Source organism: Periplaneta americana, chromosome 15, assembly GCF_040183065.1.
Source record: "Periplaneta americana isolate PAMFEO1 chromosome 15, P.americana_PAMFEO1_priV1, whole genome shotgun sequence".
Classification (NCBI taxonomy): domain Eukaryota; kingdom Metazoa; phylum Arthropoda; class Insecta; order Blattodea; family Blattidae; genus Periplaneta; species Periplaneta americana.
Window position 1 is genome coordinate 172,161,105 of NC_091131.1, and position 72,089 is coordinate 172,233,193.

Here is a 72,089-nt window from a genome sequence, read left to right on the forward strand (position 1 = left end):
ATAAATCGTTGAAATTGCTGTACGCTGAATACGATAAAAATCGTTGAAATATCTGTACGCTGAATACGAAAAAAAAAGTTGAATACGCTCTACGCTGAATACGATAAAAAGAGAAATCGTTGCAATCGCTGTAGGTCGAATACAAAAAAAGAACCGTTGAAATCGCTGTACACTGAATACGAAAGAAAATCGTAGAAATAGCTTTACTCCGAATACGAAAAAAATACCGTTGAAATCGCTGTAAGATGAATACGAAAAAAGGAGTAATTTTTAAAATCGCTGTGCTTTGAATACGGAAAAAAGAGGAATCGCTGAATATGAAAGAAAATCGTTGAGTTAGCTGTACGCTGAAAAAAAAAAATCTTTGAAATCGCTGTATGCTGAATACGAAAAAAAAGTTGAAATTGCTGTAAGCTGAATACGAAAAAAAGATGAATCGTTGAAATCGCAGTCCGTTGAATATGACAAAAAAAGATATCGTTGCAATCGGTTTACGCTGAGCACGAAAAAAGAGAAATCGTTGAAATCCCTGTACGTAATACGAATTAGAGAGAAATAGTTGAAATCCCTGTACACAGCATACGAAAGAAAATAGAAATTGTGGAATTCGCTGTAGGTCGAATGCGAAAAAAATCGTTGAAATCGCTGTACGCTGAAAACGGAAGTAATTCGTTGAAATAGCTGTAAGCTGAATACGAAAAAAGAGCAATTGTTTTAAACGCTGTGCTTTGAATACGAAAATAAGAGAAATCGCTAATATGACTATACGCTGAATATGCAAGAAAATCGTTGAAATAGCTGTACGCTGAAAAAAATAAACGTTGAAATCGCTGAACGCTGAATACGATAAAAAAACGTTCAAATCGCTGAACGCTGAATACGATAAAAAAATGTTGAAATCGCTGAACCCTCAATACGAAAAAAAGAGAAATTGTTGAAATCGCTGTCCGTTGGATATGAAAAATTGAGAAATCGTTGAAATCGCTATACGCTGAATACAAGAAAAACAGAAATCGTTGAAATCGCTCTACACCGAAAACGAACAAGAGAGAAATCGTTGAAATTACTGTACGTTGAATACGAAAAAAGATAAATTGTTGAAATCGCTGAAAGCTAAATACGAAAAAAAGAGAAGTCGTTGAAATCTCTGTTCGCTGAATACGAAATAAAGTGAAATCCGTGAAATCGCTGAGCGCTGAACACGTAAAAAATGAAATTGTTAAAAAGCTGTACATAGAATAATTATGAGAAAAAGACAAATCGATGAAATCGCTGTACGTTGAATAGGAAAAAGGGACAAATCGTTGAAATCATTGTACGCTGAATAAGAAAATAAGGATAAATCTTTCAGATCGCTGTATGGTGTATATGAATAATAGAAATCGTTGAAATCGCTGTACGCTGAATAGAAAAAAGAGAAGTCGTCGAAATCGCTGTGCGCTGTATACAATAAAGGAGAAATCGTTGAAATCGCTGTACCCTGAATACGAAAAAAAAGCAAATCGTTGAAAGAGCACGCAGAATATGAAAGAAAATCGTTGAAATAAGTACGCTGAATACGGAAAAATTTCTTTGAAATACCTTTACGCTGAACACGAAAGGAAAGAAATCGTTGAATAAGCTCGCTGAATATGAAAGAAAATCGTTGATATATCTGTACGCTCAATACGTAAAATTATCTTTGAAATACCTGTACGCCGAAAACGAAAAATTTCGTTGAAATCGTTGTACGCTCAATTCGAAAACAGATAAATCGTTGAAATGGCTGTACGCTGAATACGAAAAAATCGTTGAAATATCTGTAAGCTGAATACGAAAAATAATCGTTGAATACGCTCTACGCTGAATACGATAAAAAGACAAATCGTTACAATCGCTGTGGGTCGAATACAAAAAAATAATCGTTGAAATCGCTGTACACTGAATACGAAAGAAAATCGTTGAAATAGCTGTACCCAGAATACGAAAAAAAATACCGTTGAAATCGCTGTAAACTGAATACGAATAAAAGAGAAATCGTATTAATCGCTGTACTTTGAATACGAAAAAAAGACAAATCGTTGAAATCGCCTTACGCTGAATACGAAAAAAAGAGAATTCGATTAAATCGATGTACGCAGAATACGAAAAAAAGAGAAATCGTTGAAATCTCTGTGCGGTGAGCATGAAAAAAGAGAAATCGTTGAAGTCGCTCTACGTTGAATAATAAAAGACAAATCGTTGTAATCGCTGTTCGGTGATCATAGAAAAGAGAAATCGGTGCAATCGCAGTACGTTGAATACGAAAATTAGAGAAATCGTTGATATCGCTTTCCGCTGAATACGAAAAAGAGAGAAATCGTTGAACTCGCTGTACGCTAATAGGAAAAAAAGAGAAACCTTAGAAATCGCTGTTCAATGAATACGAAAAAAAGAGAAATCGTTGAAACCGCTGTATGCTGAATACTAAAAAAGTCTTTGAAATCTCTATAGGCTGAATATGAAAAAAAGAGAAATCGTTGAAATCGCTGTATGTTAAATAAGAAAATAATAGAAATCGTTAAAATATCTGTACGCTCAAACCAAAGAAATCGTTGAAATCGCAGTACGTTGAATTCGAGAAAAATCGTTGAAATCGCTGTACGCCGAATAGGAGGAAAATTGATTGAAATAGTTGCACGATGAATACGAAAAAAAACGGTGAAATAGTTGTACGCTCAATACGAAAAAAATTGTTGATGTCGCTGTACGCTGAATAAGAAAAAAAGAGAAATCCTTGATATCGCTGTACGCTGAATATGAAAAAAAAAAGTTGAAATCTCTGTACGCTGAATAAGAAAAAAAGAGAATTAGATGAAATCGCTGTACGCAGAATACTAAAAAAGAGAAATCGTTGAAATCTCTGTGCGTTGAGCATGAAGAAAGAGAAATCGTTCAAATCGCTGTACGTTGAATACGAAAAAAAAAAGAAATAGTAGACATCGCTGTACGTGGAATATGAAAAATTGAGAAATCGCTGAACGATGAATACGAAAAAACGAGAAATCGTTGATAACGCTGTAGTTTGGATACGAAAAAAAGGGGAAACCTTGTAATCGTTGTACGCTGAATACGAAAAAAGGAGAAATCATTGATATCGCTGTTCGCTGAATAAGAAAAAAAGAGAATTAGATTAAATCGATGTACACTGAATAAGAAAAAATGGGAAATCGTTGAAATCTCTGTGCGGTGAGCATGAAAAAAGAGAAATCGTTGAATAATAAAAGTGAAATCGTTGATAGCGCTTTACGCTGAATACGAAAAATAGAGAAATAATTGAAATCCCTTTACGCTGAATACGAAAAAAAGAGAAATCGTTGAAATCCCTGTACGCTAATACGAATAAAATAAAAATCCTTGATATCGCTGTACACAGAATACGAAAAAAAAATAGAAATCCTGGAAATCGCTGTAGGACGAATACGAAAAATAATCATTGAAAGCGCTTTACGCTGAATACGAAAAAAGTAGAAATCGTAAAAATCGCTCTAGGTCCAATACGAAAAAAACGTTGAAATCGCTGTGCGCTGAAGACGAAAGAAATTCGTTGAAATAGCTGTACGCTGAATACGAAAAAAATTTCGTTGAATTCGCTGTAAGATGAATACGAAAAAAGGAGTAATTGTTTAAATCGCTATGCTTTCAATACGGAAAAAAAGAAACCGCTGAATATGAAAGAAAATCGTTGAAATAGCTGTACGCTGAAAAAAATAATCCTTGAAATCGCTGTTTGCTGAACAAGAAAAAAAGTTGAAATTGCTGTACGCTGAATGAGAAAAAAAGAGAAATCGTTGAAATCGGTTTACGCTGAGCACGAAAAAAGAGAAATCGTTGAAATCCCTGTACGTAATACGAATTAAAGAGAAATAGTTGAAATCGCTCTACACAGAATAAGAAAGAAAATAGAAATTGTGGAAATCGCTGTAGGTCGAATGCGAAAAAAAAAAAAACGTTGAAATCGCTGTACGCTGAAAACGGAAGAAATTCGTTGAAATAGCTGTAAACTGAATACGAAAAAAAGTAATTGTTTTAAACGCTGTGCTTTGAATACGAAAATAAGAGAAATCGCTAATATGACTATACGCTGAATACAAGAAAAACAGAAATCGTTAAAATCGCTCTACACCGAAAACGAAAAAGAGAAAAATCATTGAAATCACTGGACGTTGAATACGCAAAAAGAGAAATTGTTGAAATCGGTGAAAGCTGAATACGAAGAAAAGAGAAGTCGTTGAAATCGCTGTTCGCAGAATACGAAAAAAGAGAAATCCGTGAAATCGCTGACCGCTGAACACGTAAACAATGAAATCGTTAAAAAAACTGTACATAGAATAATTATGAGAAAAAGACAAATCGAAAAAATCGCTGTACGTTGAATAGGAAAAAGGGACAAAAGGGTTGAAATTATTGTATGCTGAATAGGAAAATAAATAGAAATATTTGATATCGCTGTACGCTGTATATGAAAAATAGAAATCGTTGAAATCGCTGTACGCTGAATATAAAAAAGAGAAATCGTTGAAATCGCTGTACTCTGAATACGAAAAAAACATCGTTGAAAGAGCACGCAGAATATGAAAGGAAATCGTTGAAATATCTGTACGCTGACTACGGAAAAATTTCTTTGAAATACCTGTACGCTGAACACGAAAAGAAAAGAAATCGTTGAATAAGCTGGCAGAATATCAGAGAAAATCGTTAATATATCTGTACTCTCAATACGTAAATATATCTTTGAAATACCTGTAAGCTCAAAACGAAAAATTTCGTTGAAATCGTTGTACGCTCAATTCGAAAACAGATAAATCGTTGAAATCGCTGTACGCTGAATACGAAAAAAATCGTTGAAATATCTGTACGCTGAAAACGAAAAAAAAAATCGTTGAATAAGCTCTACGCTGAATACGATAAAAAGAGAAATCGTTGCAATCGCTGTAGGTCGAATACAAAAAAAAAGAATAGTTGAAATCGCTGTACACTGAATACGAAAGAAAATCGTTGCAATAGCTGTACCCTGAATACGAAAAAAATACCGTTGAAATCGCTGTAAACTGAATACGAATGAAAGAGGAATCGTATTAATCGCTGTACTTTGAATACGAAAAAAAAGAGAAATCGTTGAAATCGCTGTCCGTTGAACATGAAAAAAGATATCGTTGAAATCTGTTTACGCTGAGCACGAAAAAAGAGAAATCGATAAAATCCATGTACGTAATACGAATTAAAGAGAAATAGTAGATATCCCTATACACAGAATACGAAAAAAAATTAGAAATTGTGGAAATCGCTGTAGTTCGAATACGAAAAAAAATCGTTGAAATCGCTGTACGCTGAAAACGGAAGAAATTCGTTGAAATAGCTGTAAGCTGAATAGGAAAAAATAGTAATCGTTTTAAACGCTGTGCTTTGAATACGAAAAGAAAAAGAGAAATCGTTGAAATGGCTATACGCTGAATATGAAACAAAATCGTTGAAATTGCTGTACGCTAAAAAAATAATCGTTGGTATCGCCGTACGCTGAATCCAAAATAAAAACTTTGAAATCGCTGTACGCTGAATGCGAAAAAAAGAGAAATCGTTGAAATCGCTGTCCGTTGAATATGAAAAAAGAGAAATCTTTAAAATCGCTATACGCTCAATAAGAAAAAATGAGAAATCGTTTAAATCGCTGTACGCTGAATACGAAAAAAAAGAGAAACCGTTCAAGTCCTGTTCGCTGAACACGAAAAAAGAGAAATCGTTGAAATCGCTGTATGTAGAATACGAAAAAAGAGAAATCGTTCAAACCGCTGTGCACCGGATACGAAAAGGGAGAAATCGTTGAAATCCCTGTACGTTGAATACGAAAAAAAGAAGAATCGTTGAAATCGCTGAAAGCTGAATACGGAAAAAAGAGAATTGGTTTAAATCACTGTACACACAATACGAAAAAAGAGAAATCGTTGAAATCGCTGTACGCTGAATAAGAAAACAAGAGAAATCTTTGAAATCGCTGTACGTTGAATACGAAAAAACAGAAATCGTTGTAATCGCTGTATACTGAATAAGAATAAAAGAGAAATCGCTGTACGCTGAATACGAAAGAAAAGAATTCGTTGAAATCGCTGTACATTGAATACGATAAACAAGAGAAATCTTTGAAATAGCTCTACGTTGAATACGAAAAGAAGAAAAATCGCTGAAATCGCTGTACACTGAATACGAGAAATAATAGTTGAAATAGCGATACGCTGAATACGAAAAAACGAGAAATTGTTGAAATCGCTGTCCGTTGGATATGAAAAATTGAGAAATCGTTGAAATCGCTATACGCTGAATACAAGAAAAACAGAAATCGTTGAAATCGCTCTACACCGAAAACGAACAAGAGAGAAATCGTTGAAATTACTGTACGTTGAATACGAAAAAAGATAAATTGTTGAAATCGCTGAAAGCTAAATACGAAAAAAAGAGAAGTCGTTGAAATCTCTGTTCGCTGAATACGAAATAAAGTGAAATCCGTGAAATCGCTGAGCGCTGAACACGTAAAAAATGAAATTGTTAAAAAGCTGTACATAGAATAATTATGAGAAAAAGACAAATCGATGAAATCGCTGTACGTTGAATAGGAAAAAGGGACAAATCGTTGAAATCATTGTACGCTGAATAAGAAAATAAGGATAAATCTTTCAGATCGCTGTATGGTGTATATGAATAATAGAAATCGTTGAAATCGCTGTACGCTGAATAGAAAAAAGAGAAGTCGTCGAAATCGCTGTGCGCTGTATACAATAAAGGAGAAATCGTTGAAATCGCTGTACCCTGAATACGAAAAAAAAGCAAATCGTTGAAAGAGCACGCAGAATATGAAAGAAAATCGTTGAAATAAGTACGCTGAATACGGAAAAATTTCTTTGAAATACCTTTACGCTGAACACGAAAGGAAAGAAATCGTTGAATAAGCTCGCTGAATATGAAAGAAAATCGTTGATATATCTGTACGCTCAATACGTAAAATTATCTTTGAAATACCTGTACGCCGAAAACGAAAAATTTCGTTGAAATCGTTGTACGCTCAATTCGAAAACAGATAAATCGTTGAAATGGCTGTACGCTGAATACGAAAAAATCGTTGAAATATCTGTAAGCTGAATACGAAAAATAATCGTTGAATACGCTCTACGCTGAATACGATAAAAAGACAAATCGTTACAATCGCTGTGGGTCGAATACAAAAAAATAATCGTTGAAATCGCTGTACACTGAATACGAAAGAAAATCGTTGAAATAGCTGTACCCAGAATACGAAAAAAATACCGTTGAAATCGCTGTAAACTGAATACGAATAAAAGAGAAATCGTATTAATCGCTGTACTTTGAATACGAAAAAAAGACAAATCGTTGAAATCGCCTTACGCTGAATACGAAAAAAAGAGAATTCGATTAAATCGATGTACGCAGAATACGAAAAAAAGAGAAATCGTTGAAATCTCTGTGCGGTGAGCATGAAAAAAGAGAAATCGTTGAAGTCGCTCTACGTTGAATAATAAAAGACAAATCGTTGTAATCGCTGTTCGGTGATCATAGAAAAGAGAAATCGGTGCAATCGCAGTACGTTGAATACGAAAATTAGAGAAATCGTTGATATCGCTTTCCGCTGAATACGAAAAAGAGAGAAATCGTTGAACTCGCTGTACGCTAATAGGAAAAAAAGAGAAACCTTAGAAATCGCTGTTCAATGAATACGAAAAAAAGAGAAATCGTTGAAACCGCTGTATGCTGAATACTAAAAAAGTCTTTGAAATCTCTATAGGCTGAATATGAAAAAAAGAGAAATCGTTGAAATCGCTGTATGTTAAATAAGAAAATAATAGAAATCGTTAAAATATCTGTACGCTCAAACCAAAGAAATCGTTGAAATCGCAGTACGTTGAATTCGAGAAAAATCGTTGAAATCGCTGTACGCCGAATAGGAGGAAAATTGATTGAAATAGTTGCACGATGAATACGAAAAAAAACGGTGAAATAGTTGTACGCTCAATACGAAAAAAATTGTTGATGTCGCTGTACGCTGAATAAGAAAAAAAGAGAAATCCTTGATATCGCTGTACGCTGAATATGAAAAAAAAAAGTTGAAATCTCTGTACGCTGAATAAGAAAAAAAGAGAATTAGATGAAATCGCTGTACGCAGAATACTAAAAAAGAGAAATCGTTGAAATCTCTGTGCGTTGAGCATGAAGAAAGAGAAATCGTTCAAATCGCTGTACGTTGAATACGAAAAAAAAAGAAATAGTAGACATCGCTGTACGTGGAATATGAAAAATTGAGAAATCGCTGAACGATGAATACGAAAAAACGAGAAATCGTTGATAACGCTGTAGTTTGGATACGAAAAAAAGGGGAAACCTTGTAATCGTTGTACGCTGAATACGAAAAAAGGAGAAATCATTGATATCGCTGTTCGCTGAATAAGAAAAAAAGAGAATTAGATTAAATCGATGTACACTGAATAAGAAAAAATGGGAAATCGTTGAAATCTCTGTGCGGTGAGCATGAAAAAAGAGAAATCGTTGAATAATAAAAGTGAAATCGTTGATAGCGCTTTACGCTGAATACGAAAAATAGAGAAATAATTGAAATCCCTTTACGCTGAATACGAAAAAAAGAGAAATCGTTGAAATCCCTGTACGCTAATACGAATAAAATAAAAATCCTTGATATCGCTGTACACAGAATACGAAAAAAAAAATAGAAATCCTGGAAATCGCTGTAGGACGAATACGAAAAATAATCATTGAAAGCGCTTTACGCTGAATACGAAAAAAGTAGAAATCGTAAAAATCGCTCTAGGTCCAATACGAAAAAAACGTTGAAATCGCTGTGCGCTGAAGACGAAAGAAATTCGTTGAAATAGCTGTACGCTGAATACGAAAAAAATTTCGTTGAATTCGCTGTAAGATGAATACGAAAAAAGGAGTAATTGTTTAAATCGCTATGCTTTCAATACGGAAAAAAAGAAACCGCTGAATATGAAAGAAAATCGTTGAAATAGCTGTACGCTGAAAAAAATAATCCTTGAAATCGCTGTTTGCTGAACAAGAAAAAAAGTTGAAATTGCTGTACGCTGAATGAGAAAAAAAGAGAAATCGTTGAAATCGGTTTACGCTGAGCACGAAAAAAGAGAAATCGTTGAAATCCCTGTACGTAATACGAATTAAAGAGAAATAGTTGAAATCGCTCTACACAGAATAAGAAAGAAAATAGAAATTGTGGAAATCGCTGTAGGTCGAATGCGAAAAAAAAAACGTTGAAATCGCTGTACGCTGAAAACGGAAGAAATTCGTTGAAATAGCTGTAAACTGAATACGAAAAAAAGTAATTGTTTTAAACGCTGTGATTTGAATACGAAAATAAGAGAAATCGCTAATATGACTATACGCTGAATACAAGAAAAACAGAAATCGTTAAAATCGCTCTACACCGAAAACGAAAAAGAGAAAAATCATTGAAATCACTGGACGTTGAATACGCAAAAAGAGAAATTGTTGAAATCGGTGAAAGCTGAATACGAAGAAAAGAGAAGTCGTTGAAATCGCTGTTCGCAGAATACGAAAAAAGAGAAATCCGTGAAATCGCTGACCGCTGAACACGTAAAAAATGAAATCGTTAAAAAAACTGTACATAGAATAATTATGAGAAAAAGACAAATCGAAAAAATCGCTGTACGTTGAATAGGAAAAAGGGACAAAAGGGTTGAAATTATTGTATGCTGAATAGGAAAATAAATAGAAATATTTGATATCGCTGTACGCTGTATATGAAAAATAGAAATCGTTGAAATCGCTGTACGCTGAATATAAAAAAGAGAAATCGTTGAAATCGCTGTACTCTGAATACGAAAAAAACATCGTTGAAAGAGCACGCAGAATATGAAAGGAAATCGTTGAAATATCTGTACGCTGACTACGGAAAAATTTCTTTGAAATACCTGTACGCTGAACACGAAAAGAAAAGAAATCGTTGAATAAGCTGGCAGAATATCAGAGAAAATCGTTAATATATCTGTACTCTCAATACGTAAATATATCTTTGAAATACCTGTAAGCTCAAAACGAAAAATTTCGTTGAAATCGTTGTACGCTCAATTCGAAAACAGATAAATCGTTGAAATCGCTGTACGCTGAATACGAAAAAAATCGTTGAAATATCTGTACGCTGAAAACGAAAAAAAAAATCGTTGAATAAGCTCTACGCTGAATACGATAAAAAGAGAAATCGTTGCAATCGCTGTAGGTCGAATACAAAAAAAAGAATAGTTGAAATCGCTGTACACTGAATACGAAAGAAAATCGTTGCAATAGCTGTACCCTGAATACGAAAAAAATACCGTTGAAATCGCTGTAAACTGAATACGAATGAAAGAGGAATCGTATTAATCGCTGTACTTTGAATACGAAAAAAAAGAGAAATCGTTGAAATCGCTGTCCGTTGAACATGAAAAAAGATATCGTTGAAATCTGTTTACGCTGAGCACGAAAAAAGAGAAATCGATAAAATCCATGTACGTAATACGAATTAAAGAGAAATAGTAGATATCCCTATACACAGAATACGAAAAAAAATTAGAAATTGTGGAAATCGCTGTAGTTCGAATACGAAAAAAAATCGTTGAAATCGCTGTACGCTGAAAACGGAAGAAATTCGTTGAAATAGCTGTAAGCTGAATAGGAAAAAATAGTAATCGTTTTAAACGCTGTGCTTTGAATACGAAAAGAAAAAGAGAAATCGTTGAAATGGCTATACGCTGAATATGAAACAAAATCGTTAAAATTGCTGTACGCTAAAAAAATAATCGTTGGTATCGCCGTACGCTGAATCCAAAATAAAAACTTTGAAATCGCTGTACGCTGAATGCGAAAAAAAGAGAAATCGTTGAAATCGCTGTCCGTTGAATATGAAAAAAGAGAAATCTTTAAAATCGCTATACGCTCAATAAGAAAAAATGAGAAATCGTTTAAATCGCTGTACGCTGAATACGAAAAAAAAGAGAAACCGTTCAAGTCCTGTTCGCTGAACACGAAAAAAGAGAAATCGTTGAAATCGCTGTATGTAGAATACGAAAAAAGAGAAATCGTTCAAACCGCTGTGCACCGGATACGAAAAGGGAGAAATCGTTGAAATCCCTGTACGTTGAATACGAAAAAAAGAAGAATCGTTGAAATCGCTGAAAGCTGAATACGGAAAAAAGAGAATTGGTTTAAATCACTGTACACACAATACGAAAAAAGAGAAATCGTTGAAATCGCTGTACGCTGAATAAGAAAACAAGAGAAATCTTTGAAATCGCAGTACGTTGAATACGAAAAAACAGAAATCGTTGTAATCGCTGTATACTGAATAAGAATAAAAGAGAAATCGCTGTACGCTGAATACGAAAGAAAAGAATTCGTTGAAATCGCTGTACATTGAATACGATAAACAAGAGAAATCTTTGAAATAGCTCTACGTTGAATACGAAAAGAAGAAAAATCGCTGAAATCGCTGTACACTGAATACGAGAAATAATAGTTGAAATAGCGATACGCTGAATACGAAAAAACGAGAAATCGTTGAAATCGCTGTACGTTGAATACGAAAAATAGAGAAATCTTTGAAATAGCTTTACGCTGAATACGAGAAAAAGAGAAATCTTTGAAATCCCTGTACGCTGAATACGAAAAAACGAGAAATCGTTGAAATCGCTGAACGTTGAATACGAAAAATAGAGAAATCGTTGTAATCGTTTTACGCTGAATACGAAAATAAGAGAAATCAATGAAATCCCTCTACGCTAATACCAATAAAATAGAAATCGTTGATATCGCTGTACACAGAATACGAAAAAAAAATAGAGATCGTGGAAATCGCTGTAGGACGAATACGAAAAAAAATCGTTGAAATCACTGTGCGCTGAATACGGAAAAAAAATTGAAATCGTGGATATCGCTGTAGGTCGAATACGAAATAAAATCGTTCAAATCGCTTTACGCTGACAACGGAAGAAATTCGTTGAAGTAGCTGTACTCTGAATACGAAAAAACTATCGTTAAAATCGCTGTAAGCTGAATACGAAAAAAAATGTAATTGTTTTAATCGCTGTGCTTTGAATACGAAAAAAAGAGAAATCGTTGAAATGGCTATACGCTGAATATGAAACAAAATCGTTGAAATAGCTGTACGCTAAAAAGAATAGTCGTTGAAATCGCCTTACGCTGAATCCAAAAAAAAAAACTTTGAAATCGCTGTACGCTGAATGCGAAAAAAAAGAGAAATCGTTGAAATCGCTGTCCGTTGAATATGAAAAAAGAGAAATCTTTAAAATCGCTATACGCTCAATGAGAAAAAATGAGAAATCGTTGAAATCGCTGTACGCTGAATACGAAAAAAAAGGGAAACCGTTCAAGTCCTGTTCGCTCAACACGAAAAAAGAGAAATCGTTGATATCGCTGTACGTTGAATACGAAAAAATAGAAATCGTTGAAACCGCTGTGCACCGGATACGAAAAGGGAGAAATCGTTGAAATCCCTGTACGTTGAATACGAAAAAAGAGGAATCGTTGAAATCGCTGAAAGCTGAATACGGAAAAAAGAGAATTGGTTTAAATCACTGTACACACAATACGAAAAAAGAGAAATCGTTGAAATCGCTGTACGCTGAATAAGAAAACATGAGAAATCTTTGAAATCGCTGTACGTTGAATACGAAAAAACAGAAATCGCTGTACGCTGAATACGAAAGAAAAGAATTCGTTGAAATCGCTGTACGTTGAATACGATAAACAAGAGAAATCTTTGAAATAGCTCTACGTTGAATACGAAAAGAAGAAAAATCGCAGAAATCGCTGTACACTGAATACGAGAAATAATAGTTGAAATAGGGATACGCTGAATACGAAAAAACGAGAAATCGTTGAAATCGCTGTCCGTTGAATATGAAAAATGAGAAATCTTTGAAATCGCCATACGCCCAATAAGAAAAAAAGAGATGTCGTTGAAATCGCTGTACGCTGAATACGAAAAAAAAGAGAAACCGATCAAGTCCTGTTCGCTGAACACGAAGAAAGAGAAATCGTTTGAAATCGTTGTACGTTGAATACGAAAAAAGAGAAATCGTTGAAACCGCTGTACACCGGATACGAAAAGGGAGAAATCGTTGAAAACCCTGTACGTTGAATACGAAGAAAAGAGAAATCGTTTAAATCGCTGAAATCTGAATACGGAGAAAGGAGAATAGGTTTAAATCGCTGTACACACAATACGAGTCCACACCTGTGGAGTAACGTTTAGCGAGTCTAGCCGTGAAACCAGGTGGCCCGGGTTCGATCCTCGGTCGGGGCAAATTACCTGGTTGAGGTTATTTCCGTGGTTTTCCCTCAACCCAATATGGGCAAATGCAGGGTAACTTTCGGTGTTGGACCCCGGACTCATTTCACCGGCATTATCACCTTCATCTCATTCAGACGCCAAATAACCTAAGCTGTTGATAAAGCGTTGTAAATTAATCTACCCCACAATACGAGAAAAAGAGAAATCGTTGAAAGCGCTGTACGCTGAATAAGAAAACAAGAGAAATCTTTGAAATCCTTGTACGTTGAATACGAAAAAACAGAAATCGTTTTAATCGCTGTATACTGAATATGAATAAAAGAGAAATCGTTGAAATCGCTGTACGCTGGATACGAAAAAAAAAAAAAGAAATCGTTGAAATCGCTGTACGTTGAATACGATAAACAAGAGAAATCGTTGAAATAGCTGTACGTTGAATACGAAAAGAAGACAAATCGCTAAAATCGCTGTACACTCACTACGAAAAGAAAAAGTTTGATATCGCTATACGCTGAATATGAAAAAATGAGAAATCGTTGAAATCTCTGTACGTTCAATACGAAAAAAAGAGAAATCGTTGAAATACCTGTACGCTGAATACCAAGAAATATAACACCGTAGAAATCGCAGTACGTTGAATACGAAAAAAATACCATTGAAACTGCTGTACGCTGAATACGAAAAAAAGAGAATTCATTGCAATCGCTGTACACTGAATAGGAAGAAAATGGTTGAAATAGCTGTACGTTGAATACGAAAACAGACAAATCGTTGAAATAGCTGTACGTTCAATACGAATAAAAGAGAAACCGCTGAAATCGCTGTACACTGAATACGAAAAATATAATTGAATTAACGGTACGCTGAATACGAAAAAAAGAGAAATCGTTGAAATAGCTGTACGCCGAATACCAAAACAAACAAAAAAAAACACGGTAGCAATCGCTGTACGCTGAATAAGAAAGAAAAAAACACCGTTGAAATCGCTGTACGCTGAATACAAACAAAATGTACAACCCCTAAATGCTGAATGCAATTCATAAATTGAGCTGGACGTCCTTCTATGTTATTTACCTTGGTTATGCGGACGACAAACTAATTTCGGAGGATAACAACGAAGTATAACGAATTATATTGTGTCTCATAATAGTCTGAGTCCACATCTGTGGAGTAACGGTCAGCGACGCGCTGGCCGCGAAACCATGTGGCCCGCGTTCGATTCCCGGTCGGGGCAATTTACCTGGTTGAGGTTTTTTCCGGGGATTTCCCTCAACCCAATATGAGCAAATGCTGGGTAACTTTCGGTGCTGGACCCCGACTCAATTCACCGGCATTATCACCTTCATCTCATTCAGACTCCAAATAACATAAGATGTTGATAAAGCGTCGTAAAATAACCTATTAAAAATAATAGACTGATCAGTGTAATATCTAACTAATCAGTGATGTATGCAATGGAAGGGGAAATGAACATGCCACTCTACCTCATTATCCCTTGGCTTAATTGCCTCATGAGTGATGCCTTATGAGGTTCAGATCTGTTTTAGGACTGTTGGCTAAACAACAATTTGAAATGACGAATAATAAAGGATGACAATGATATACTGTGATTGATAATGGGCTATGACGACGAGGAGGATGATGGAGCATGACTGATGAATGGTGATTTATGACCAATATTGACGAGTTACGGGGATGACTATGAAGAATTGTGGCGGATAAGTTACGATGAATTGTGGCAGACAACCTAAGAAAATGAATAATGTTGGATGACGACCTATGGTGGCAATAATGTCTGATGACCATGACCTACGATGACGAGTAATAAAGGATGACTACGATGAATAAAATAAAATAAGTAGTAATTAAATTGGGTGACGTATAATTACGAATTACTAGTAATAGGGAAGAAATCTGACTAATTTTTTAGGACAGCGACTACTTCTGACGAACTGTGAAGAATATTACGATTTACAGTAAGGCAGGGTAGGCTACCTACAGAATTAATACATTCTTCAACCTACATTCCCTGACAATTTTCATCGAGTCCCAGGCAGTTCTCAAAAAATATTATTATTATTATTATTATTATTATTATTATTATTATTATTATTATTATTATTATTATTAAAACTAACACGCAATATTATTTAAACTGTACAGTATTATTACTCCTATTTCGGCCTCCTCCTCCCCTCTAGCCGACCTTACCTCGACTATTGTCCTTTCCTTTTTTTCTAATTTTCAAAATATAATTATATATAATTACAATAAAAATATATCCTAAAGTAAAGAAGAGTAATAATACTGTATATATTACAAAGTGTATTATATCTAACTAACTAGAGTAAAAGTTAATGCATAATAAACGAATACAAAAGACTAAGTCAACAGAATTACATAGTCCTTTAGGAAAGCAAATGTTTTTCTTATACAATTAGGTGCATTTATAATAACAATAAAAATTTAATAGGGAAAAAGCATTCTACGGAACTCTAGAAAAACTACTAATAGAGAGACTAGTGAAGTGCTTTGTGTGGAGTATCACATTGTATAAGGAGGAAACACAGAAATTACGACAAAGTGAAGAGAAGAGACTAGAGTCACTTGAAATGTAGATATGGAGAAGAATGGAGGGTGTGAAACAGACAGACAGAATAAGAAATGAAACTGTGTTGGAAAGAAAGGGTGAAGAAAGAATGATGCTGAAAATGATCAGGATGAAAAAAAGGAATTGCCTGGGTCGAGGCCTAAGAAGAAACGGCCTACTGAAGGATGAAATGGAAGGAATAGTGAACGGACAAAAAAAATACTTTAAATTGCTGAACAATGTAAAAGATAAAATAGTAGGAATGGTTGTGCGGTGAATACAAAAAAAAACCGTTCAAATCGCTATACGCTGAATGCGAAAAAAAGAGACATCGTTGAAATCGATGTAAGCTGAATACGACAAAAAATAGAAATCGTTGAAATATCTGTACGTTGAATACGTAAAAAAGAGAAATCTTTAAAATCGCTATACGTTGAATAAGAAAAAAAGAGAAATAGTTGAAAACGCTATACGTTGAATAAGAAAAAAAGAGAAATCGTTGAAATCGCTGTACGCTGAATACGAAAAAAGAGAAATAGTTGAAATCGCTGTACGCAAAATACGGAAAAAAGACAAATCGTTGAAATCGCTGTACGCTGAATACGAAAAAAATCGTTGAAAACTCTGTACGCTGAATACGAAAAAAAAAAATCATTCAATCGCTGTACGCTGAATACGAAAAAAGAGAAATCTTTGAAATCGCTGTAGGCCGAATACGAAAAAAATCGTTGAAATCGCTGTACGCAGAATACAAAAGAAAATCGTTGAAATAGTTGTACGCTGAATACGAAAAAAATATCGTTGAAATCGCTGTACGTTGAATACGAAAAAAAAGAGAAATTGTTTTAATCGCTGTACTTTGATTACGAAAAAAGAGAAAACGTTGAAATGGCTATACGCTGAATATGAAAGAAAATCGTTGAAATAGTTGTACGCTGACTAGGAAAAAAAATCGTTCTAAACTTTGTACGCCGAATACGAAAAAAACGATGAATCGCTGTGCGCTCAACACGAAAAAAAGAGAAATCGTTGCAATCGCTGTACGTTGAATATGAGAAAATAAATCGTTGAAATCGCTGAACGCTGAATACGAAAAAAAATCGTTGAAATCTCTGTACGCTGAATACCAAAAGAAATCGTTGAAATCGCTGTATGCTGAATACGAAGAAAAGAGATATCGTTGAAATTGCTTTTGGCCGAATACGAAGAAAAAATCGTTGAAATCGTTGTAGGCTGAATCCGAAAGAAAATCGTTGAAATCGCTGTGCGCTGAATACGAAAAATATCGTTGAAATCGCTGTAAGCTGATTACGGAAAAAAAGATAAATTGTTTTAATCGCTGTACTTTGAATACGAAAAAAAAATTGTTGCAATCGCTTTACGCTGAATAAGCAAAAAATAGAAATCGTTGAAATCTATATACGCTAATACGAAAATTAGAGAAATCGTTGATATCGCTTTCCGCTGATTACGAAAAAGAGAGAAATCGTTGAACTCGCTGTACACTAATACGAAAAAAAGAGAAACCTTAGAAATCGCTGTACAATGAATACGAAAAAAAGAGAAATCTTTGAAACCGCTGTACGCTAAATACTAAAAAGTCTTTGAAATCTCTATAGGCTGAATATGTAAAAAAATGGAAATCGTTGATATCGCTGTATGCTAAATAAAAAAATAGAAATCGTTGAAATATCTGTACGCTGAATACCAAAGAAATCGTTGAAATCGCAGTACTTTGAATACGAGAAAAATTCTTGAAATCGCTGTACGCTGAATAGGAGGAAAATTCATTGAAATAGCTGCATGATGAATACGAAAAAAAAAACGGTGAAATAGTTGTACGCTCAATACGTAAAAAATTGTTCATGTCGCTGTACGCTGAATAAGTAAAAAAGAGAAATCCTTGAAATCGCTGTACGCAGAATACGAAAAAAAGAGAAATAGTTGAAATCGCTGTACGTGGAATATGAAAAATTGAGAAATCGTTGAAATCGCTGAACGCTGAATACGAAAAAACGAGAAATCGTTGATTTCGCTGTAGGTTGGATACGAAAACAAGGGAACACCTTGTAATCGTTGTACGCTGAATACGAAAAAAGGAGAAATCGTTGATATCGCTGTACGCTGAATAAGAAAAAAAGAGAATTAGATTAAATCGATGTACGCTGAATACGAAAAAAAGAGAAATCGTTGAAGTCGCTGTACGTTGATTAAAAAAAGTGAAATCGTTGATATCGCTGTACACTGAATATGAAAAATAGAGAAATAGTTGAAATCGCTTTACGCTGAATACAAAAATAAGAAAAATCGTTGAAATCCCTCTACGCTAATACGAATAAAATAAAAATCGTTGATATCGCTGTACACAGAATACGAAAAAAAAAATAGAATTCCTGGAAATCGCTGTAGGACGAATACGAAAAATAATCGTTGAAAACGCTGTACGCTGAATACGAAAAAAGTAGAAATCATGGAAATCCCTCCAGGTCCAATACGAAAAAAACGTTGAAATCGCCGTACGCTGAAAAGGGATGAAATTCGTTGAAATAGCTGTACGCTGAATACGAAAATATTTCGTTGAATTCGCTGTAAGATGAATACGAAAAAAGGAGTAATCGTTTAAATCGCTGTGCTTTGAATACGGAAAAAAGAGAAATCCCTGAATATGAAAAAAAATCGTCGAAATAGCTGTACGCTGAAAAAAAATAATCGTTGAAATCGCTGTATGCTGAATACGAAAAAAAGTTGAAATTAATGTACGCTGAATACGAAAAATAGATAAATCGTTGAAATCGCTGTCCGTTGAATATGAAAAAAGAGAAATCGTTGAAATCGCTATACGCTGAATGCAAGAAAACAGAAATCGTTGAAATCGCTCTACATCGAAAACGAAAGAGAGAGAAATCGTTGAAATCACTGTCCGTTGAATACGAAAAAAGAGAATTTGTTGAAATCGCTGAAAGCTGAATACAAAAAAGAGAAGTCGTTGAAATCGCTGTTCGCTGAATACGAAATAAAGAGAAATCCATGAAATCGCTGAGCGCTGAACACGTAAAAAATGAAATCGTTAAAAAAGCAGTACGTAGAATAATTATGAGAAAAAGACAAATCGATGAAATCGCTGTACGTTGAATAGGAAAAAAGGACAAATCGTTGAAATCATTGTACGCTGAATAAGAAAATAAAGAGAAATCTTTGAAATCGCTGAACGCTGTATATGAAAAATAGAAATCGTTGAAATCGCTGTACGCTGAATAGGAAAAAAGAGAAGTCGTTGAAATCGCTGTGCGCTTTATATAAAAAAAGAGAAATCGTTGAAATCGCTGTATCCTGAATACGAAAAAAAACAAATCGTTGAAAGAGCACGCAGAATATGAAAGGAAATCGTTGAAATAACTGTACGCTGAATACGGAAAAATTTCTTTGAAATACCTGTACGCTGAACACGAAAACAAAAGAAATCGTTGAATAAGCTCGCAGAATATGAAACAAAACCGTTGATACATCTGTACGCTCAATACGTAAAAATATCTTTGAAATACCTGTACGCTGAAGAAGAAAAATTTAGTTGAAATAGTTGTACGCTCAATTCGAAAAAAGATAAATCGTTAAAATCGCTGTACGCTGAATACGAAAAAAATTGTTGAAATATCTGTACGCTGAATACGAAAAAAAATCGTTGAATACGCTCTATGCTGAATAGGATAAAAAGAGGAATCGTTGCAATCGCTGTAGGTCGAATACAAAAAAACAATCGTTGAAATCGCTGTACACTGAATACGAAAGAAAATCGTTGAAATAGCTGTACCCTGAATACGAAAAAATACCGTTGAAATCGCTGTAAACTGAATACGAATAAAAGAGAAATCGTATTAATATCTGTACTTTGAATAAGAAAAAAAGAGAAATCGTAGAAATTGCCTTACGCTGAATACGAAAAAAAGGGAATTAGATTAAATCGATGTACGCTGAATACGAAAAAGAAAGAGAAATCTTTGAAATCTGTGTGCGGTGAGCATGAAAAAAGAGAAATCGTTGAAGTCGCTGTACGTTGAATAAAAAAAGACAAATCGTTGAAATCGCGGTTTGGTGATCATAAAAAAGAAAAATCGTTGCAATCGCAGTACGTTGAATACGAAAATTAGAGAAATCGTTGATATCGCTTTCCGCTGAATACGAAAAAGAGAGAAATCGTTGAACTCGCTGTACGCTAATACGAAAAAAAGAGAAACCTTAGAAATCGCTGTACAACGAATACGAAAAAAAGAGAAATCGTTGAAACATCTGTACGCTGAATACTAAAAAGTCTTTGATATCTCTATAAGCTGAATATGAAAAAAAGAGAAATCGATGAAATCGCTGTATGCTAAATAAGAAAAAATTAGAAATCGTTGAAATATCTGTACGCTCAATACCAAAGAAATCGTTGAAATCGCAGTACGTTGAATTCGAGAAAAATCGTTGAAATCGCTGTACGCTGAATAGGAGGAAAATTCATTGAAATATCTGCACGACGAATACGAAAAAAAAACGGTGAAATAGTTGTACGCTCAATACGAAAAAAAATTGTTGATGTCGCTGTACGCTGAATAAGAAAAAAAGAGAAATCCTTGAAATCGCTGTACGCTGAATACGAAAAAGAAGTTGAAATCGCTGTACGCTGAATAAGAAAAAAAGGAGAATTAGATGAAATCGCTGTGCGCAGAATACGAAAAAAGAGAAATCGTTGAAATCTCTGTGCGGTGAGCATGAAGAAAGAGAAATCGTTGAAATCGCTGTACGTTGAATACGAAAAAAAGAGAAATAGTTGAAATCGCTGTACGTGGAATATGAAAAATTGAGAAATCGCTGAACGCTGAATACGAAAACACGAGAAATCGTTGATATCGCTGTAAGTTGGAAACGAAAAATGGGAAAACCTTGTAATCGTTGTACGCTGAATACGAAAAAAGGAGAAATCATTGATATCGCTGTACCCCGAATAAGAAAAAAAAAGAGAATTAGATTAAAGCGATGTACGCCGAATACGAAAAAAGGACAAATCGTTGATATCGCTGTACGCTGAATAAGAAAAAAAGGGAATTAGATTAAATCGATGTACGCTGAATACGAAAAAAAGAGAAATCGTTAAAATCTCTGTTCGGTGAGCATGAAAAAAGAGAAATCTTTGAAGTCGCGGTACGTTGAATAAAAAAGTGAAATCGTTGATATCTCTGTACGATGGATACGAAAAAAGGAGAAATCGTTGAAATCCCTGTACGCTAATACGAATAAAATAAAAATCGTTGATATCGCTGTACAGAGAATACGAAAAAAAAAATAGAAATCCTGGAAATCGCTGTAGGACGAATACGAAAAATAATCGAATAAAAGAGAAATCGTATTAATCGCTGTACTTTGAATGCGAAAAAAAGAGTAATCGTTGAAATCGCCTTACGTAGAATACGAAAAAAAAAGAGAAATCGTTGACATCGTTGTACGCTGAATACGAAAAATAGAATTCGTTGAATAACTGTAAACTGAATACAAAAAAGAGAAATAGTTGAAATCGCTGTACGCAGAATACGGGAAACAGAAACATCGTTCAAATCGCTATACGCTGAATTAGAAAAAATATCGTTGAATTCGCTGTACGCTGAATACAAAAAAAGAAGTATCTTTGAAATCGCTGTAAGCTGAATACGAAAAAAAGAGAAATCTTTTTAATCACTGTACTTTGAATACGAAAAAAAGGGAAATCATTGACATCGCTTTACGCTGAATACGAAAAAAGAGAAATCTTGAATTCGCCGTACGCTAATACGAACAAAAATAGATATTGAAATAAGAAAAAAAGAGATTAATGAAATCGCTGTAGGATCAGTACGAAAAATAGAAATCGTTGTATAGCTGTACGCTGAATACGATAAAAAACGGTGAAATAGTTGTACGCTGAATAGAAAAGAATTGTTGAAGTCGCTGTACGCTGAATACGAAAAAAAAAACAGAAATCCTTGAAATTGCTGTACGCTGAATACGGAAAAAAGAAATTGAAATAATTTAAAACGCTGTACGTTGAATACGAAAAAAAAATAATCCTTGAAATCGCTGTACTCTGAATTCAAAAATGTGTGTTTGAAATAGCTATACGTTGAATAAGAAATAAAGTGGAATCGTTGAAATCGCTGTACGCTGAATAGGAAGAAAAGAGTATTCATTGAAATCGTTGCACGCAGAATGGGAATGAATGCTTGAAATAACTGTACGTTGAATAGGATAAAAAAGAAAAATCGTTGAAATACCTGTACGTTGAATATGAAAATAAGACAAATCGCTGAAATCGCTGTACACAGAATACGAGAAATAATAGTTGAAATAGCGATACGCTGTATACGAAAAAACGAGAAATCGTTGAAATCGCTGTACGTTGAATACGAAAAATAGAGAAAACTTTGAAATCGTTTTACGATGAATATGAAAAAAAGAGAAATCTTTGAAATCCCTGTACGCTGAATAAGAAAAAACGAGAAATCGTTGAAATCGCTGTACGTTGAATAAGAAAAATACAGAAATCGTTGAAATCGCTTTACGCTTAATACGAAAATGAGAGAAATCATTGAAATCCCTGTATGCTAATACCAATAAAATAGAAATCGTTGATAACGCTGTACACAGAATACGAAAAAAAAAAATAGAAATCGTGGAAATCGCTGTAGGACGAATACGAAAAAAAAATCGTTGAAATCGCTGTGCGCTGAATACAGAAAAAAATTGAAATCGTGGAAATCGCTGTAGGTCGAATGCGAAATAAAATCGTTGAAATCGCTGTACGCTGACAGCGGAAGAATTTAGTTGAAGTAGCTGTATGCTGAATACGAAAAGAAATGTAATTGTTTTATTCGCTGTGCTTTGAATACGACAAAAAAGAAATCGTTGAAATGGCTTACGCTGAATATGAAACAAGATCGTTGAAATAGCTGTACGCTAAAAAAAATAGTCGTTCAAATCGCCTTACGCTGAATCCAAAAAAAAAAAAAAACTTTGAAATCGCTGTACGCTGAATACGAAAAAAAAGAGAAATTGTTGAAATCGCTGTCCCTTGAATATGAAAAATGAGAAATCTTTGAAATCGCTATACGCCCAATAAGAAAAAAAAGATGTCGTTGAAATCGCTGTACGCTGAATACGAAAAAAAGAGAAACCGTTCAAGTCCTGTTCGCTGAAAACGAAAAAAGAGAAATCGTTTGAAATCGCTGTACTCTCGGCTCCACAAGTAAAGAACCCTGGCCTCATACCACTTCTGCACAGATGACAGTGTTTGACAGGCCAGTTAGAGGAAGTAAACTTGCTAAAACTTTCAGCTGTTGCCATGTTTGCGCTTGGCTTGACTCTTTAAATGTATTTTCTTTTGCAACTGGTTGGATTCTTTCAAAAATGGAAAATTCACAACACAGCATTCTCGGCGGTCTTCTGGCGGTATCCTTGTCCACAGTTTCACTAATTGGGGGAGTGTGTCAGTCAGATTTATGGCTTCCTGAACCCAAACCTGCAACGAAGGTTCTTTACTTGTGAAACCAAGAGTACGTTGAATACGAAAAAAGAGAAATCGTTGAAACCGCTGTACACCGGATACGAAAAGGGAGAAATCGTTGAAATCCCTGTACGTTGAATAGGAAAAAAAGAGAAATCGTTGAAATCGCTGAAATCTGAATACGGAGAAAGGAGAATAGGTTTAAATCGCTGTACACACAATACGAGTCCACACCTGTGGAGTAACGGTTAGCGAGTCTAGCCGTGAAACCACGTGGTCCGGGTTCGATTCTCGGTAGGGGCAAGTTACCTGGTTGAGGTTATTTCCGGGGTTTTCCCTCAACCCAATATGAGCAAATGCTGGGTAACTTTCGGTGTTGGACCCCGGACTCATTTCACCGGCATTATCACCTTCATCTCATTCAGACACTAAATAACCTAAGCTGTTGATAAAGCGTCGTAAAATAATCTACCCCACAATACAAAATCGTTGAAATCGCTGTACGCTGAATAAGAAAACAAGAGAAATCTTTGAAATCGTTTTACGTTGAATACGAAAAAACAGAAATCGTTGTAATCGCTGTATACTGAATATGAATAAAAGAGAAATCGTTGAAATCGCTGTACGCTGAATACGAAAAAAAAATAGTTGAAATCGCTGTACGTTGAATACGATAAACAAGAGAAAACGTTGAAATAGCTGTACGTTGAATACGAAAAGAAGACAAATCGCTGAAATCGCTGTACACAGAATACGAAAAGAAAAATTTTGATATCGCTATACGCTGAATATGAAAAAATGAGAAATCGTTGAAATCCCTGTACGTTCAATACGAAAAAAGAGAAATCGTTGAAATACCTGTACGCTGAATACCAAGAAATATAACACCGTAGAAATCGCAGTACGTTGAATACGAAAAAAATACCATTGAAATTGCTGTACGCTGAATACGAAAAAACGAGAATTCATTGCAATCGCTGTACGCTGAATAGGAAAAAATGGTTGAAATAGCTGTACGTTGAATACGAAAACAGACAAATCGTTGAAATAGCTGTACGTTCAATACGAATAAAAGAGAAACCGCTGAAATCGCTGTACACTGAATACGAAAAATATAATTGAATTAACGGTACGCTGAATACGAAAAAAAAGAGAAATCGTTGAAATAGCTGTACGCCGAATACCAAAACAAACAAAAAGAACACCGTAGCAATCGCTGTACGCTGAATAAGAAAGAAAAAAATACCGTTGAAATCGCTGTACGCTGAATACAAACAAAAAGTACAACCCCTAAATGCTGAATGCAATTCATAAATTGAGCTGGACGTCCTTCTATGTTATTTACCTTGGTTATGCGGACGACAAACTAATTTCGGAGGATAACAACGAAGTATAACGAATTATATTGTGTCTCATAATAGTCTGAGTCCACATCTGTGGAGTAACGGTCAGCAACGCGCTGGCCGCGAAACCATGTGGCCCGCGTTCGATTCCCGGTCGGGGCAATTTACCTGGTTGAGGTTTTTTCCGGGGATTTCCCTCAACCCAATATGAGCAAATACTGGGTAACTTTCGGTGCTGGACCCCGACTCAATTCACCGGCATTATCACCTTCATCTCATTCAGACTCCAAATAACATAAGATGTTGATAAAGCGTCGTAAAATAACCTATTAAAAATAATGGACTGATCAGTGTAATATCTAACTAATCAGTGATGTATGCAATGGAAGGGGAAATGAACATGCCACTCTACCTCATTATCCCTTGGCTTAATTGCCTCATGAGTGATGCCTTATGAGGTTCAGATCTGTTTTAGGACTGTTGGCTAAACAACAATTTGAAATGACGAATAATAAAGGATGACAATGATGTACTGTGATTGATAATGGGCTATGACGACGAGGAGGATGATGGAGCATGACTGATGAATGGTGATTTATGACCAATATTGACGAGTTACGGGGATGACTATGAAGAATTGTGGCGGATAAGTTACGATGAATTGTTGCAGACAACCTAAGAAAATGAATAATGTTGGATGACGACCTATGGTGGCGAATAATGTCTGATGACGATGACCTACGATGACGAGTAATAGAGGATGACTACAATGAATAAAATAAAATAAGTAGTAATTAAATTGGGTGACGGATAATTACGAATTACTAGTAATAGGGAAGAAATCTGAATAATTTTTTCGGACAGCGACTACTTCTGACGGACTGCGAAGAATATTACGATTTACAGTAAGGCAGGGTAGGCTACCTACAGAATTAATACATTCTTCAACCTACATTCCCTGACAATTTTCATCGAGTCACAGGCCGTTCTCAAAAATATTATTATTATTATTATTATTATTATTATTATTATTATTATTAAAACTAATACGCAATATTATTTAAACTGTACAGTATTATTACTCCTATTTCGGCCTCCTCCTCCCCTCTAGCCGACCTTACCTCGCCTATTGTCCTTTCCTTTTTTTCTAATTTTCAAAATATAATTATATATAATTACAATAAAAATATATCCTAAAGTAAAGAAGAGTAATAATACTGTATATATTACAAAGTGTATTATATCTAACTAACTAGAGTAAAAGTTAATGCATAATAAACGAATACAAAAGACTAAGTCAACAGAAGTACATAGTCCTTTAGGAAAGCAAATCTTTTTCTTATACAATTAGGTGCATTTATAATAACAATAAAAATTTAATAGGGAAAAGAGCATTCTACGGAACTCTAGAAAAACAACTAATGGAGAGACTAGTGAATTGCTTTGTGTGGAGCATCACATAGTATAAGGAGGAAACACAGAAATTACGACGAAGTAAAGAGAAGAGACTAGAGTCACTTGAAATGTAGATATGGAGAAGAATGGAGGGTGTGAAACAGACAGACAGAATAAGAAATGAAACTGTGTTGGAGAGAAAGGGTGAAGAAAGAATGATGCTGAAAATGATCAGGATGAAAAAAAGGAATTGCCTGGGTCGAGGCATAAGAAGAAACTGCCTACTGAAGGATGAAATGGAAGGAATAGTGAACGGACAAAAAAAATCTTTAAATTGCTGAACAAATTAAAAGATAAAATAGTAGGAATGGTTGTGCGGTGAATACAAAAAAAAACCGTTGAAATCGCTACACGCTGAATGCGAAAAAAAGAGAAATCGTTGAAATCGCTGTAAGCTGAATACGAAAAAAAGAGAAATCGTTGAAATATCTGTACGTTGAATACGTAAAAAAGAGAAATCTTTAAAATCGCTATACGCTGAATAAGAAAAAAAGAGAAATAGTTGAAAACGCTATACGTTGAATAAGAAAAAAAGAGAAATCGTTGAAATCGCTGTACGCTGAATACGAAAAAAGAGAAATCGTTGAAATCACTGTACGCAAAATACGGAAAAAAGACAAATCGTTGAAATCGCTGTACGCTGAATACTAGAAAAATCGTTGAAAATTCTGTACGCTGAATACGAAAAAAAATCGTTCAATCGCTGTACGCTGAATACGAAAAAAAGAGAAATCTTTGAAATCGCTGTAGGCCGAATACGAAAAAAAATCGTTGAAATCGCTGTACGCAGAATACAAAAGAAAATCGTTGAAATAGTTGTACGCTGAATACGAAAAAAATATCGTTGAAATCGCTGTAAGTTGAATACGAAAAAAAAGAGAAATTGTTTTAATCGCTGTATTTTTGATTACGAAAAAAGAGAAAACGTTGAAATGGGTATACGCTGAATATGAAAGAAAATCGTTGAAATAGCTGTACGCTGATTAGGAAAAAAAATCGTTCAAATCTTTGTACGCCGAATACGAAAAAAACGATGAATCGCTGTGCGCTCAACACGAAAAAAAGAGAAATCGTTGCAATCGCTGTACGTTGAATATGAGAAAATAAATGCTTGAAATCGCTGAACGCTGAATACGAAAAAAAATCGTTGAAATCTCTGTACGCTGAATACCAAAAGAAATCGTTGTAATCGCTGTATGCTGAATACGAAGAAAAGAGATATCGTTGAAATTGCTTTTGGACGAATACGAAGAAAAAATCGTTGAAATCGTTGTAGGCTGAATCCGAAAGAAAATCTTTGAAATCGCTGTGCGCTGAATACGAAAAATATCGTTGAAATCGCTGTAAGCTGATTACGGAAAAAAAGGGAAATTGTTGAAATCCCTGTACGCTAATACGGATAAAATAAAAATCGTTGATATCGCTGTACACAGAATACGAAAAAAAAATAGAAATCCTGGAAATCGCTGTAGGACGAATACGAAAAATAATCGTTGAAAACGCTGTACGCTGAATACGAAACAAGTAGAAATCGTGGAAATCGCTCCAGGTCCAATACGAAAAAAAACGTTGAAATCGCTGTACGCTGAAAAGGGATGAAATTCGTTGAAATATCTGTACGCTGTATACGAAAAATATTCGTTGAAGTCGCTGTAAGATGAATACGGAAAAAGGAGTAATTGTTTAAATCACTGTGCTTTGAATACGGAAAGAAGATAAATCGCTGAATATGAAAAAAAATCGTCGAAATAGCTGTACGCTGAAAAAAAATAATCGTTGAAATCGCTATATGCTGAATACGAAAAAAAAGTTGAAATTGATGTACGCTGAATACGAAAAATAGATAAATCGTTGAAATCGCTGTCCGTTGAATATGAAATAAGAGAAATCGTTGAAATAGGTTTACGCTAAGCACGAAAAAAAAGAGAAATCTTTGAAATCCCTGTACGTAATACGAATTAAAGAGAAATAGTTGAAATCGCTGTACACAGAATACGAAAGAAAATAGGAATTGTGGAAATCGCTGTAGGTCGAATACGAAAAAAAAATCGTTGAAATCGCTGTACGCTGAAAACGGAAGAAATTCGTTGAAATAGCTGTAAGCTGAATACGTAAAAAGAGTAATTGTTTTAAACGCTGTGCTTTGAATACGAAAATAAGAGAAATCGCTGATATCACTATACGCTGAATATGAAATAAATCGTTGAAATAGCTGTACGCTGAAAAAAATAATCGTTGAAAACGCTGAATACGATAAAAAACGTTGAATTCGCTGTTCCCTGAATACGAAAAAAAGAGATCGTTGAAATCGCTGTCCGTTGAATATGAAAAATGTGAAATTGTTGAAATCGCCATACGCTGCATACAAGAACAACAGAAATCATTGAAATCGCTCTACACCGAAAACGAAAAAGAGAGAAATCGTTGAAATCACTGTCCGTTGAATACGAAAAAAGAGAATTTGTTGAAATCGCTGAAAGCTGAATACGAAGAAACAGAAGTCGTTGAAATCGCTGTTCGCTGAATACGAAATTAAGAGAAATCCGTGAATTCGCTGAGCGCTGAACACGTAAAAAATGAAATCGTTAAAAAAGCTGTACGTAGAATAATTATGAGAAAAAGACAAATCGATGAAATCGCTGTACGTTGAATAGAGAAAAAGGGACAAATCATTGATCATTGTACGCTGAATAAGAAAATAAAGAGAAATCTTTGAAATCGCTGTACACTGTATATGAAAAATAGAAATCGTTGAAATCGCTGTACGCTGAATAGGAAAAAAGAGAAGTCGTTGAAATCGCTGTGCGCTGAATATAAAAAAAGAGAAATCGTTGAAATCGCTGTACTCTGAAAACGAAAAGAAAACAATTCGTTGAAAGCGCACGCAGAATATTAAATAAAATCGTTGAAATAACTGTACGATGAATACGGAAAAATTTCTTTGAAATACCTGTACGCTGAACACGAAAAGAAAAGAAATCGTTGAATAAGCTCGCAGAATATGAAAGAAAATCGTTGATATATCTGTACGCTCAATACGTAAAAATATCTTTGAAATACCTGTACGCTGAAAACGAAAAATTTCGTTGAAATCGTTGTACGCTCAATTCGAGAAAAGATAAATCGTTGAAATTGCTGTACGCTGAATACGAAAAAAATCGTTGAAATATCTGTACGCTGAATACGAAAAAAAATCGTTGAATACGCTCTATGCTGAATAGGATAAAAATAGAGAAATCGTTGCAATCGCTGTAGGTCGAATACAAAAAAAGAATCGTTGAAATCGCTGTGCACTCAATACGAAAGAAAATCGTTGAAATAGCTGTACCCTGAATACGAAAAAAATACCGTTGAAAGCGCTGTAAACTGAATACAAATAAAAGAGAAATCGAATTAATCTCTGTACTTTGAATACGAACAAAAGAGAAATCGTTGAATTCGCCTTACGCTGAATACGAAAAAAAGAGAATTAGATTAAATCGATGTAGGCTAAATACGAAAAAAAAGAGAAATCGTTGAAATCTGTGTGCGGTGAGCATGAAAAAAGAGAAATCGTTGAAGTCGCTGTACATTGAATAAAAAAAGACAAATCGTTGAAATCGCTGTTTGGTGATCATAAAAAAAGAGAAATCGTTGCAATCGCAGTACGTAGAATACGAAAATTAGAGAAATCGTTGATATCGCTTTCCGCTGAATACGAAAAAGAGAGAAATCGTTGAACTCGCTGTACGCTAATACGAAAAAAAAGAAACCTTAGAAATCGCTGTACAATGAATACGAAAAAAAAGAGAAATTGTTGAAACCGCTGTACGCTGAATAAAGAGAAGTTGAAACCGCTGTACGCTGAATAAGAAACAAAGAGAATTAGATGAAATCGCTGTACGCAGAATACGAAAAAAACAGAAATCGTTGAAATCTCTGTGTGGTGAGCATTAAGAAAGAGAAATCTTTGAAATCGCTGTACGTTGAATACAAAAAAAAGAGAAATAGTTGAAATCGCTGTACGTGGAATATGAAAAATTAAGAAATAGCTGAATGCTGAATACGAAAAAAAGAGAAATCGTTGATATCGCTGTATGTTGGATACGAAAAAAAGGGAAAACCTTCTAATCGTTGTACGCTGAATATGAAAAAAGGAGAAATCGTTGATATCGCTGTTCGCTGAATAAGAAAAAAAGAGAATTAGTTTAAATCGTTGTACGCTGAATACGAAAAAAGGAGAAATCGTTGATATCGCTGTACGCAGAATAAGAAAAAAAGAGAATTAGTTTAAATCGATGTACGCTGAATACGAAAAAAAAGAGAAATCGTTGAAATCTCTGTGCGGTGAGCATGAAAAAAGAGAAATCGTTGAACTCGCTGTACGTTGAATAAAAAAAGTGAAATCGTTGATATCGCTGTACGCTGAATATGAAAAATAGAGAAATAGTTGAAATCGCTTTACGCTGAATACGAAAAAAAAAGAGAAATCGTTGAAATCCCTGTACGCTCATACGAGTAAAATAAAAATAGTTGATGTCGCCGTACACAGAATACGAAAAAAAAATAGAAATCCTGGAAATCGCTGTAGGACGAATACGAAAAATAATCGTTGAAAACGCTGTACGCTGAATACGAAAAAAGTAGAAATCGTGGAAAAAGCTCTAGGTCCAATACGAAAAAAAACTTTGAAATCGCTGTACGCTGAAGACGAAAGAAATTCGTTGAAATAGCTGTACGCTGAATACGAAAAAAATTTCGTTGAATTCGCTGTTAAGATGAATACGAAAAAAGGAGTAATTGTTTAAATCGCTGTGTTTTGAATACGGAAACAATAGAAATCGCTGAATATGAAAGAAAATCGTTGAAATAGCTGTACGCTGAAAAAAATAATCGTTGAAATCGGTGTATGCTGAATACGAAAAAAAAGTTGAAATTGCTGTACGCTGAATACGAAAAAAAGATAAATCGTTGAAAACGCTGTCCGTTGAATATGAAAAAAGAGAAATCGTTGAAATCGGTTTACGCTGAGCACGAAAAAAGAGAAATCGTTGAAATCCCTGTACGTAATACGAATTAAAGAGAAATAGTTAAAATCGCTGTACACAGAATACGAAAGGAAATAGGAATTGTGGAAATCGCTGTAGGTCGAATACGAAAATAGAGTAATTGTTTTAAACGCTGTGCTTTGAATACGAAAATAAGAGAATCGCTAATATGACTATACGCTGAATATGCAAGAAAATCGTTGAAATATCTGTACACTGAAAAAAATAATCGTTGAAAACGCTGAATACGATAAAAAACGTTGAATTCGCTGTACCCTGAATACGAAAAAAAGAGATCGTTGAAATCGCTGTCCGTTGAATATGAAAAAAGTGAAATTGTTGAAATCGCCATACGCTGCATACAAGAACAACAGAAAACATTGAAATCGCTCTACACCGAAAACGAAAAAGAGAGAAATCGTTGAAATCACTGTCCGTTGAATACGAAAAAAGAGAATTTGTTGAAATCGCTGAAAGCTGAATACGAAAAAACAGAAGTCGTTGAAATCGCTGTTCGCTGAATACGAAATTAAGAGAAATCCGTGAATTCGCTGAGCGCTGAACACGTAAAAAATGAAGTCGTTAAAAAAACTGTACGTAGAATAATTATGAGAAAAAGACAAATCGATGAAATCGCTGTACGTTGAATAGGAAAAAGGGACAAATCATTGATCATTGTACGCTGAATAAGAAAAAAAAATAGAAATCTTTGAAATCGCTGTACGCTGTATATGAAAAATAGAAATCGTTGAAATCGCTGTACGCTGAATAGGAAAAAAGAGAAGTCGTTGAAATCGCTGTGCGCTGAATATAAAAAAAGAGAAATCGTTGAAATCGCTGTACCCTGAAAACGAAAAAAAAAACAAATCGTTGAAAGAGCACGCAGAATATTAAATAAATTCGTTGAAATAACTGTACGATGAATACGGAAAAATTTCTTTGAAATACCTGTACGCTGAACACGAAAAGAAAAGAAATCGTTGAATAAGCTCGCAGAATATGAAAGAAAATCGTTGATATACCTGTACGCTCAATACGTAAAAATATCTTTGAAATACCTGTACGCTGAAAACGAAAAATTTCGTTGAAATCGTTGTACGCTCAATTCGAGAAAAGATAAATCGTTGAAATCGCTGTACGCTGAATACGAAAAAAATCGTTGAAATATCTGTACGCTGAATACGAAAAAAAAATCGTTGAATACGCTCTATGCTGAATAGGATAAAAAGAGAAATCGTTGCAATCGCTGTAGGTCGAATACAAAAAAAGAATCGTTGAAATCGCTGTACACTGAATACGAAAGAAAATCGTTGAAATAGCTGTACCCTGAATACGAAAAAAATACCGTTGAAAGCGCTGTAAACTGAATACAAATAAAAGAGAAATCGAATTAATCTCTGTACTTTGAATACGAAAAAAAGAGAAATCGTTGAATTCGCCTTACGCTGAATACGAAAAAAAGAGAATTAGATTAAATCGATGTAGGCTAAATACGAAAAAAAAAGAGAAATCGTTGAAATCTGTGTGCGGTGAGCATGAAAAAAGAGAAATCGTTGAAGTCGCTGTACATTGAATAAAAAAAGACAAATCGTTGAAATCGCTGTTTGGTGATCATAAAAAAAGAGAAATCGTTGCAATCGCAGTACGTTGAATACGAAAATTAGAGAAATCGTTGATATCGCTTTCCGCTGAATGCGAAAAAGAGAGAAATCGTTGAACTCGCTGTACGCTAATACGAAAAAAAAGAAACCTTAGAAATCGCTGTACAATGAATACGAAAAAAAAGAGAAATTGTTGAAACCGCTGTACGCTGAATAAAGAGAAGTTGAAACCGCTGTACGCTGAATAAGAAACAAAGAGAATTAGATGAAATCGCTGTACGCAGAATACGAAAAAAAACAGAAATCGTTGAAATCTCTGTGTGGTGAGCATTAAGAAAGAGAAATCGTTGAAATCGCTGTACGTTGAATACGAAAAAAAGAGAAATAGTTGAAATCGCTGTACGTGGAATATGAAAAATTAAGAAATCGCTGAACGCTGAATACGAAAAAAAGAGAAATCGTTGATATCGCTGTATGTTGGATACGAAAAAAAGGGAAAACCTTCTAATCGTTGTACGCTGAATATGAAAAAAGGAGAAATCGTTGATATCGCTGTTCGCTGAATAAGAAAAAAAGAGAATTAGTTTAAATCGTTGTACGCTGAATACGAAAAAAGGAGAAATCGTTGATATCGCTGTACGCAGAATAAGAAAAAAAGAGAATTAGTTTAAATCGATGTACGCTGAATACGAAAAAAAAAGAGAAATCGTTGAAATCTCTGTGCGGTGAGCATGAAAAAAGAGAAATCGTTGAACTCGCTGTACGTTGAATGAAAAAAGTGAAATCGTTGATATCGCTGTACGCTGAATATGAAAAATAGAGAAATAGTTGAAATCGCTTTACGCTGAATACGAAAAAAAAGAGAAATCGTTGAAATCCCTGTACGCTCATAAGAGTAAAATAAAAATCGTTGATGTCGCCGTACACAGAATACGAAAAAAAAAATAGAAATCCTGGAAATCGCTGTAGGACGAATACGAAAAATAATCGTTGAAAACGCTGTACGCTGAATACGAAAAAAGTAGACATCGTGGAAAAAGCTCTAGGTCCAATACGAAAAAAAACTTTGAAATCGCTGTACGCTGAAGACGAAAGAAATTCGTTGAAATAGCTGTACGCTGAATACGAAAAAAATTTCGTTGAATTCGCTGTTAAGATGAATACGAAAAAAGGAGTAATTGTTTAAATCGCTGTGTTTTGAATACGGAAACAATAGAAATCGCTGAATATGAAAGAAAATCGTTGAAATAGCTGTACGCTGAAAAAAATAATCGTTGAAATCGGTGTATGCTGAATACGAAAAAAAAGTTGAAATTGCTGTACGCTGAATACGAAAAAAAGATAAATCGTTGAAAACGCTGTCCGTTGAATATGAAAAAAGAGAAATCGTTGAAATCGGTTTACGCTGAGCACGAAAAAAGAGAAATCGTTGAAATCCCTGTACGTAATACGAATTAAAGAGAAATAGTTAAAATCGCTGTACACAGAATACGAAAGGAAATAGGAATTGTGGAAATCACTGTAGGTCGAATACGAAAATAGAGTAATTGTTTTAAACGCTGTGCTTTGAATACGAAAATAAGAGAATCGCTAATATGACTATACGCTGAATATGCAAGAAAATCGTTGAAATATCTGTACACTGAAAAAAATAATCGTTGAAAACGCTGAATACGATAAAAAACGTTGAATTCGCTGTACCCTGAATACGAAAAAAAGAGATCGTTGAAATCGCTGTCCGTTGAATATGAAAAAAGTGAAATTGTTGAAATCGCCATACGCTGCATACAAGAACAACAGAAATCATTGAAATCGCTCTACACCGAAAACGAAAAAGAGAGAAATCGTTGAAATCACTGTCCGTTGAATACGAAAAAAGAGAATTTGTTGAAATCGCTGAAAGCTGAATACGAAAAAACAGAAGTCGTTGAAATCGCTGTTCGCTGAATACGAAATTAAGAGAAATCCGTGAATTCGCTGAGCGCTGAACACGTAAAAAATGAAGTCGTTAAAAAAGCTGTACGTAGAATAATTATGAGAAAAAGACAAATCGATGAAATCGCTGTACGTTGAATAGGAAAAAGGGACAAATCATTGATCATTGTATGCTGAATAAGAAAAAAAAATAGAAATCTTTGAAATCGCTGTACGCTGTATATGAAAAATAGAAATCGTTGAAATCGCTGTACGCTGAATAGGAAAAAAGAGAAGTCGTTGAAATCGCTGTGCGCTGAATATAAAAAAAGAGAAATCGTTGAAATCGCTGTACCCTGAAAACGAAAAAAAAAAACAAATCGTTGAAAGAGCACGCAGAATATTAAATAAATTCGTTGAAATAACTGTACGATGAATACGGAAAAATTTCTTTGAAATACCTGTACGCTGAACACGAAAAGAAAAGAAATCGTTGAATAAGCTCGCAGAATATGAAAGAAAATCGTTGATATACCTGTACGCTCAATACGTAAAAATATCTTTGAAATACCTGTACGCTGAAAACGAAAAATTTCGTTGAAATCGTTGTACGCTCAATTCGAGAAAAGATAAATCGTTGAAATCGCTGTACGCTGAATACGAAAAAAATCGTTGAAATATCTGTACGCTGAATACGAAAAAAAAATCGTTGAATACGCTCTATGCTGAATAGGATAAAAAGAGAAATCGTTGCAATCGCTGTAGGTCGAATACAAAAAAAGAATCGTTGAAATCGCTGTACACTGAATACGAAAGAAAATCGTTGAAATAGCTGTACCCTGAATACGAAAAAAATACCGTTGAAAGCGCTGTAAACTGAATACAAATAAAAGAGAAATCGAATTAATCTCTGTACTTTGAATACGAAAAAAAGAGAAATCGTTGAATTCGCCTTACGCTGAATACGAAAAAAAGAGAATTAGATTAAATCGATGTAGGCTAAATACGAAAAAAAAGAGAAATCGTTGAAATCTGTGTGCGGTGAGCATGAAAAAAGAGAAATCGTTGAAGTCGCTGTACATTGAATAAAAAAAGACAAATCGTTGAAATCGCTGTTTGGTGATCATAAAAAAAGAGAAATCGTTGCAATCGCAGTACGTTGAATACGAAAATTAGAGAAATCGTTGATATCGCTTTCCGCTGAATGCGAAAAAGAGAGAAATCGTTGAACTCGCTGTACGCTAATACGAAAAAAAAGAAACCTTAGAAATCGCTGTACAATGAATACGAAAAAAAAGAGAAATTGTTGAAACCGCTGTACGCTGAATAAAGAGAAGTTGAAACCGCTGTACGCTGAATAAGAAACAAAGAGAATTAGATGAAATCGCTGTACGCAGAATACGAAAAAAAACAGAAATCGTTGAAATCTCTGTGTGGTGAGCATTAAGAAAGAGAAATCGTTGAAATCGCTGTACGTTGAATACGAAAAAAAGAGAAATAGTTGAAATCGCTGTACGTGGAATATGAAAAATTAAGAAATCGCTGAACGCTGAATACGAAAAAAAGAGAAATCGTTGATATCGCTGTATGTTGGATACGAAAAAAAGGGAAAACCTTCTAATCGTTGTACGCTGAATATGAAAAAAGGAGAAATCGTTGATATCGCTGTTCGCTGAATAAGAAAAAAAGAGAATTAGTTTAAATCGTTGTACGCTGAATACGAAAAAAGGAGAAATCGTTGATATCGCTGTACGCAGAATAAGAAAAAAAGAGAATTAGTTTAAATCGATGTACGCTGAATACGAAAAAAAAGAGAAATCGTTGAAATCTCTGTGCGGTGAGCATGAAAAAAGAGAAATCGTTGAACTCGCTGTACGTTGAATGAAAAAAGTGAAATCGTTGATATCGCTGTACGCTGAATATGAAAAATAGAGAAATAGTTGAAATCGCTTTACGCTGAATACGAAAAAAAAGAGAAATCGTTGAAATCCCTGTACGCTCATAAGAGTAAAATAAAAATCGTTGATGTCGCCGTACACAGAATACGAAAAAAAAAATAGAAATCCTGGAAATCGCTGTAGGACGAATACGAAAAATAATCGTTGAAAACGCTGTACGCTGAATACGAAAAAAGTAGACATCGTGGAAAAAGCTCTAGGTCCAATACGAAAAAAAACTTTGAAATCGCTGTACGCTGAAGACGAAAGAAATTCGTTGAAATAGCTGTACGCTGAATACGAAAAAAATTTCGTTGAATTCGCTGTTAAGATGAATACGAAAAAAGGAGTAATTGTTTAAATCGCTGTGTTTTGAATACGGAAACAATAGAAATCGCTGAATATGAAAGAAAATCGTTGAAATAGCTGTACGCTGAAAAAAATAATCGTTGAAATCGGTGTATGCTGAATACGAAAAAAAGTTGAAATTGCTGTACGCTGAATACGAAAAAAAGAAATCGTTGAAATCGCTGTCCGTTGAATATGAAAAAAGAGAAATCGTTGAAATCGGTTTACGCTGAGCACGAAAAAAGAGAAATCGTTGAAATCCCTGTACGTAATACGAATTAAAGAGAAATAGTTAAAATCGCTGTACACAGAATACGAAAGGAAATAGGAATTGTGGAAATCGCTGTAGGTCGAATACGAAAAAAGAGTAATTGTTTTAAACGCTGTGCTTTGAATACGAAAATAAGAGAATCGCTAATATGACTATACGCTGAATATGCAAGAAAATCGTTGAAATAGCTGTACGCTGAAAAAAATAATCGTTGAAATCGCTGAACTCTGAATATGATTAAAAAACGTTGAAATCGCTGTACCCAGAATACGAAAAAAAAGAGAAATCGTTGAAATCGCTGTCCGTTGGATATGAAAAAAGAGAAATCGTTGAAATCGCCATACGCTGAATACAAGAAAACCAGAAATCGTAGAAATCTCTCTACACCGAAAACGAAAAAGAGAGAAATCGTTGAAATCACTGTACGTTGAATACGAAAAAAGAGAAATTGTTGAAATCGCTGAAAGCTGAATACGAAAAAAAGAGAAGTCGTTGAAATCGCTTTTCGCTGAATACGAAATAAGAAGAAATCCGTAAAATCGCTGAGCGCTGAACAGGTAAAAAATGAAATCGTTAAAAAAGCTGTACGTAGAATAATTATGAGAAAAAGACAAATCGATGAAATCGCTGTACGTTGAATAGGGAAAAGGGACAAATTGTTGAAATTATTGTACGCTGAATAAGAAAATAAAGAGAAATCTTTGAAATCGCTGTAAGCTGTATATGAAAGATAGAAATCGTTGAAATCGCTGTCCGTTGGATATGAAAAAAGAGAAATCGTTGAAATCGCCATACGCTGAATACAAGAAAACCTGAAATCGTAGAAATCGCTATACACCGAAAACGAAAAAGAGACAAATCGTTGAAATCACTGTACGTTGAATACGAAAAAAGAGAAATTGTTGAAATCGCTGAAAGCTGAATACGAAAAAAAGAGAAGTCGTTGAAATCGCTGTTCGCTGAATACGAAATAAGGAGAAATCCATGAAATCGCTGAGCGCTGAACAGGTAAGAAATGAAATCGTTAAAAAAGCTGTACGTAGAATAATTATGAGAAAAAGACAAATCGATGATATCGCTGTACGTTGAATAGGGAAAAGGGACAAATTGTTGAAATCATTGTACGCTGAATAAGAAAATAAAGAGAAATCTTTGAAATCGCTGTACGCTGTATATGAAAGATAGAAATCGTTGAAATCACTGTACGCTGAATAGGAAAAAAGAGAAGTCTTTGAAATCGCTGTGCGCTGAATATAAAAAAGAGAAATCGTTCAAATCGCTGTACCCTGAATACGAAAAAAAAACCTAATCTTTGAAAGAGCACGCAGAATATGAAAGGAAATCGTTGAAATAACTGTACGCTGAATACGGAAATATTTATTTGAAATACCTGTACGCTGAACACGAAAAGAAAAGAAATCGTTGAATAAGCTCGCAGAATATCAAAGAAAATCGTTGATATATCTGTACGCTCGATACGTAAAAATATCTTTGAAATAACTGTACGCCGGAAACGAAGAATTTCGTTGAAATCGTTGTACGCTCAATTCGAAAACAGATAAATCGTTGAAATCGGTGTACGCTGAATACGAAAAAAATCGTTGAAATATCTGTACGCTGAATACGAAAAAAATCGTTGAATACGCTCTAGGCTGAATAGGATAAAAAGAGAAATCGTTGCAATCGCTGTAGGTCGAATACAAAAAAGAGTCTTTGAAATCGCTGTACACTGAATACGAAAGAAAATCGTTGAAACAGCTGTACCCTGAATACGAAAAAATACCGTTGAAATCGCTGTAAACTGAATACGAATAAAAGAGAAATCGTATTAATCGCTGTACTTTGAATACGAAAAAAAAAGAAATCGTTGAAATCGCCTTACGCTGAATACGAAAAAAAGAGAATTAGATTAAATCGATGTACGCTGAATACGAAAAAAAAGCAATCGTTCAAATCTCTCTCCGGAGAGCATGAAAAAAGAGAAATCGTTGAAGTCGTTGGGTGTTGAATAAAAAAAGACAAATCGTTGAAATCGCTGTTCGGTGATCATAAAAAAGAGAAATCGTTGCAGTCGCAGTACGTTGAATACGAAAATGAGAGAAATCGTTGATATCGCTTTCCGCTGAATACGAAAAAGAGAGAAATCGTTGAACTCGCTGTACGCTAATACGAAAAAAAGAGATACCTTAGAAATTGCTGTACAATGAATACGAAAAATGTGAAATCGTTGAAATCGCTGTACGCTGAATAATAAAGTCTTTGAAATCTCTATAGGCTGAATTCGAAAAAAAAGAGAAACCGTTGAAATCGCTGTATGCTAAATAATAAAAAATAGAAATCGTTGAAATATCTGTACGCTCAATACCAGAGACATCGTTGAAATCGCAGTACGTTCAATTCGAGAAAAATCGTTGAAATCGCTGCACGCTGAATAGGAGGAAAATTCATTGAAATAGCTGCTCGATGAATACGAAAAAAAAAACGGTGAAATATTTGTACGCTCAATACGAAAAAAATTGTTGATGTCGCTGTACGCTGAATAAGAAAACAAGAGAATTTTTGAAATAGCTGTACGCTGAATACGAAAAATATTTCGTCGAATTCGCTATAAGATGAATACGAAAAAAGAAGTAATTGTTTAAATCGCTGTGCTTTGAATACGGAAAAAAGAGAAATCGCTGAATATGAAAGAGAATCATTGAAATAGCTGTACGCTGAAAAAAAAAATCGTTAAAATCGCTGTATGCTGAATACGAAAAAAAAGTTGAAATTGCTGTACGCTGAATACGAAAAATAGATAAATCGTTGAAATCGCTGTCCGTTGAATATGAAAAAAGAGAAATCGTTGAAATCGGTTTACGCTGAGCACGAAAAAAAGAGAAATCTTTGAAATCGCTGTACGCAATACGAATTAAAAAGAAACAGTTGAAATCGCTGTACACAGAATACGAAAGAAAATAGAAATTGTGGAAATCGCTGTAGGTCGAATACGAAAAAAAAATCGTTGAAATCGCTGTACGCTGAGAACGGAAGAAATTCGTTGAAATAGCTGTAAGCTAAATACGAAAAAAGAGTAATTGTTTTAAACTCTGCTTTGAATACGAAAATAAGAAAAATCGCTAATATGACTATACGCTGAATATGCAAGAAAATCGTTGAAATATCTGTACACTGAAAAAAATAATCGTTGAAATCGCTGAACGCTGAATACGATAAAACACGTTGAAATCGCTGTACCCTAAAAATACGAAAAAAAGAGAAATCGTTGAAATCGCTGTCCGTTGAATATGAAAAAAAGAGAAATCGTTGAAATCGCTATACGCTGAATACAAGAAAAGCAGAAATCGTTGAAATCGCTCTACACCGAAAACGAAAAAGAGGGAAATCGTTGAAATCACTGTACGTTGAATACGAAAAAAGAGAAATTGTTGAAATCGCTGAAAGCTGAATACGAAAAAAAGAGAAGTCGTTGAAATCGCTGTTCGCTGAATACGAAATGAAGAGAAATCCGTGAAATCGCTGAGCGCTGAACACGTAAAAATGAAATCGTTAAAAAAGCTGTACATAGAATAATTATGAGAAAAAGACATCGATTAAATCGCTGTACGTTGAATAGGAAAAATGGACAAATCGTTGAAATCATTGCACGCTGAATAAGAAAATAAAGAGAAATCTTTGAAATCGCTGTACGCTGTATATGAAAAATAGAAATCGTTGAAATCGCTGTGCGCTGAATATAAAAAAGAGAAATCGTTGAAATCGCTGTACCCTGAAAACGAAAAAAAACAAATCGTTGAAAGAGCACGCAGAATATGAAAGAAAATCGTTGAAATAACTACGCTGAATACGGAAAAATTTCATTGAAATACCTGTACGCTGAACACGAAAAGAAAAGAAATCGTTGAATAAGCTCGCAGAATATGAAAGAAAATCGTTGATATATCTATACGCTCAATACGTAAAAATATCTTTGAAATACCTTTACGCTGAAAACGAAGAATTTCGTTGAAATCGTTGTACGCTCAATTCGAAAACAGATAAATCGTTGAAATCGGTGTACGCTGAATACGAAAAAAATCGTTGAAATATCTGTACGCTGAATACGAAAAAAATCGTTGAATACGCTCTACGCTGAATAGGATAAAAAGAGAAATCGTTGCAATCGCTGTAGGTCGAATACAAAAAAGAATCTTTGAAATCGCTGTACACTGAATACGAAAGAAAATCGTTGAAATAGCTGTACCCTAAATACGAAAAAATACCGTTGAAATCGCTGTAAACTGAATACGAATAAAAGAGAAATCGTATTAATCGCTGTACTTTGAATACGAAAAAAAAAAAGAAATCGTTGAAATCGCCTTACGCTGAATACGAAAAAAAGAGAATTAGATTAAATCGATGTACGCTGAATACGAAAAAAAAGCAATCGTTCAAATCTCTGTCCGGTGAGCATGAAAAAAGAGAAATCGTTGAAGTCGTTGGGTGTTGAATAAAAAAAGACAAATCGTTGAAATCGCTGTTCGGTGATCATAAAAAAGAGAAATCGTTGCAGTCGCAGTACGTTGAATACGAAAATGAGAAAAATCGTTGATATCGCTTTCCGCTGAATACGAAAAAGAGAGAAATCGTTGAACTCGCTGTACGCTAATACGAAAAAAAGAGATACCTTAGAAATTGCTGTACAATGAATACGAAAAATGAGAAATCGTTGAAACCGCTGTACGCTGAATAATAAAGTCTTTGAAATCTCTATAGGCTGAATTCGAAAAAAAGAGAAACCGTTGAAATCGCTGTATGCTAAATAATAAAAAATAGAAATCGTTGAAATATCTGTACGCTCAATACCAGAGAAATCGTTGAAATCGCAGTACGTTCAATTCGAGAAAAATCGTTGAAATCGCTGCACGCTGAATAGGAGGAAAATTCATTGAAATAGCTGCTCGATGAATACGAAAAAAAAACGGTGAAATATTTGTACGCTCAATACGAAAAAAATTGTTGATGTCGCTGTACGCTGAATAAGAAAACAAGAGAAATCTTTGAAATAGCTGTACGCTGAATACGAAAAATATTTCGTCGAATTCGCTATAAGATGAATACGAAAAAAGAAGTAATTGTTTAAATCGCTGTGCTTTGAATACGGAAAAAAGAGAAATCGCTGAATATGAAAGAGAATCATTGAAATAGCTGTACGCTGAAAAAAAAATAATCGTTAAAATCGCTGTATGCTGAATACGAAAAAAAAGTTGAAATTGCTGTACGCTGAATACGAAAAATAGATAAATCGTTGAAATCGCTGTCCGTTGAATATGAAAAAAGAGAAATCGTTGAAATCGGTTTATGCTGAGCACGAAAAAAAAAGAAATCTTTGAAATCGCTGTACGCAATACGAATTAAAAAGAAACAGTTGAAATCGCTGTACACAGAATACGAAAGAAAATAGAAATTGTGGAAATCGCTGTAGGTCGAATACGAAAAAAAAAAATCGTTGAAATCGCTGTACGCTGAGAACGGAAGAAATTCGTTGAAATAGCTGTAAGCTAAATACGAAAAAAGAGTAATTGTTTTAAACTCTGCTTTGAATACGAAAATAAGAAAAATCGCTAATATGACTATACGCTGAATATGCAAGAAAATCGTTGAAATATCTGTACACTGAAAAAAATAATCGTTGAAATCGCTGAACGCTGAATACGATAAAACACGTTGAAATCGCTGTACCCTAAAAATACGAAAAAAAGAGAAATCGTTGAAATCGCTGTCCGTTGAATATGAAAAAAAGAGAAATCGTTGAAATCGCTATACGCTGAATACAAGAAAAGCAGAAATCGTTGAAATCGCTCTACACCGAAAACGAAAAAGAGGGAAATCGTTGAAATCACTGTACGTTGAATACGAAAAAAGAGAAATTGTTGAAATCGCTGAAAGCTGAATACGAAAAAAAGAGAAGTCGTTGAAATAGCTGTTCGCTGAATACGAAATGAAGAGAAATCCGTGAAATCGCTGAGCGCTGAATACGTAAAAATGAAATCGTTAAAAGAGCTGTACATAGAATAATTATGAGAAAAAGACATCGATTAAATCGCTGTACGTTGAATAGGAAAAATGGACAAATCGTTGAAATCATTGCACGCTGAATAAGAAAATAAAGAGAAATCTTTGAAATCGCTGTACGCTGTATATGAAAAATAGAAATCGTTGAAATCGCTGTGCGCTGAATATAAAAAAGAGAAATCGTTGAAATCGCTGTACCCTGAAAACGAGAAAAAAACAAATCGTTGAAAGAGCACGCAGAATATGAAAGAAAATCGTTGAAATAACTACGCTGAATACGGAAAAATTTCTTTGAAATACCTGTACGCTGAACACGAAAAGAAAAGAAATCGTTGAATAAGCTCGCAGAATATGAAAGAAAATCGTTGATATATCTATACGCTCAATACGTAAAAATATCTTTGAAATACCTTTACGCTGAAAACGAAGAATTTCGTTGAAATCGTTGAACGCTCAATTCGAAAACAGATAAATCGTTGAAATCGGTGTACGCTGAATACGAAAAAAATCGTTGAAATATCTGTACACTGAATACGAAAAAAATCGTTGAATACGCTCTACGCTGAATAGGATAAAAAGAGAAATCGTTGCAATCGCTGTAGGTCGAATACAAAAAAGAATCTTTGAAATCGCTGTACACTGAATACGAAAGAAAATCGTTGAAATAGCTGTACCCTGAATACGAAAAAATACCGTTGAAATCGCTGTAAACTGAATACGAATAAAAGAGAAATCGTATTAATCGCTGTACTTTGAATACGAAAAAAAAAGAAATCGTTGAAATCGCCTTACGCTGAATACGAAAAAAAGAGAATTAGATTAAATCGATGTACGCTGAATACGAAAAAAAAGCAATCGTTCAAATCTCTGTCCGGTGAGCATGAAAAAAGAGAAATCGTTGAAGTCGTTGGGTGTTGAATAAAAAAAGACAAATCGTTGAAATCGCTGTTCGGTGATCATAAAAAAGAGAAATCGTTGCAGTCGCAGTACGTTGAATACGAAAATGAGAGAAATCGTTGATATCGCTTTCCGCTGAATACGAAAAAGAGAGAAATCGTTGAACTCGCTGTACGCTAATACGAAAAAAAGAGATACCTTAGAAATTGCTGTACAATGAATACGAAAAATGAGAAATCGTTGAAATCGCTGTAAGCTGAATAATAAAGTCTTTGAAATCTCTATAGGCTGAATTCGAAAAAAAAGAGAAACCGTTGAAATCGCTGTATGCTAAATAATAAAAAATAGAAATCGTTGAGATATCTGTACGCTCAATACCAGAGAAATCGTTGAAATCGCAGTACGTTCAATTCGAGAAAAATCGTTGAAATCGCTGCACGCTGAATAGGAGGAAAATTCATTGAAATAGCTGCTCGATGAATACGAAAAAAAAACGGTGAAATATTTGTACGCTCAATACGAAAAAAATTGTTGATGTCGCTGTACGCTGAATAAGAAAACAAGAGAAATCTTTGAAATAGCTGTACGCTGAATACGAAAAATATTTCGTCGAATTCGCTATAAGATGAATACGAAAAAAGAAGTAATTGTTTAAATCGCTGTGCTTTGAATACGGAAAAAAGAGAAATCGCTGAATATGAAAGAGAATCATTGAAATAGCTGTACGCTGAAAAAAAAATAATCGTTAAAATCGCTGTATGCTGAATACGAAAAAAAAGTTGAAATTGCTGTACGCTGAATACGAAAAATAGATAAATCGTTGAAATCGCTGTCCGTTGAATATGAAAAAAGAGAAATCGTTGATATCGGTTTACGCTGAGCACGAAAAAAAGAGAAATCTTTGAAATCGCTGTACGCAATACGAATTAAAAAGAAACAGTTGAAATCGCTGTACACAGAATACGAAAGAAAATAGAAATTGTGGAAATCGCTGTAGGTCGAATACGAAAAAAAAATCGTTGAAATCGCTGTACGCTGAGAACGGAAGAAATTCGTTGAAATAGCTGTAAGCTAAATACGAAAAAAGAGTAATTGTTTTAAACTCTGCTTTGAATACGAAAATAAGAAAAATCGCTAATATGACTATACGCTGAATATGCAAGAAAATCGTTGATATATCTATACGCTCAATACGTAAAAATATCTTTGAAATACCTTTACGCTGAAAACGAAGAATTTCGTTGAAATAGTTGAACGCTCAATTCGAAAACAGATAAATCTTTGAAATCGCTGTACGCTGAATACGAAAAAAGTCGTTGAAATAGCTGTACGCTGAATACGAAAGAAAATCGTTTAATACGCTCTACGCTGAATACGATAAAAAGAGAAATCGTTGCAATCGCTTTAGGACGAATACAAAAAAAAAAAAGAATCGTTGAAATCGCTGTACACAGAATACGAAAGAAAATCGTTGAAATAGCTGTACCCTGAATACGAAATAATACCGTTGAAATCGCTGTAAACTGAATACGAATAAAAGAGAAATCATATTAATCGCTGTACTTTGAATACGAAAAAAAGAGAAATCGTTGAAATCGCCTTACGCTGAATACGAAAAAAAAAAAAAGAGAAATCGTAGACATCGTTGTACGCTGAATACGAAAAATAGAATTCGTTGAATAACTGTAAACTGACTACAAAAAAGAGAAATCGTTGAAATCGCTGTACGCTGAATACGGGAAACAGAAATATCGTTCAAATCGCTATACGCTGAATTAGAAAAAATATCGTTGAATTCGCTGTACGCTGAATATAAAAAAAGTATCTTTGAAATCGCTGTAAGCTGAATACGAAAAAAAGAGAAATCTTTTTAATCACTGTTCTTTGAATACGAAAAAAAGGGAAATCATTGACATCGCTTTACGCTGAATACGAAAAAAGAGAAATCTTGAATTCGCCGTACGCTAATACGAAAAAAAAGATACCGTTTAAATCGCTGTACACAGAATAAGAAAAAAAGAGATATTGATGAAATCGCTGTAGGATCAGTACGAAAAATAGAAATCGTTGAATAGCTGTACGCTGAATACGATAAAAAAACGGTGAAATAGTTGTACGCTGAATAAAAAAGAATTGTTGAAGTCGCTGTACGCTGAATACGAAAAAAAAAACAGAAATCCTTGAAATTGCTGTACGCTGAATACGGAAAAAAGAAATTGAAATAATTTAAAACGCTGTACGTTGAATACGGAAAAAAAATATTCCTTGAAATCGCTGTACTCTGAATACAAAAATGTGTGTTTGAAATAGCTATACGTTGAATAAGAAATAAAGTGGAAGCGTTGAAATCGCTGTACGCTGAATAGGAAGAAAAGAGTATTCATTGAAATCGTTGCACGCAGAATGGGAATGAATGCTTGAAATAACTGTACGTTGAATAGGATAAAAAAGAAAAATCGTTGAAATACCTGTACGTTGAATATGAAAATAAGACAAATCGCTGAAATCGCTGTACACAGAATACGAGAAATAATAGTTGAAATAGCGATACGCTGTATACGAAAAAACGAGAAATCGTTGAAATCACTGTACGTTGAATACGAAAAATAGAGAAAACTTTGAAATCGTTTTACGATGAATATGAAAAAAAGAGAAATCTTTGAAATCCCTGTACGCTGAATAAGAAAAAACGAGAAATCGTTGAAATCGCTGTACGTTGAATAAGAAAAATACAGAAATCGTTGAAATCGCTTTACGCTTAATACGAAAATGAGAGAAATCATTGAAATCCCTGTACGCTAATACGAATAAAATAGAAATCGTTGATATCGCTGTACACAGAATACGAAAAAAAATAGAAATCGTGGAAAATGCTGTAGGAGAATACGAAAAAAATTCGTTGAAATCGCTGTACGCTGAATACGGGAAAAAAATAGAAATCGTGGAAATCGCTGTAGGTCGAATACGAAATAAAATCGTTGAAATCGCTGTACGCTGAAAACGGAAGAAATTCGTTGTAGGAGCTGTACGCTGAATACGAAAAAAATATCGTTAAATTCACTGTAAGCTGAATGCGAAAAAAAGAGTAATTGTTTTAATCGCTGTGCTTTGAATACGAAAAAAAGAGAAATCATTGAAATGGCTATACGCTGAATATGAAACAAAATCGTTGAAATAGCTGTACGCTAAAATATAATCGTTGAAATCGCTGTACGCTGAATACGAAAAAAAGAGAAATTGTTGAAATCGCTGTCCGTTCAATATGAAAAAAGAGAAATCTTTATAATCGCTATACGCTCAATAAGAAAAAAAGAGAAATCGTTGAAATTGCTGTACGCTGAATACGAAAAAGAGAGAAACCGTTCAAGTCCTGTTCGCTGAACACGAAAAAAGAGAAATCGTTGAAATCGCTTTACGTTGAATACGAAAAAAGAGAAACCGTTGAAACCGCGGTTCACCGGATACGAAAGGGGAGAAATCGTTGAAATGTCTGTACGTTGAATACGAAAAAAAGAGGAATCGTTGAAATCGCTGAAAGCGAATACGGAAAAAAGAGAATTGGTTTAAATCGCTGTACACACAATACGAGAAAAAGAGAAATAGTTGAAATCGCTGTACGCTGAATAAGAAAACAAGAGAAATCTTTGAAATCGCTGTACGTTGAATACGAAAAAACAGAAATCGTTGTAATCGCTGTATACTGAATAAGAATAAAAGAGAAATCGTTGAAATCGCTGTACGCCGAATACGAAAAAAAAAGAAATCGTTGAAATCGCTGTACGTTGAATACGATAAACAAGAGAAATCTTTGAAATAGCTCTACGTTGATACGAAAAGAAGACAAATCGCTGAAATCGCTGTACACTGAATACGAGAAATAATAGTTGAAATAGTGATACGCTGAATAAGAAAAAACGAGAAATCGTTGAAATCGCTGAACGTTGAATACGAAAAATAGAGAAATCGTTGAAATTGTTTTACGCTGAATACGAAAATAAGAGAAATCATTGAAATCCCTGTACGCTAATACCAATAAAATAGAAATCGTTGATATCTCTGTATACAGAATACGAAAAAAAAAAAAAAAAATAGAGATCGTGGAAATCGCTGTAGGACGAATACGAAAAAAAATCGTTGAAATCGCTGTGCGCTGAATACGGAAAAAAAATTTGAAATCGTGGAAATCGCTGTAGGTCGAATGCGAAATAAACTCGTTGAAATCGCGGTACGCTGACAGCGGAAGAAATTAGTTGAAGTAGCTGTACGCTGAATACGAAAAGAAATGTAATTGTTTTAATCGCTGTGCTTTGAATACGAAAAAAAGAGAAATCGTTGAAATGGCTTACGCTGAATATGAAACAAAATCGTTGAAATAGCTGTACGCTAAAAAAAATAGTCGTTGAAATCGCCTTACGCTGAATCAAAAAAAAAAACTTTGAAATCGCTGTACGCTGAATACGAAAAAAAAAAGAGAAATCGTTGAAATCGCTGTCCCTTGAATATGAAAAATGAGAAATCTTTGAAATCGCTATACGCCCAATAAAAAAAAAGAGATGTCGTTGAAATCGCTGTACGCTGAATACGAAAAAAAGAGAAACCGTTGAAGTTCTGTTCGCTGAAAACGAAAAAAGAGAAATCGTTTGAAATCGCTGTACTCTCGGCTCCACAAGTAAAGAACCCTGGCCTCATACCACTTCTACAAAGATGACAGTGTTTGACAGGCCAGTTAGAGGAAGTAGACTTGCTAAAACTTTCAGCTGTTGCCATGTTTGCGCTTGGCTTGACTCTTTAAATGTATTTTCTTTTGCAACTGGTTGGATTCTTTCAAAAATGGAAAATTCACAACACAGCATTCTCGGCGGTCTTCTGGCGGTATCCTTGTCCACAGTTTCACTAATTGGGGGAGCGTGTCAGTCAGATTTATGGCTTCCTGAACCCAAACCTGCAACGAAGGTTCTTTACTTGTGAAACCAAGAGTACTTTGAAAACGAAAAATGAGAAATCGTTGAAACCGCTGTACACCGGATACGAAAAGGGAGAAATCGTTGAAATCCCTGTACGTTGAATAGGAAAAAAAGAGAAATCGTTGAAATCGCTGAAATCTGAATACGGAGAAAGGAGAACAGGTTTAAATCGCTGTACACACAATACGAGTCCACACCTGTGGAGTAACGGTTAGCGAGTCTAGCCGTGAAACCAGGTGGCCCGGGTTCGATTCTCGGTCGGGGCGAGTTACCTGGTTGAGGTTATTTCCGGGGTTTTCCCTCAACCCAATATGAGCAAATGCTGGGTAACTTTCGGTGTTGGACCCCGGACTCATTTCACCGGCATTATCACCTTCATCTCATTCAGACACTAAATAACCTAAGCTGTTGATAAAGCGTCGTAAAATAATCTACCCCACAATACGAGAAAAAGAGAAATCGTTGAAATCGCTGTACGCTGAATAAGAAAACAAGAGAAATCTTTGAAATCGTTTTACGTTGAATACGAAAAAACAGAAACCGTTGTAATCGCTGTATACTGAATATGAATAATAGAGTAATCGTTGAAATCGCTGTACGCTGAATACGAAAAAAAAAGAAATCGTTGAAATCGCTGTACGTTGAATACGATAAACAAGAGAAAACGTTGAAATAGCTGTACGTTGAATACGAAAAGAAGACAAATCGCTGAAATCGCTGTACACAGAATACGAAAAGAAAAAGTTTGATATCGCTATACGCTGAATATGAAAAAATGAGAAATCGTTGAAATCTCTGTACGTTCAATACGAAAAAAGAGAAATCGTTGAAATACCTGTACGCTGAATACCAAGAAATATAACACCGTAGAAATCGCAGTACGTTGAATACGAAAAAAATACCATTGAAATTGATGTACGCTGAATACGAAAAAACGAGAATTCATTGCAATCGCTGTACGCTGAATAGGAAAAAATGGTTGAAATAGCTGTACGTTGAATACGAAAACAGACAAATCGTTGAAATAGCTGTACGTTCAATACGAATAAAAGAGAAACCGCTGAAATCGCTGTACACTGAATACGAAAAATATAATTGAATTAACGGTACGCTGAATACGAAAAAAAGAGAAATCGTTGAAATAGCTGTACGCCGAATACCAAAACAAACAAAAAGAACACCGTAGCAATCGCTGTACGCTGAATAAGAAAGAAAAAAATACCGTTGAAATCGCTGTACGCTGAATACAAACAAAAAGTACAACCCCTAAATGCTGAATGCAATTCATAAATTGAGCTGGACGTCCTTCTATGTTATTTACCTTGGTTATGCGGACGACAAACTAATTTCGGAGGATAACAACGAAGTATAACGAATTATATTGTGTCTCATAATAGTCTGAGTCCACATCTGTGGAGTAACGGTCAGCGACGCCCTGGCCGCGAAACCATGTGGCCCTGGTTCGATTCCCGGTCGGGGCAATTTACCTGGTTGAGGTTTTTTCCGGGGATTTCCCTCAACCCAATATGAGCAAATGCTCGGTAACTTTCGGTGCTGGACCCCTGACTCAATTCACCGGCATTATCACCTTCATCTCATTCAGACTCCAAATAATATAAGATGTTGATAAAGCGTCGTAAAATAACCTATTAAAAATAATAGACTGATCAGTGTAATATCTAACTAATCAGTGATGTATGCAATGGAAGGGGAAATGAACATGCCACTCTACCTCATTATCCCTTGGCTTAATTGCCTCATGAGTGATGCCTTATGAGGTTCAGATCTGTTTTAGGACTGTTGGCTAAACAACAATTTGAAATGACGAATAATAAAGGAAGACAATGATGAACTGTGATTGATAATGGGCTATGACGACGAGGAGGATGATGGAGCATGACTGATGAATGGTGATTTATGACCAATATTGACGAGTTACGAGGACGAAGAATTGTGGTGGATAACTTACGATGAATTGTGGCAGACAACCTAAGAAAATGAATAATGTTGGATGACGAACTATGGTGACGTATAATGTCTGATGACGATGACCTACCATGACGAGTAATAGAGGATGACTACAATGAATAAAATAAAATAATTATAATTATAATGGGTGACGGATAATTACGAATTACGAGTAATAGGGAAGAAGTCTGAATAATTTTCGAGGACAGCGACTACTTCTGACGGACTGTGAAGAATATTACGATTTACAGTAAGGCAGGGTAGGTTACCTACAGAATTAATACATTCTTCAACCTACATTCCCTGACAATTTTCATCGAGTCCCAGGCCGTTCTCAAAAAATATTATTATTATTATTATTATTATTATTATTATTATTATTATTATTAAAACTAATACGCAATATTATTTAAACTGTACAGTATTATTACTCCTATTTCGGCCTCCTCCTCCCCTCTAGCCGACCTTACCTCGCCTATTGTCCTTTCCTTTTTTTCTAATTTTCAAAATACAATTATATATAATTACAATAAAAATATATCATAAGTAAAGAAGAGTAATAATACTGTATATATTACAAAGTGTATTATATCTAACTAACTAGAGTAAACGTTAATGCATAATAAACGAATACAAAAGACTAAGTCAACAGAATTACATAGTCCTTTAGGAAAGCATATCTTTTTCTTATACAATTAGGTGCATTTATAATAACAATAAAAATTGAATAGTGAAAAGAGCATTCTACGGAACTCTAGAAAAACAACTAATGGAGAGACTAGTGAAGTGATTTGTGTGGAGTATCACATTATATAAGGAGGAAACTCAGAAATTACGACGAAGTGAAGAGAAGAGACTAGAGTCACTTGAAATGTAGATATGGAGAAGAATGGAGGGTGTGAAACAGACAGACAAAATAAGAAATGAAACTGTGTTGGAAAGAAAGGGTAAAGAAAGAATGATGCTGAAAATGATCAGGATGAAAAAAAGGAATTGCCTGGGTCGAGGCCCAAGAAGAAACTGCCCACTGAACGATGAAATGGAAGGAATAGTGAACGGACAAAGAAATACTTTAAATTGCTGAACAATGTAAAAGATAAAATAGTAGGAATGGTTGTGCGGTGAATACAAAAAAAAACCGTTGAAATCGCTATATGCTGAATGCGAAAAAAAGAGAAATCGTTGAAATCGCTGTAAGCTGAATACGAAAAAAAGAGAAATCGTTGAAATATCTACGTTCAATACGTAAAAAAGAGAAATCTTTAAAATCGCTATACGCTGAATAAGAAAAGAGAAATAGTTGAAAACGCTATACGTTGAATAAGAAAAAAAGAGAAATCGTTGAAATCGCTGTACGCTGAATACGAAAAAAGAGAAATCGTTGAAATCGCTGTACGCAAAATACGGAAAAAAGACAAATCGTTGAAATCGCTGTACGCTGAATACGAAAAAAATCGTTGAAAATTCTGTACGCTGAATACGAAAAAAAAATCATTCAATCGCCGTACGCTGAATACGAAAAAAAGAGAAATCTTTGAAATCGCTGTAGGCCGAATACGAAAAAAAATCGTTGAAATCGCTGTACGCAGAATACAAAAGAAAATCGTTGAAATAGTTGTACGCTGAATACGAAAAAAAATATCGTTGAAATCGCTGTAATTTGAATACGAAGAAAAGAGAAATTGTTTTAATCGCTGTACTTTGACTACGAAAAAAGACAAAACGTTGAAATGGCTATACGCTGAATATGAAAGAAAATCGTTGAAATAGCTGTACGCTGATTAGGAAAAAAAATCGTTCAAATCTTTGTACGCCGAATACGAAAAAAAACGATGAATCGCTGTGCGCTCAACACGAAAAAAAGAGAAATCGTTGCAATCGCTGTACGTTGAATATGAGAAAATAAATCGTTGAAATCGCTGAACGCTGAATACGAAAAAAAATCGTTGAAATCTCTGTACGCTGAATACGAAGAAAAGAGATATCGTTGAAATTGCTTTTGGCCGAATACGAAGAAAAAATCGTTGAAATCGTTGTAGGCTGAATCCGAAAGAAAATCGTTGAAATCGCTGTACGCTGAATACGAAAAAAATCGTTGAAATCGCTGTAAGCTGATTACGAAAAAAAAGAGAAATTGTTTTAATCGCTGTACTTTGAATACGAAAAAAAAATCGTTGAAATCGCTTTACGCTGAATAAGCAAAAAATAGAAATCGTTGAAATCGCTGTACGCTAATACGAAAAGAAGAGAAATCGTTGAAATCGCTGTACGCTAAATGCGAAAAATAGAAATCGTAGAAATCGCTGTACGCTAAACACGAAAAAAGTGAAATCGTTGAAATCGCTGTAGGCCAAATACGAAAAAAAAAATCGTTTTAATCGCTGCAAGCTGAAAACGATAAAAAATCTTTGAAATAGCTGTAAGCTGAATACGAATAAAATATCGTTGAAATTTCTGTACGCAGAATACGAGAAAAAATCGTTGAAATCGCTGCACGCTGAATACGAAAAAAAGAGAAATCGTTAAAAACGCTGTTGGCCGAAAACGAAAAAAAAAATCGTTGAAATCGCTCTACGCTGAATGCGAAAAACATTTCGTTGAAATCGCTGTAAGCTGAATGCGAAGAGAAATCGTTTTAATCGCTATACTTTGAATACGAAAAAAAGAGAATTCGTTGAAAATGGCTATACGTTGAATATGAAAGAAAATCGTTGAAATAGCTGTACGCTGAATACGAAAAATATCTTTGAAATCGCTGTACCCTGAATACGAAAAGAAAATGGTTGATATCGCTGTACGCTGAATATGAAAAAATGAGAAATCGTTGAAATCTCTATACGTTCAATACGAAAAAAAGAGAAATCATTGAAATCGCAATACGCTGAATACGAAAATAGAGAAATCGTTGAAATCGCTGTACGCTGAATACGAAAAAAAGAGAAACCGTTCAAGTCCTGTACATTGAATACGAAAAAAGGGAAACCGTTAAAAGTGCTGTACACCGAATGCAAAAAAAAGAAATCGTTGAAATCAAAGTGCGTTATATACGAAAAAAGAAATTTTTGAAATCGCTGAACTCTGAATACGAAAGAATGAGAAATCATTGAAATGGCTATACGCTGAACACGAAAAAAGGGAGAACCTTAAAATCACTGTGCGCTGAACACGTAAAAAGAGAACTCGTTACAATCGCTGTACGTTGAATAGGAAAAGGAGAGAAATCGTTGAAATCGTACGCTGAATACGAAAAAAGGGAAATCTTGGAAATCGCTCTAGGCTGAATTCAAAATAAAACCGTTCAAATAGCTGTACGCTGAATACCAAAGAAAACGTTGACACTACTGTACGCTGAATGGGAAAAAAATATCGTTGAAATCGCTGTACGCAGAATACGAAAAAAGAGAAATCGTTGAAATCGCTGTACGCTGAATACGAAAAAAAGAGAAATCGTCTAAATCACTGAAAGAGAAAAAAAGACATCGTTGAAATCGCTGTGCGCTGAATACGAAAAATGAGGAATCATTGAAATCGCTGTGCGGTCAACATGAAAAAAGAGAAATCGTTGAAATCGCTGTACGTCGAAAAAAAATATATAGAAATCGTTGAAATCGCTTTACCCAAAATGCGAAAAAAGAGAAATCGTTCAAATCGCTGTACACAGAAGAAGAAAAAAGAGAAATCGTTGAAATCGCTGTACGCTGAATACGAAAAATTTAAATCGCTTAAATCGCTGTACGCTAAATACGAAAAAAGAGAAATCGTTGAAATCGCTGTACGCTGAATATGAAAAAAAAGAAATCATTGAAATTGCTGTACACTGAATACGAAACAAAGAGAAATCGTTGAATTAGCTGCACGCAGAATACGAAAGATAATCGTTGAAATAGCTATACGCTGAATACGAAAAAATATCTTTGAAATACTTCTACGCTGAACACGAATAAAAATCGTTGAAATCGCTGTACTATGAACACGAAAAAAAAATCGTTGAAATCGTTTTACGCTGAAAAAACTCTGAAATAGCTGTATGCTGGATACGAGAAAAAATAGTTGAAATAGTTGTACGCTGAATACGAGAAAGTAATCGTTGGAATCGCTGTAAGTTGAATACGAAAAAAGAGAAATCGTTGGAATCGCTGTAATTTGATGACGAAAAAAAGAGAAATCATTGAAATCGCGGTACGCTAAATACGAAAAAAGAGAAATCGTTTAAAATCGCTGTACGTTGAATACGAAAAAGGGACAAATTCTTCATATCGCTGTACTTTGAATACAAAAAAATTATGATTGATGTAGCTGAAAGTTGAATACGAAAAAAGAGAAATCGTTGAAATCGCTGTAGGCTGAATACGATAAAGAGAGAACTCGTTCAAATAGCTGTACCTTGAACAAGAAAAAAAAAGAGAAATCATTTGAATCGCTGTACACTGAATACGAAAATAATTGTTGAAATAACTGTACGCTGAATACGAAAAAGGAGAAATCGTTGAAATCGCTGTACGCTGAATACGAAAAAATTGAAATCGTTGAAAACTCTGTACGATGAATATGAAAAATATATCGTTGAATCGCTCTACGGTGAATAAGAAAAAAAGAGAAGTCGTTGAAATAGGTGTACGCTGACTATGAAAGAAAATCGTTGAAAGAGCTGTACGCTGAGTACAAAAAAAACGTTTAAGTCGCTGTACGCAGAATACGAAAAAATATCGTTGAAATCGCTGTACGGTGAATACGAAATAAATCGCTGAAATCGCTGTACGCTGACTAGGAGAAAAATTCGTTGAAATAGCTGTACGATGAATACAAAAAAATGTTGAAATAGTTGTACGCTGAATACGAAAAAAAATCGTTGAAGTCGCTGTACGCTGAATGGGAAAAACGAGAAATCGTTGAAATCGCTGTACGTTGAATAGGAAAAAAAGAGTAATCGGTTAAATCGCTTACAGATCAATAAGAATTAAAGAGAAATCGTTGAAATCGCTGAACGATGAATACGGAAAAAAGTAATCGTTGAAATCGCTGTAGGCCTACACTGAATACAAAAAGTATGGTTGAAATAGCTGCACAGTGAATACGAAACAAAGAGGAATCGTTGAAATCGCTGTACGCTGAATACGAAAAAATAGAATTCATTGAAATCGCTGCACCGTGAATAGGAAAAAAATGGTAGAAATAGCCGACGTTGGATACGAAAAAAAAAAAGAGAAATCTCTGAAATAGCTGTACACTAGTACGAAAAAGAATAGTTGAAATAGCGGTACGCTGAATACGGAAAAAAGAGAAATCGTTGAAATAGCTGTACGCTGAATACAAACAAAAAGTACAATCCCTAAATTCTGAATGCAATTCGTAAATTGAGTTGGACGTCCTTCTATGTTATTCACCTTGGTTATGCGGACGACAAACTGACTAATTTCGGAGGATACCGACGAAGTATAACGAATTATATTAATTGTGTCTCATAATAGTCTGAGTCCACATCTGTGGAGTAAAGGTTAGCGACGCGCTGGCCGCGAAACCGTGTAGCACGGGTTCGATTTCCGGTGGGGGCAATTTTCCTGGTTGAGGTTTTTCCGGGGTATTCCCTCAACCCAATATGATCAAATGCTGGGTAACTTTCGGTGCTGGACCCCGGACTCATTTAACCGGCATTATCACCTTCATCTCTTTCAGGAGCTATATAACCTAAGATGTTGATAAAGTGTCTTAAATTAACCTACTAAAAAATTATACTCTGATTAGTGTAATATCTAAGTAATTAGCGATGTATCCAGTGGAAGAAGAAATGATCTAGCCACTCTACCCCATTATCTCTTGGCTTAATTGCCTCATGAGTAATGCCATATGAGGTTCAGATCTGTTTTAGGACTGTTGGCTAAACAAAAATTTGAAATGACGAATAATAAAGGATGACAATGATGAACTGTGATTGATGGTGGGCTATGACGACGAGGAGGATGACTATGACGATTAAGATTGAAGATATATTATGACGGATAATGGAGGATTACAGACGAATTATATGATACGATGATCCAGTACGACGAATAAGGGAGAATGACTGATGATTGGTGATTGATGACCAATATTGACGATTTACGAGCATGACTATGAAGAATTGTGGCGGATAAATTACGATTACTTGTGGCAGAAAACCTATGATAATGAATAATATTGGATGACGAGATATGGTGACGAATAATGTCTGATGACGATGACCTACAATGACGAGTAATAGAGGATGACCACGATGAATAAAATAAAATATTTAGTAATTATAATGGGTGACGGATAATTACAAATTTCGAGTAATAGGGAAGAAGTCTGAATAATTTTCGAGGACAGCGAATACTTCTGACGGACTGTGAAGAATATTAGGATTTACAGTAATGCAGGGTAGACTACCTACAGAATTAATAACTTCTTCAACCAACATTCCCTGACAATTTTCATCGCGTTCCGAGGCCGTTCTCAAAAGGTATTATTATTATTATTATTATTATTATTATTATTATTATTATTATTATTATTAGCATCATTATTATTATTATTAAAACTAATACGCAATATCATTTAAACTGTACTGTATTATTACTCCTATTTCGGCCTCCTCCTCCCCTCTAGCCGACCTTACCTCACCAATTCTTCTTTCCATCTTTTTTAATTTCAAAATATATATATCATTACAATAAAACTATATCCTAAAGTAAACAAGAATAATAATACTGTACATTTTACAAAGTGTATTATATCTAACTAACTAGAGTAAAGTTAATGTAAAATAAATGCATACAAAAGACTAAGTCAACGGAGTTACACAGTCCTCTAGGAGAGCAAATCCTTTTTCTTATAATATTAGTTGAATTTATAATAACACTAAACTTTTCATAGAGAAAAAGGGCATTCTACAGAACTCTAGAAAAACAGCTAATGGAGAGAGTAGTGATGTGCTTTGTGTGGAGTGTGACAAAGACAGGGGTGTGAAACAGACAAACAGAATAAGAAATGAAGCTGTGTTGGAAAGAAAGGGTGAAGAAAGAATGATGCTGATAAAGATCAGGAAGAAAAAAAAGGAATTGCCTCGGGCAACGTCTAAGAAGAAACTGCCTACTTAAGGATGCACTGGACGGAATGGTGAACGGACAAAAAAAAATAGTTTGAAATTACTGAACGATGAAAGGAAAAAATAGAAGGAATGGCTGTAAGGTGAATAGGAAAAAACCGTTGAAATCGCTATACCCTGAATACGAAAAGAACGTTGAAACCGCTGAACGCTGAATGAGAAAAATCGTTGAAATAGCTTTACGCTGAATACGAAAAAGCGAAAAATCGTTGAAATCGCTGAAAGCTAAATACCAAAAAGAGAGAAATCGTTGAAATCGCTGTACTTGAATACGTAAAAAAAAAGAGAAATCGTTGAAATCGCTGTACGCTGAATACGGAAAAAAAGAGAATCCATTCAAGTCCTGTGCACTGAACACGAAAAAAGGGAAATCGTTGAAATTGCTGTATGCTGAATACGAAAAAAGAGAAATAGTTGAAATCGCTGTACACCGAATACGAAAAAAAAAAAAAAAAAAAAGAAATCGTTAATATCACTGTACGTTGAATACAAAAAAAAGAGAAATCGTTCAAATAGCTGAACGCTGAATACGAAAAATAATAAACTGTTTGAAATCACTGTACGCTGAATACGAAAAAAAAAAGAAATCTTTGAAATCGCTGTGCGCTGAACACGTACAAAGAGAAATCGTTAAAATCGCTGTACGTAGAATATGAAAAAAAGAGAAATCTATGAAATAGCTGTACGTTGAATAGGTAAAGGAGAGACATCGTTGAAATCGTTGAAAGCTGAATACGAAAAAAAGAGAAATCGTTGAAATCGCTGTAGGCTGAATTCGAAAAAAAACCGTAAAAATCGCTGTACGGTGAATACGAAAGAAAATCGTGGAAATAGCTGTACGCTGAATAAGAAAAGATATCGTTGAAATAGCAGTACGCGGAATACGAAAAAAAGAGAAATCGTTGAAATCGCTGTACGTTGAATACGAATAAAAGAGAACTCGTTGAAATACCTGTACGCTGAATAAGAAGAAAAGAGAACTCGTTGAAATCGCTGTACACCGAATACGAAAAAAAGACAAATCGTTGAAATCGCTATAAGTTGAATAAGAAAAAAGAGAAATCGTTGAATCGCTATACGTTGAATAAGAAAAACCAGAAATCGTTGAAATCGCCGTACGTTGAATAAGACAAAAGACAAATCGTTGAAATCGCTGGACGCTGAATAAGAAAAAAAGAGAAATCGTTGAAATCGCTATAAGTTCAATAAGAAAAAAGAGAAATCGTTGAATCGCTATACGTTGAATAAGAAAAAACAGAAATCGTTGAAATCGCTGTACACTGAATACTAAAAAACAGAAATCGTTGAAATCACTGTACGTTGAATACGAAAAAATAGAAATCGTTGAAATCGCTATACAGCGAATACGAAAAACAGAGAAATCGTTGAAATCACTCTACGTTGAATAAGAAAAATAGGGAAATCGTTGAATTCGCTGTACATTGAATACGAAAAAAATAGAAAACGCTGTACGCTGAATACGAAAAAAAAAGAAATTGTTGAAATCGCTGTACGCTGAATACCAAAAAATAGAAACCGCTCAAATCGCTGAACACGAAAAAAGAGAAACCGCTGAAATCGCTGTACGTTGTATACGAAAAAAGAGAATACGTTGAAATCGCTGTACACTGAATATGAAAAAAAAGAAATACTTGAAATCACTGTGCGCTGAATATGAAACTAAAGAGAAATCGTTGAAATCACTGTACTCTGAATACGGAAAAAAGTGAATTCGTTCAAATCGCTTTGCGGTGAACATGAAAAAAGAGAAATCGTTGAAATCGCTCTACGTTGAATACGAAAAAAGAGAAATCGTTGAAATCGCTTTGCGGTGAACATGAAGAATGAGAATTCGTTGAAATCGCTGTACGTTGAATAAGAAAAAGAGAGAAATCGTTGATATCGCTGTGCGGTGATCATAAAAAAAAGAGAAATCGTTGAAATCGCTTTACGCTGAATACGAAGAAAAGAGAAATTGTCGAAATCACTCTACGCTAATACGAAAAAAAAGAGAAATCGTTGAAATATTTGTACACTGAATACGAGAAAAAGACAAATCGTTGAAATCGTTGTACGCTGAATACGAAAAAGAGAAAAGGATGAAATCGCTGTACGCTGAATACGAAAAAAATGAAATCATTTAAATCTCTGCAGGCTGAATATGAAAAAAAAGAGAAATCGTTGAAATCGCTGTACACCAAATAAGAAAGAAATAGAAATCGTTGAAATCACTGTACGTTGAATACGAAAAAATAGAAATCGTTGAAATCGCTATACAGCGAATACGAAAAACAGAGAAATCGTTGAAATCACTCTACGTTGAATAAGAAAAATAGGGAAATCGTTGAATTCGCTGTACATTGAATACGAAAAAAATAGAAAACGCTGTACGCTGAATACGAAAAGAAAAGAAATTGTTGAAATCGCTGTACGCTGAATACCAAAAAATAGAAACCGCTCAAATCGCTGAACACGAAAAAAGAGAAACCGCTGAAATCGCTGTACGTTGTATACGAAAAAAGAGAATACGTTGAAATCGCTGTACACTGAACATGAAAAAAAAAAAATACTTGAAATCACTGTGCGCTGAATATGAAACTAAAGAGAAATCGTTGAAATCACTGTACTCTGAATACGGAAAAAAGTGAATTCGTTCAAATCGCTTTGCGGTGAACATGAAAAAAGAGAAATCGTTGAAATCGCTCTACGTTGAATACGAAAAAAGAGAAATCGTTGAAATCGCTTTGCGGTGAACATGAAGAATGAGAATTCGTTGAAATCGCTGTACGTTGAATAAGAAAAAGAGAGAAATCGTTGATATCGCTGTGCGGTGATCATAAAAAAAAGACAAATCGTTGAAATCGCTTTACGCTGAATACGAAGAAAAGAGAAATTGTCGAAATCACTCTACGCTAATACGAAAAAAAAGAGAAATCGTTGAAATATTTGTACACTGAATACGAGAAAAAGACAAATCGTTGAAATCGTTGTACGCTGAATACGAAAAAGAGAAAAGGATGAAATCGCTGTACGCTGAATACGAAAAAAATGAAATCATTTAAATCTCTGCAGGCTGAATATGAAAAAAAAGAGAAATCGTTGAAATCGCTGTACACCAAATAAGAAAGAAATAGAAATCGTTGAAATCACTGTACGTTGAATACGAAAAAATAGAAATCGTTGAAATCGCTATACAGCGAATACGAAAAACAGAGAAATCGTTGAAATCACTCTACGTTGAATAAGAAAAATAGGGAAATCGTTGAATTCGCTGTACATTGAATACGAAAAAAATAGAAAACGCTGTACGCTGAATACGAAAAGAAAAGAAATTGTTGAAATCGCTGTACGCTGAATACCAAAAAATAGAAACCGCTCAAATCGCTGAACACGAAAAAAGAGAAACCGCTGAAATCGCTGTACGTTGTATACGAAAAAAGAGAATACGTTGAAATCGCTGTACACTGAATATGAAAAAAAAGAAATACTTGAAATCACTGTGCGCTGAATATGAAACTAAAGAGAAATCGTTGAAATCACTGTACTCTGAATACGGAAAAAAGTGAATTCGTTCAAATCGCTTTGCGGTGAACATGAAAAAAGAGAAATCGTTGAAATCGCTCTACGTTGAATACGAAAAAAGAGAAATCGTTGAAATCGCTTTGCGGTGAACATGAAGAATGAGAATTCGTTGAAATCGCTGTACGTTGAATAAGAAAAAGAGAGAAATCGTTGATATCGCTGTGCGGTGATCATAAAAAAAAGAGAAATCGTTGAAATCGCTTTACGCTGAATACGAAGAAAAGAGAAATTGTCGAAATCACTCTACGCTAATACGAAAAAAAAGAGAAATCGTTGAAATATTTGTACACTGAATACGAGAAAAAGACAAATCGTTGAAATCGTTGTACGCTGAATACGAAAAAGAGAAAAGGATGAAATCGCTGTACGCTGAATACGAAAAAAATGAAATCATTTAAATCTCTGCAGGCTGAATATGAAAAAAAAGAGAAATCGTTGAAATCGCTGTACACCAAATAAGAAAGAAATAGAAATCGTTGAAATAGCTATACGCTGAATATGAAAGAAAATCTTTGAAATAGCTGTATGCAGAATACGAAAAAAAAATCGTTGAAATCGCTGTACGCTGAATACGAAAAAAATCGTTGAAATCGCAGTACGCTGAATACGAAAAAAATCGTTGAAATTGCTATGCGCTGAATAGGAGAAAAATTCATTGAAATAGATGTACGATGAATACGGAAAAAACGTTGAAATAGTTGTACGCTGAATACGAAAAAAGAATCGCTGAAGTCGCTGTACGCTGAATACGAAAAAAAAGAGAAATCGTTGAAATTGCTGTACGCCCAATACGAAAAAAAATAGAAATATTTGAAGACGCTTTACGTTGAATACGGAAAAAAAAAATAATTCTTGAAATCGCTCTACTCAGAATACAAAAATGTATGGTTGAAATAGCTGTACGTTGAATATGAAAGATAGAGGATTCGTTGAAATCGCTGTACGCTGAAAACGAAAAAAGAGAATTCATTGAAATCGCTGCACGCTGAATAGGAAAAAATAGTTGAAATAACTGTACGTTGGATAAGATAAACAAGAGAAATCGTTCAAATAACTGTACGTTGAATACGAAAAAAAAGAGAAATCGCTGAAATCAATGTTCATTGAATAAGAAAAAAATTGTTGAAATAGTGGTACGCTGAATACGAAAAAAAGAGGAATCGTTGCAATAGCCATACGCTGAATAGAGAAACAAAAATAAACACCGTAGAAATCGCAGTACGCTGAATACGAGAAGGAAGATACCATTGAAATCGCTGTACGCTGAATACGAAAGAAGGAGAATGCATTGAAATCGATGCACGCTGAATAGGAAAAAAATGGTTGAAATAGCTGTAGGTTGAATACGAAAAAAACGAGAAATCGTTGAAGTAGCTGTACGTTGAATACGAGAAAAAGAGAAATCGCTGTACACTGAATACGAAAAGAAATAGTGGAATTAGCGGTACACAGAATACGAAAAGAAAAGAAATCGTTGAAATAGCTGTACGCTGAATACGAAAAAAAAGATACCGTTGAAATCTCTGTACGCTGAATACAAAAAAAGAGCACGACCCCTAAACGCTGAATGCAATTCGTAAATTGAGCTGGAGATCCTTTTATGTTATTTACCTTGGGTATGCGGACGAAAAACTGACTAATTTCAGAGGATACCAACGAAGTATGACGAATTATATTAATTGTGTCTCATAATAGTCTGAGTCCACATCTGTGGAGTAACGGTCAGCAACGCGCTGGCCGCGAAACCATGTGGCCCGGGTTCGATTCCCGGTCGGGGCAATTAACTTGGTTGAGGTTTTTTCCGGGGATTTCCCTCAACGCAATATGAGGAAATGCTGGGTAACTTTCGGTGCTGGACCCCGGACTCATTTAACCGGCATTATCACCTTCATCTCATTCAGACGCTAAATAATATAAGATGTTGATAAAGCATCGTAAAATAACCTACTAAAAAAATAATAGACTGATCAGTGTAATATCTAACTAATCAGCGATGTATGCAATGGAAGGGGAAATGAACTTGCCACTCTACCCCATTATCTCTTGGCTTAATTGCCTCATGAGTAATGCCATATGAGGTTCAGATCTGTTTTAGGACTGTTGGCTAAATAACAATTTGAAATGACGCATAATAAAGGCTGACAAAAATAAACTGTGATTGACGATGGGCTATGACGACGAGGAGGATGATTATGACGAGTTAAGATTGATGATGTATTATGACGGTTAATGGAGGATTACAGACGAATTATATGATACGATGATCCAGTACGACGAATAATGGAGCATGAGAGATGAATGGTGATTGATGACCAATATTGACGAGTTGCGAGGATGACTATGAAGAATTGTGGTGGATAACTTACGATGAATTGTGGCAGACAACCTATGATAATGAATAATGTTGGATGACGAACTATGGTGACGTATAATGTCTGATGACGATGACCTATGATGACTAGTAATAGGGGATGACTACAATGAATAAAATAAAATAATAATAATTATAATGGTTGACGGATAATTACGAATTATGAGTAATAGGGAAGAAGTCTGAATAATTTTCGAGGACAGCGAATACTTCTGACGGACTGTGAAGAATATTGGGATTTACAGTAATGCAGGGTAGGCTACCTACAGAAGTAATACCTTCTTCAACCAACATTCCCTTACAATTTTCATTGCGTTCCCAGGCCGTTCTCAAAAGAATATATTATTATTATTATTATTATTATTATTATTATTATTATTATTATTATTATTGTTGTTATTAAATCTAACACGCAATATTATTTAAACTGTACAGTATTATTACTCCTATTTCGGCCTCCTCCTCCCCTCTAGCCGACCTTACTTCCCCAATTGTTCTTTCCTTCTTTTTTATTTTTAAAATATATATAATTACAATAAAATATATCATAAAGTAAAGAAGAGTAATAGTACTGTACATATTACAAAGTGTAATATATCTAACTAAATAGAGTACAAGTTGGTGTAATATAAATGTATGCAAAAGATTTAGTCAACAGAGTTACACAGTCCTCTAGGAGAGCAAACCTTTTTCTTATAACACTAGTTGCATTTATAATAACAATATACATTTAATAGGGAAAAAGAGCATTCTACGGAAATCTAGAAAAACTGCCACTGGAGAGACTAGTGAATTGCTTTTTTGTGGAGTCTGACATTGTATAAGGAGGAAACATAGACATTGCGACGAAGTGAAGAGAAGAGACTAGAGTCATTTGAAATGTAGATATGGAGAAGAATGAATGATGGGAAACATACAGACAGAATAAGAAATGAAGCTGTGTTGGAAAGAAAGGGTGAAGAAAGTATGATGCTGAAAATGATCAGGATGAAAAAAAGGAATAGCCTGTGTCAAGGGCTAAGAAGAAACTGTCTACAGAAAGATGCACTGGTAGGAATGGTGACCGGACGAAATAAAATATTTGAAATTGCTCAACAATGATAGGGAAAAAATTATAGGATTGGCTGTACGGTGAATACGAAAAAAAACCATTGAAATCACTGTACGCTGAATACAAAAAAAATGTTGAAATCGCTGTACGCTGTATGAGAAAATATCGTTGAAGTAGCTGTACGCTGAATACGAAAAAGAGAAAAAACGTTGAAATCGCTGTAAGCTGAATACCAACAAGAGAGGAATCGTTGAAATCGCTGTACGTTGAATACGTAAAAAAGAGAAATCGTTAAAATCGCTATACGCTGAATAAGAAAAAAAGAGAAATCTTTGAAATTGCTGTACGCAGAATACGGAAAAAAAGAGAAATCGTTGAAATAGCTGTACGCTGAATACGAAAAAATATCGTTTAAATCGCTGTACGCTGAATACGAAAAAAAAAGTGAAATCGTTAAAATCCCTGTAGGCTGAAAACCAAAAAAAAATCGTTGTAATCGCTGTACGCTGAAAACGAAAGAAAATCGTTGAAATAGCTGTACGCTGAATACGAAAAAAATATCGTTGAAATCGCTGTAAGCTGAATACGAAAAAAGAGTAATTGTTTTAATCGCTGTACTTTGAATACGAAAAAAGGGAAATCGTTGAATTGGCTATACGCTGAACATGAAAGAAAATCGTTGAAATAGCTGTATGCTGACTACGAAAAAAATCTTTGAAATCGCTGTACGCTTCTACGAAAAACACGATGAAATCGCTGTACGCTCAATACGAAAAAAAGAGAAATCGTTGAAATCGCTGTACGTTGAATATGAAATAAGAGAAATCGTTGAAATCGCTATATGCTGAATACGAAAAAAAGAGAAATCGTTGAAATCTCTGTACGCTGAATACGAAAAAGAAGAGAAACCGTTCAAGTCCTGTGCGCTGAACACGAAAACAGAGAATTCGTTGAAATCGCTGTACGTTGAATACGAAAATGGAGAAAGCGTTGAAATCGCTGTACGTTGAATAAGAAAAGAGGAGAAATCGTTGAAATCGCTGAACGCTGAATACGAAAAGAAGAGAAATTGTTGAAATCGCTGTTCGGTGAATACAAAAAAAAGAGAAATCTTCGAAATCGCTGAGCTCTTAACACGTAAAAAGAGAAATCGTTAATATCGCTGTACGTAGAATATAAAATAAAGAGAAATCGATGAAATCGCTGTACGTTGAATAGGAAAAAGAGAGAAATCGTTGAAATCGTTGTACGCTGAATACGAAAAATAGAGCAATCGTTGAAATCGCTGTACGCTCAATACAAAAAAAATATATAAATTGTTAAAATTGCTGTGTGCTGAATACGAAAAAACAGAAATCTTTGAAATCGCTGTGCCCTGAACACGAAAATGGGGAAATCGCTGTACGTTGCATACCAAAAAAAAAGAGAAAAGATTGATATCGCTGAACACTGAATAGGAAAAAATATAAATTGTTAAAATTGCTGTACGCTGAATACGAAAAAAAGAGAATTCATTGAAATCGGTGTGCCCTGAACACGAAAAAGGGAAATCGTTCAAATCGCCGAACGTTGAATACGAAAAAAAGAGAAAAAATTTTGAAATCGCTGTACGCTGAATACGAAAAAAAAAAGGAGAACTCGTTGTAATCGCTGTACGCTGAATACGGAAAAAAGAGAATTCTATCAAATCGCTGTCCGTTGAACATGAAAAAAGAGAAATCGTTGAAATCGCTGTACGTTGATTAAGAAAAAAGAGAAATCGTTGAAATCGCTGTGCGGTGATCATAAAAAACAGAAATCGTTGAAATCGCTGTGCGGTGAACATGAAAAAAGAGAAATAGTTGAAATCGCGGTACGTCGAATACGGGAAAAAAGAGAAATCGTTGCAGTCGCTGCGAGTTGAATACGAAAAATAGAGAAATCGTTAAAATCGCTTTACGCTCAATACGAAATAAAAAAAAATCGTTGAAATCACTGTATGCTAATACGAAAAAAAGGGAAATCGATGAAATCGCTGTACACTGAATACGAAAATAACAGATAGTTGAAATAGCTGTACCCTGAATGCGAAAAAAGAGAAATCGTTGAAATCGCTGTACGCTGAATACGAAAAAAAAATGAAATCTTATGAAATCTCTGTACGCTGAACATGAAAAATAGAGAAATCGTTGAAATCCCTGTACGCTAAATAAGAAAAAAATAGAAATCTTTGAAATAGCTGTACGCTGAGTACCAAAAAAATCGTCGAAATCGCTGTACACTGAATTAGAAAAAATCGTTTAAATCGCAGTACGTTGAATTCGAAAAAAATCGTTGAAATCGCTGTACGCTGAATAGGGGGAAAATTCATTGAAAAAGCTGTGCGACGAATAAGAAAAAAACGGTGAAATAGTTGCACGCTGAATACGAAAAAAAATTGTTGAAGTCGCTGTGCCTCCCCAGACCAAGTTGGTCGCCGATGTCTCCCACGCCGCTCTGGAGACCATTGAAGTCTTCGCACGTATCCCTGTGCAGGGGGACTCAATATACCCTGAGACACTGGGTCCTCGACAGAACTTAGCCACCAAAAGGTGCCCACCCCCGCGCCGTGGACGCGTCTGTCGAGAATTATCCAAGTATGTACAATTATGACAAAATGCCTGCCCTGTACATCATGGACCGGGTTAGTAGCCTTGTATGGTACCAAGGCTAGAGGCAAAAAAATTAGAAAAAAATTAAGTAAGTAGGTAAGTAATTAAGTAAATAAATAAATAAATAAATAAGTGAATAAAAATTAATAAATATATATATAAATAAATAAGTAAAGGAATAAGTAAATAAAAATAAATAAATAAAAAATAAATAAATAAGAAAATAAAAATAAATAAAAATAAATATATAAATAAATAAATCAATAAATAAATAAATAAACAAATAAATAAATGAATAAGTAAGGAATAATTATAAAAATAAATATATATCTACATATAAATATAGAAATAAATAAATAAATAAGTAAATAAATAAATAAGTAAATAAACAAATAAATAATAAACAAAAAATAAGTAAATAAGTAAGTAAATCAATAAGTAAGTAAATAAATAAGTAAATAAACAATTAAATTAGAAAAGAAATAAATAAATTAGTAAATAAATAAGTAATTAAATAAGTAAGTAAGTAAAAACGAAGTAAGTAAGTACATAAAAAAGTTAGTAAATAAATACGTAATTAAATAAATATATAAGTAAATAAATAAATAAATAAGTAAATAAATAAATAAGTAAATAAATAAATGAATAAATAAAATATATTAAATAAAATAAACAAAAAATAAATAGGTAAATAAATAAATAATTAAATAACTAAAATAAAATAAATAACTAAATAAGTAAATAAATAAATATATAAATAAATAAGTAAATAAATAAATAAATAAATAACAATTAAATATATAAATAAGTAACTAAATGAAAAAGAAAATAAATAAATAAATAAATAAATAAATAAATAAATAATCGAATAAACAATAAATAAATAATATAAATTAAATAAAATAAATAAATTAATTAAATAAATAAAGAAATAAATAAGAACATAAATAATCAAATTAAATTAATTAATTTAAATAAATAAATGAATAAATATATAAGTAAGTAAATAAATAAATAAGTAAGTAAATTAGTAAATAAATAAACAAGTCAGTAAATAAATAAATAATTAAAAAAACAAATAAGTAAATAAAAAAAGAAATAACTACCTATATAAATAAATAAATAAATTGAATAAATTAAATTCAATAAATAAATTCAATAACTGATTTCAGTAAATAAATATATGAATAAATAAATAAAATAAATAAAATAAAATATATTAAATAAATATATATAAGTAAATAAATAAGTATATAAATAAATAAATTAGTAAATAGATAAATAAATATGTAAATAAATAAGAAAGCAAATAAATAAATAAGTAAGTAATCAAATAAATAAATAAATATATATATATAAATAAATAAAGAAGTAAATCAAGAATTAAACGAATTAAATTAAATAAATAAATAGAATAAATAGACTAAATATGTAAATAAGTACATAATTGAATAAATAGATAAATTAAATAAATTAAATGAATAAAATAAAATAAATAAATAAATAAGTAAATAAAAAGTAAATATATAAAAAATAAATAAATAAGTAAATAAGTATATAAATAAGTAACTAACTAAATAAGTAAATAAGTAACGAAATAACTAAATACGTAAATAAATTAGTACGTAAATAAGTAAATAAATAAATGAGTAAGTAAATAATTAACAAAATAAAGCAATACATAAATAAATAAGTAAGTAATTAATAAGTAAATAAATAAATAAATAAGTAAATAAATAAATAATTAAATAAACAATTAAATAAATAAAAAAGTAATTAAGTAAATAAATCAATAAGTAAATAATAAATAAATAAATAAATAAGGAAGTAACTGAATATGTAAGTAAATAAAAATAAATAAGTAGGAAAATAAATGAATAAGAACATAAATAAATAAATAAATAAATAAATAACTAAATAAGTAAATAAATAAGTAAGTAAAACATAAGTAAGTAAACAAATAAATAAGTCAGTAAGTACATAAATAATCAACATATAAATAAGTAAATAAATATGTAAATAAGTAAATAAGGAAATATGTAAGTAAATACAATAGTAAAAAGTTTATATATAAATATATAAATAAATAAATAATTAAATAAATATATATGTCCATAAATAAATAATAAAATAACTCAACAAATATTTAAATAAATAAGTAAATGCATAAGTAAGTAAATAAGTAAATAAATAAATGAATATATATATATATATATATATATATATATATATGAATAAATAAAATAATTAAGTAATTAAATGAATAAGTAAAAAAGTAAGTACATAAATAAATAATTAAAATGTATATAAATAAATAAATATGTAAATAAATAAATAAGTCAGTAAATAAATATTTAAGTAAATAAATGAATAATTAAATAAATAATTAAATAAGCAAATAAATCAGTAAATAAATAAGTACATGAATAAATAATTAAATGAATTAATAACTGAGTAAATAAATAAACAAGTAAGTTAAAAATAAATAAAGTAAATTTGTAAACAAGTAGTAAATAAGTAATTAAATGAGTAAATAAATAAATAAGTAGAAAACTAAATATATTAATACATAAATAAGTAAATAAATGAATAAGTAAGAAAGTAAGTAGCTAAATGTATAAATAAGTAAATAAATAAATAATTAAGTGAGTAAATAAATAAATAAGTGATTGAGGAAATGAGTAAATAAATAGGTAAATAAATAAATGATCAAATAAATAAATAAGTAAAGAAATAAATAATTTACACAAATAAAATAAAATAAATAAATAAGTAAATATGTCAGTAAATAAATAAATAATTCAGTAAATAACTAAATGAATAAATAGTTTAAATAAAATAAATAGATTAAGTAGATAATTTAAATAAAAATATAAATAAATAAATAAATAAATTATATAAATTAAATAAATAAATATATAAATAAATGAATAAGTAAATCAGTAAGTAAATAAATAAATAAATTGAGTAAATTAAATTAAATAAGTAAATAATTATGTAAATAAGTAAATAATTGAATTAATGATAAATAAATGAAATAAATAAAATTAAATAAATATGTGAAATTAATAAGTTAAATAAATATATAAATAAGTAAGTAAACAAATAAATTAATTAAATAAATTAAATAGATAAATAAATTAGTAAATAAATATTAAAATAAATCCATGAATAAATAGATAAATGAGTAAATAAGTAAATAAATAATTAAATAAATAAGCAAATAAATAATAAATAATTAAATAATTTAAGAAATAAATTAGATAAATAAATAAATAATTTATTTAATTAATTAATGGAATTAAAATAAATAAATGAATAAATACATAAATAAGAAAAAATAAGTAAATAAATTAAATAAATTAATTAAACAAATTAATTAATTAATTAATTTGAATTACATATATATATACAAGTAAATAATTAAGTAAATAAGTAATTAAATAAATATACAAGTAAATAATTAGGCAAGTAATTAAATAAATAATTAATTATATAAATCAATAAGTAAATAAATAATTAAGTAAATAAATAAGAAAGTAAATAAATAAATAAACAATAAATGAATAAAATAAATACTGATGAAGGTGTAGCAAGGTATATATATCTAAATTTATAAAATATATTGGGAAAAAGAAGGATAATGATTTCAATGTTAAATCTAGGGTACACACACACACACTCACACGCACGCTCGCACGGACGGACACACACACACACACACACACACACACAAATTGATATTGCTTTCGCACAAGAACCGAACATTATCAACAATAAGTTTGCAGCGATCCCTAAATTCCTCAAAGTATACTCCTCTGGAGAAGGAAGAAATAGGTAATCTGTATTTGTAAATTCTAAAAGGACGGACGTGCTAGTCATAAATCAATTGTCAGATGAAGACTGCACAGTGATAGAAATAAAAAAACGAATCCCAAAGATGTATGCTGTTTCTGCATATTTCGACATAGAAAAAGATATTAATGGAGACTTAAGAAAAATGGAAAATATAACTATTTACACCACAGGACATAAACTAATAATCACAATTGACTCGAATGCTAGGAGCACGGTGTGGTGTGACAGACTG